The sequence below is a fragment of the Homalodisca vitripennis genome, unplaced genomic scaffold (assembly GCF_021130785.1).
Source record: "Homalodisca vitripennis isolate AUS2020 unplaced genomic scaffold, UT_GWSS_2.1 ScUCBcl_4493;HRSCAF=10690, whole genome shotgun sequence".
Classification (NCBI taxonomy): Eukaryota; Metazoa; Arthropoda; class Insecta; order Hemiptera; family Cicadellidae; genus Homalodisca; species Homalodisca vitripennis.
The window spans coordinates 1-52,069 of NW_025780642.1; the positions used below are offsets into that span (position 1 = coordinate 1).

General features: G+C 34.1%; 1 protein-coding gene across 1 annotated transcript; it reads left to right on the forward strand.

Moving 5' to 3' along the window:
- Window positions 1-12,475: 12,475 nt before the first annotated feature.
- Window positions 12,476-35,555, forward strand: LOC124372979 (superoxide dismutase [Cu-Zn]-like). The gene is made up of 3 exons (XM_046831385.1): window positions 12,476-12,739; window positions 30,500-30,596; window positions 35,341-35,555. The coding sequence occupies exons 1-3, from the start codon at window positions 12,671-12,673 to the stop codon at window positions 35,538-35,540; spliced, it is 366 nt and encodes a 121-aa protein (XP_046687341.1). The 5' UTR covers window positions 12,476-12,670; the 3' UTR covers window positions 35,541-35,555.
- The last annotated feature ends 16,514 nt before the right edge of the window (window positions 35,556-52,069 follow it).

A 52,069-nucleotide genomic window follows, 5' to 3' on the forward strand; every position in this document is an offset into this window, starting at 1 on the left:
TTTGAAGGGTGTGTCATCAGCAAAAAGACATAAGTTACCCATATTTACAGCTGTAGGGATATCATTCACAAATAAGAGAAAAAGTATAGGTCCGAGAACGGAACCCTGTGGCACACCTGTCAAAGTAGACAACTCCTTCGACTCATATGTGCCCAGGCAATCCGAACTGTCAATATATGGAACAGCCACCACTTGTTTTCGGTTGAGCACAAAAATGATGAAACCCAATCATAAGCCTTGCCCTCTAATACCGACCTGTCGGATCTTTTTCAAGGTAACAAATTGTGATGGGTACTACATCGAACGCCTTACTTTGGTCCAAAAACAGAGCAAAGGTGTACCTGTGATCATCAAGCGAAGAAACAATCTCTGATACAAAATTAAAATATTGCATCTGTAGTAGAAACACCCTTTCTAAACCCAAAATTGTTGGTGACAGACCACCTTGTTCAATTCAAGGAAAGATTCAAGACGGATAAGAAAGAGCCTTTCCAAGACCTTAGAAATGTGGAGAGTATAGATATTGGGCCTGTAGTTTTCTGGGTTCCTGATGATTTCCATTTTTAAACAAAGGCTTCCACAAATACTATTGGATTCGTAACCTCAAAACACAAAACCCAGCACTTGTTTTACAGTTTTCACAACAATGTGGTTGACCCGTACTACGTTCACGTCAGCTGTCCATAGAGAACAATGGCCTTACGGTAAACAAAAGAAGACAATAATCAAAGTAAGAACAGTAAATCGGTACTATAGTTAATGGCTCTTCCAGAATATATCAAATAAAAATCATATATAATGACCTTAATTGCCTAAAATTTCAATAACTGTACATGTCTACTTTGGCGACGAAAATTCGTTTCATACCTGCTGAAGGGTTAAAACAGGTACATAACAAATAATAAATAACAACAACAAGTAAAACCACAGCCTCAAAAATTACAATAACAGAATTATATAACATTGATAAATGTTCTAATATAATCTGTATAAATAAAAAACATATGACATTAACATTTAAAATAATCTAATCATTAAAACTAATTAGGTTATATCTAGAAACTACTAACAGTTTCCACAAGTCAAAAAAATTATTTCAATTGAATAAAAATGGATTGACTAAAAGCCAGAAATAAAATTTTAGTTTTAAATTCATTATAATTAAATTTTGAGATAAGTGGTCTTAAAAAGTAGACTTTCAAAGTGATTACTGTGTGACTAGTAATAGTTTTGTTTAATCCTATAAAATCTATGGATACATTTTCCTTTATTTCTGGTCATGTCTGTCACTATATATTTGATATTGTGCTCTATATTCTCAAAGATTTCAGAGGTTCAGGAATCTTTGAGTATGTAGAGCACAATATCAAATAATATACAAGTTAAATATAGTTTGAATTTGGGCAATAAAAATTGGTTTACAGTGAGCTAATGGTTCACAACTTGTTAATAATTCTAATGGCTTTCTTTTGTATAATAAACATTTCTAATATTCTACTGCAATCTCCCCATAGAATTAGGCCATATCTGAGCACTGGTTGAAAGAAAAGCAAAATATGCCGTTCTGAGATAATCAGTGTGCACACAACACATGAGACGACTTAGGAGAACAATCCTGGAGAGCTTAGCTGATAGCTGATCAATGTGGGGTCCCCATATCAAATGATCATCACACAAACACCCAATAACTTCACATTATCCAAAAATTCAATATCAGAATAAATATTGTAATTTCCTTGTCTCAGGCTAATAAAGTATGTGCTTCGTCTTTTTTTCATTTAACAAAAAATCCATTGGAATTAAACCACAATGATGCTTGTTGAATCGATTCCATTGCAATTTGTTCAAATTAATTCAGGTCATTACAAAAGTGGTCCGAGAACAGAGCCTTGAGGAATTTCATACTCAACCAAGAGCTCTCCTGACCATTTTCCTCGACAAATACTTTGTCTACGATTACTTAAGTATGATTCAAAAAACCTAAACAACATTCTCACACTTAAGCCATGATATTTTTATTTAATGAGGATGTCATTGTGATTTTACACAATCAAACTCTGCTCAAGTCACAGAGAGTGGCCTGAGCACAGTCTTTGTTTTCAAAATCATTTAGCACAAATTTAAAAAGGCTGTCTATTGCATCAAAGGTGCTTTTTCCTGACCTAAGCCAAATTTTGGCATACTCAAGAAGCCATTAGTTTCCAAAAAAATGCTAATTTGATTGTATACAAAAATTTCAAATAATTGGTATAACAGATACTGGGCGTTAACTGTTTGGCTTAGTTCTAGGGCCTCTTTAAAAATAGGACAAATACAAGCTATTTTAAGTTTATTTGGGAAATCTCAAATAGGCAGAGGTTCAAACAGTATGAAAAAGGTTCGGCTAAAGTTGCTATCGGCCACCCTGTTTTATAAGAAAATTTGACGTATTAAATATCACAGCTATTGGAGTTACTCAGACGCATGGCAGCATTTATTATGTCATTGGGAGATATATGTTTCCAAGTAAATGAGATAGATGGAATGAAATGTTTCCGAACAAAATCTTCAGTGCTCGGAGTTTGATTAGACATATTTATTTTTTGTTTAATATTTTTCACAGAATTTATAAAGATATCATTAAAGTCATCAGGAGGTATACTACTTGTTACTTTACTACCATTTTCTATGTTATTATGTATTATTTCCCATGCTGCCTTAACTTACACTTATTATTACTGTACTCTATAAGTTTAGAATTGTACAACAGTTTAGCAACTATTATTGCCTGTCTATATTCTCTTTGTAAGGTCTTAATATATGTTGCTAAAGCTCATTGCTGGTAGTATCTCTAGTTGGTGACTTTAAAAAGAAAAGTCTATCCCTCTTGGAAGACAATTCATTGTTGAACCCCTTATTTTTTTATTTGTGCATAATTTTTTCTAAACTTTACTATTTTAATTTTTTAGATTTTGATATTATTAACTAAAATAGAACAAAATCACTTCAAATACTAACTCTGCACTGGATTTACCTGAAATACAATGAAAGATTAGGTTTAGTCACCCATATGAAGCTAATCTAATGGCTAATTCATTGATTGCAGTTTTTGGAAAAAGAGACGTTTTATAGTTGGAGTCAAATTTAACAGCTACAGTGTCCTGACATTTGTCATAAATTGTATGGTCTAAGAACTACATTACATGACAAAACATATTTTTTATGACAGTTAATAAAAACATTATCTAAGCAGTTATAACCTTGTGTAGAGTTGTGTTGTTCAAATGATAAAAATTATGTTGTCAAAGGATGTTGAGCATACTTTTGACAGATTTTTTTGTTTTTATTTACATCAATAAAAACAAAAAATGTTAGTTATGAATTATATCAAAATTAATATTTATGTCCCCACCAACTATGCCAGTATAAATTTTCCACTTAGATGTACAAGAAAGCAAATTCTCCAGGGTTTCGAGAAAAATATTGTAATCGCCTGCTGTGGAGTGGTACAAAGATATTATTAAAACTTTCAATTCATCTATAAAAACTGCACAACATTTAAAAAAAATTCTATGCAGAAACCACTCACATCACATGGTCCTGTCTGAACTTGATCATTTACAATAATCAGGCAACCACCTCTACTATGAAAATTCCGGCAATAGGCTGAGATACAACTAAACCCACTTGGGAATGATGATGGAAATTCAGCAGAGTTAAGCCAATGCTCTGATAAACAAATAAAAATTAAATTTGAAACATTAGTTAAAGAGGTCTCTAACAGTAATGTTTTGTTTCTAAGCCCTTGAAACGTTCAAAAACATACCACAATAATTGGTTAATATGGTTCTTATTTGTTTCATATGATAAACTATTGCTATTAACTAAGATATTTACATGGTGTTTGTTTTTTCCTTAAAAATAACCATTTTCAGCCTGAGGCTCTCTTGTAAACATGATTGCAACTCATTCACTAATTTTTGCATCAAAATTATTTTGTCCATGTTTGGTGTATTAAAACCCTATACCAGTGAAGAAACACTATTATTTACAAGAGTTGAGGATAGCAGAGAAGTCCCATGACGTTCCTCTGGAGGGAGACAGGCAGAGTATTCTTGCAGGGGTGTCTGTTGATTTGTCTTGTAATTCTTCTAAACTATTTTCTGTAGAAGGGGGCCTGGTAGTCTGCCTTGGGGAGAGTGTAGGCTTGCAACTGCCACAACTGTCCACGGGTTTGAAGGAGAACTGGTGGTATGCTCTTGTAGAGTTATCTTCAAAATCCTTTAACTGATCAAAATCCAGTCACAGATGAGCTTTTAATATGATCTGGTGGGGGGGGGGTGTCTGCTGGCCACTCTCACTACTATCCAAAGCTGGGGGATCTGCAGATGTTCCTGAAGACACATTTGATATTAGGGAACCAATAGCCTGGACTGTTGTTTTGGCAAGTAATCCTTTCCCCATCTTGTTTAGGTGCATTCCATGGCGAATAAAATGCTATTTTATAACCCGAGTATTGTCAGTAACACCAAAACTGTTAATTTCTTTCAGTTTCTTGTTTGAAATTGCAATCTCTTTAAGCTCAACGATCTATGTAAGCAACTCGTTTCATATCATTCACCCCTCCGATTATAACAGCCACATCCTTGTCAGTCAGATCTGCACAGATGTCAGCAGCATTCTTCATGATGTAGGTAATTTGAGCTCCAGGACAGACATTAACAAACACATCAGATTCTGGAACAAGTGGTTGTACAATTTCATAGAGATCTCTTCCATGACTAATAGAAAAGATATGTATTAGTATAGATGTATATGTATAGATTGTAATGTTAATAGATTTACAATCTGTCAAAACTTGGCTGCGCGATAGCTCAAAGCCGGGGTGTTCCAAAGTCTTAAATAAAATAGCTTTGACTATTAAACGTTAAAATGTCAATTTTAAACTATTTATAAGTGAGGACTCAAATTTTATAGGTCAAACAGAAATGATTAAAAGATCTTAAGTTTATCATAGCCTATTAGCTACGTTGCTAATATTGAGGACTAATTGTGTACCTTACCAGCCCAATCTATCCCTGTTCGTGTACGCTATCTGAGTAACGTCTTAGTCTAAATTAAACAACCGAAAACCGTAAAACCACTGTTAGGGGCCCACCGCCCCTAAACGCAGTGTATATTACCGTTTCTAAGAAACCTAATACAGTAGAACCCTTCGTTAACCGAGCCTCGCTTAACCGAGAGACTCCGGGTTAACCGAGGCCGTCCTCGGACGATTTTTTTTATTTAAAAAGCAAAAGAAACACGCACAAAACTACGTACAGTAATGAGCGTTTGGGTGCTCCTTTTATCGCAATACGCACGCTAGCCTGCAATGCGTTTAAAACTACTGTACAGTAAATTGTTGGCAACTGTTTGTGTTTCCTCGGCCAAATATTTGCGTAGCTTAGCGCTTATCTTTGCCGAATGCATACGGCACTGTCACCCGACACAAAACCGCTCGCCAGAGCAGCTGCAGGTGTTGTAACCCGACACCGCTCGCCGGCCGGACCAATTGCGAACTGTTTCAATGCCGAGACGCGACTGAGCCACTCGCTCTCCCCCCACCACCCCGATTCGACTCCGTAGCTTATTGCGCATCTAGTGGGCTGTCCTGGTGTACAGCTTCAGCTCGGATGTGTTCGTGCATCATCGGTCTGCCCGAAGACGCCATTTCGTCTCAGTGGCAGTCCTTTGTTTACTTTTACAAGTCAAGTGTCTATCACTGTTTTTTTTATTGTGTGTTTAAGTGCAGTTACAGTAGGTGTAAATGAGTGCTAAACGCAAACGTGTCGTTGTGTCCTTAGAGACTATAAACTAAATGCGATTCGTCGTCTGGACAATGGTGAGTCAATAAGAACAGTCGCTAAAGAGGACTTGGGTGTTGGTGAGGTTACCGTCGGAGATTGGAGGAGGAAGAGGGCTGAGTTAGAAAAATGGGGTGCTCAGAGCTTAAATTCCAATTGCAATTCAGAGAGAAAAACGTTTAAAAAGTGTGAGTATGAAAAAACTTCCGAGGCTTTATTCTTATGGTTTTCGGAAATGAGAGCAAGGGGGAAGTCCAATAAGTGGGCCTATTTTGCAGGCAAAAGCGCTAGATTTCCATAAATCTTTTGGCGATGGCGATGAACCTTTTACCGCTAGTTCCGTGTGGTTAATGCGATGGAAGAACCGTTATGGAGTGCGGCAACTTAATATAATCTGGGGAAAAACTTTCAGGTAATGAAACTGATGGTGACAGTTTTTGAAGAAAAAATAAGAAAATTGATTTTGAGTGAGGGTCTTACATCCGATCAAATATTCAACTGTGATGAGACAGGCCTTAACTTCAGAATGTTGCCCTCAAAAACTTTAGCCAGTCAGCAGGAAACATCAGCTCCTGGGTATAAGAAATCTAAAGATCGAGTTACAGTTTTAGGATGTGCCAATGCTGCAGGAAGTTTTGAAACTCAAACCAGTTGTAATAGGCAAGTATAAAAAGCCACGTGCTTTTAAAAATACTAATGTGGACACATTTCCCAGCACATACACAAACCAGAAAAACGCATGGATGGACTCGCGGATTTTTCAAACAATGGTTTTTTTGAGGAATTCGTTCCAGTCGTTGAAGCTTTCTTGGAGAACAAAAAAACTCCCTCGCAAGGCCCTTCTTATTCTTGACAACGCTTCGTCCCATCCAGATGCTGATGAGCTAGTCAGCGATGGCATTAGAGCCTTATTTTTGCCTCCAAACGTTACTGGCCCTCATCCAGCCTCTAGACCAGGGAGTTCTAGAAACTTTTAAGCGAAACTACAAAAAGAGGCTGCTTAGAAATCTACTGGAGAAGCTAGAGGACGGGCTGGGTGTCACTGATGCTCTCAAGTTAATCACAATGAAAGATGTTGTCTACTGGGTGTCAGAAGCTTGGGATAACGTTAGGGAGGACAATATAAGAAGGTCATGGCGCAAAACTTTTCGGAATTGAAAAGGCAAGCCGCCAAGAGACAGCTGCTCCTGAAAACCAGCCAAGAGCATGTCCTCCTGAAAATGAAGAGCTTGTGAATCTTTGTAACCACCTTCCAGTGGCTGAGCCCATCAGTGCAGAGGAACATCAGTGAATGGATCAATGGAGATGAGGATCAGGCCCTAACTGATGACGTGATTATCCAGATGCTCAACCAACCAGAAGATTGATGACAAGTAAGTTTTTGATTTTTTATTTATGCCAAAATTTTAACATAAAAACATAATCCAACATCAATTTTTTAACACAACTACAGTATATTTTGTTACACTTTAGTTAAATGTTGCCCATTCAATCAATCCAAAAACTAATTTCATACCAATTCCAACTGCTGCCTTTTTGATTGCGTTACGGTTACGTAAAACAAAAGTTTTTTTATACAGCGATGACCTGATGGGTGCGACTGAGAAAATATCACATACAGAAGGTCTAAGAACGATCGAGGGAGCACTGGCATACATATGAAACAACAAGAAACCGCAACAACAAACGATTTAGTTTGGCTGCGACGCTGGCGCAAACAGGGCGGCTAGCCTAAGATCCTCTAATCTAAGTCAAAAAACAATAACTGATTTCTTTGGGAAAAAAGATTAGCTTACTTTGTTTATTTTTTGTACAATGTACAGTAAATTAATTTTCATTTCTTTGATTTAATTTTGTAAACAGGAATACTGTACTGTAACTAAACTTCTGTACATTGTGTAGCCTATATCATACGTATTCAGTTGTGCAATAAATTGAGTGTTATATTAAAACAGTGTTTAGTATTGTGAGTGTTTAACCGTTTCCTCTCACGTTTTATTGCGTACTAATAACATTTTCTTGTACTAATAAACTAAACAACAGTTCAGTTAATAACTTTTGTTCATGTTTTAGTATATCTTGAGCTATTTTTAGCCCCGGTAACGATTTTTAGGTTACGTTCCCGTGTTATCCGAGGTTCGCCGTATCCGAGGTACCCTCGGTCCCAATTACCTCGGTTAACCGAGGTTCTACTGTACTTGCGGCCTTGCATTTACTTCCAGCGAACGCCTGCTGCTAAATTGGAAACCTATAACCAAGTAAGGAGTTTGTAAGTTGCACAGTAATGTTCTGTTTAACAAACCTCAGTGGACTACACAGTATTTAGTACTAAAACTATCAGGCATTTGTCTGTTTGCAACTGGGTGGATTATACTGTTCCTCATACTAAAACTATCAGAGAATTACTCTGCAACTATCGGTGCATTACACAGTTATCAAATACCTTAATACTTTCGGTTACTCCGAGACTCCTGGTCGCTTCAGAAAAAGAAAGAATTAACAAGAAATCATCAAACCTCAGATTATTCATCTGTTTTGTAAATGTCGGTGAATTACACAGTTTTATACGAGTATTACTGAAACTGTGAGAGTATTTCTCTGTTTGCAACTCTCGGCGGATAACACCATTCCTCGTACTAAAACTATCAAAGTATTTCTCTGTTTCATGAATCTCTGTGTAGGCCTATTGCACCGTTTTCCAAGTAACTTAATACTTATGGCCACAGCCACACAACCTGCTGATCCTCGACAACTTGTCGAAACTGATCAGGACAAGTCCAGAAGAAAGATATTTTTATCTCCTTATCGTAAAAATTTGCGTATTCGCCTATTTAATAATTTAATTTACTTCGAAACTATAATCACTGTTATATCAATGACGCTGTTACATTACGTTCCAAATGGTTGCAAGTTCAGGTTACAAGTTTACGGCTACCATACAAGCGAACTCCACCTACACTCAGCGTAACGGACCGGAACAGAATGTTCGGGTGAACCTCCTTTCAAGCACTCCCGTACCAATCCACCGCGAAGGAAAGCATCCATGCGCTGGCCGTCACCAGCGACCGACATGTAGCTGGCCGTACACGTCTCATCGCGTGTATTTTATTGTCCGCGCTAGTCATTCTGCCGGTTCGTCATTCGTGCTGGTCATTCTGCCGGCTTGTCAATAACCTCACCCGGTAACTTCAGCTCTACATAAACTATTTTATAAAGGAAATCAAATTATATCTGTTCCTTTCATCTACTAATAATTAATTATAAAAAACTAGTGTTCATATTTAACGGAGAATTTACAAATATGTAAAATATTTATATGCAATTTTAAAGAGTCACTAAGTATTCTGTTTCACCGTTGTTCGAATGACACTCGGTACTGTCACTTTCTCTCTGCATCTGTCTCTAATTGTACTGATGCATGCGTATCAGGTTTGTAGGCCACAGCAGTGACCTTGAAACAACACATACACACTTGAGGTCACAGTGTTGGACCTGCGAGGTTTTTCAATACTCGAGTCACACGGCCGAGACATCGCTCAGTCCGTAATCCACACCGAAACCCGGGAGACTCATCATGAACGAGGCGGGTCATTAGGTTATGTAGCGGAGATATCAGGTCATTCACCGGTGAAAGTGTGGGATGAGCCCGGCTGAGAAGATGATTGCTAATTGAATGTTGTAGAATAAACTTAAATTAAATCAATCATGTATTTTTCTTATTCCTACAGCTCTTGCTTTTTACAATAACTGTAGGATAAGGTAACATAGTCACTTTTATACTTTCTTTTAGCACCAGGTATTTAAATATTTTCTTTGCATATGTCGTTTACTACATCCCTGTTCCTGGTCTGACGGATTCTATTTTCCGATATCTCTTAGGACTGTTTCGACCCTGACGGAATCATTTCTTTGCGTTTGTCAAATTTGACGATCTGGCTGACTTAAGATTCAGTGTTAATCCTTTTACTGTACAGACCGTCAAGAGGCAGTTTTCTTTGATGGACCATACAATATAGGCATACGTCTTGGGATCATCCGAAACAAACTCTACTAATATATTATAGGAACCGTGACCGTAATCTACCAATTCATCGGTTATTCCACCGAGGTAGTTCCTCGTGACTTCCTTGTACGAACTTTGTACACTTATAGGATGGAGTCTGTGTCGTAATACTGTACTTGTGATCCAACAGCTTCAATGTATTCGCACTGCTTTAGCCTTACCTGTGCTGTGGCGAAAGCGACGAAAACCACGTTGACAGTACGCAAAAACTCGCCTACCTCGTCTATGCCAGTTGACAGGAATTGCATCTTCGTTTATCTCAATAATTGTGTGTACCTGAACGAATTCGTCAAGAGGTTAAAGAACTCTTTCGTTTGTCTAACCAAAGGCAATTTGCTGGTGATATTCTCTTTGACCGAATTCACCTGAGAGGATTTTAGCATGAGCTATGCTAGAGAACTTAGACCACCGTTTACTTTACTTTTAGTCGGATTAACACCTTGATTGTAGTAGTCCCCTATCGATTTCCTGTCTTCCTGAGTATGCCATGAGGGATAACCGGAGGTCACCTGTTTCAGTTTCAGGAATTAATTAATAGACTCTGTAAAGCGACTACCTGACTCTTACTCGACGACCTCATATTCCCACAACTCAATCATGTCCAGAATGACGAAAACCTTTATAAACAGCCTTACGTATCACGTACATTGTCCAGGTACCGATATTCACTACTGTTAATACAATTATTCTCGTTCAACTGCATCAAAGCACAATACGAGTACATAATCCTCTCTCCATAAAGCCATAATTTTGAGCCCACCAATCTAAATCATTCTCTCACTACCGCAGTGTGATTTGCGTACATCACGTTATTCCTCTTCCTAGGTCAACCATTGTAACGCGGGAGGCCGACTGCATGTCAACCATGAGATAGCCAGTTTTCGGAATGAGACTTATTGTGCATGGCTTCAGGAAGTTCCATCTGAACGCCTTGTTACAGGCCGATCCTATCGTAACGGTCTCAAGAAATGGCTTAATGTTACACTCAGTAACGAACATACCTTTAAACGTTATACATACTTGCACTAGGATGGCTGCATCTGATATACAGTACTCTACCTGGCCTTTTTATATCAAACACGTATTCTGATTACATCTGCTCATTGTATCTGTTTTCAAAATAATTATAGATTGTTTCAAATATACTGTTCGGAAATATGTATGAGACTCATATAATTTGGATTTGACAACGCATTAAAAGATAGGGGAAATAACCTGTATTTTCTACTGTGGTAGGTCAAACGATTTGGGGAGTGCAGATAGGGGCACGAAGAAGTAACTAAGTAAATCGTCAAAAAAGTCAGTTATCCAGCTCCATGAGAATGGTTTTTGTCCCCCTCGTAATTAATTAGGTACTGATAACGGTGTGTTAAGGTTCTATGTACACCCACCTCTACGGAGTAGTACTATTGGGTGTCTGTACAAACAACCAGTTTACGAGAGTGTTCAGATTGCAAAAAAGTCATTAGAATAATCGCACGTTTGAATTTCAGAGAGTCACGCAGAGAGGAAAACTGCCGGAATGGGCAACATAGAACGGTAGTTAAGGAGGCGCAACACATAGTTCTACACCGTCGTAGGTGTAAGATGAAGCGTGTGTTCGTTTCATCAAAAAGCTGACACACTGGATTAAAAAATTAGACAACGCGGAATGCGCTCATAACGCGTATCAAAAGCTTTTTAGCATAACAAGTATTTTATAATGCCAACGAGTTTTTGGCACAACCCTGAGAGATTAGTTAATCGAGACATCCCTGGAGGTGGGGAAATTGTCGAATGAAAGGAAAAAGTTTGAATGATTTCAAATTGGTATGATTTCACACCAAGACCTCTCCTGACAATCCCAGAAAACAACTGTTTATGATGATCATGTATTTGAAAAGTACTTGTGTTGAGCCCACTTGAAGGACTGAAAGTTCTGGTTCTAAATGAGACCAGCTTGGTGCCATTCTGCTTATTTAAACTATTGTCAAATTGTAGCTAACTGGATTTGTCCAATTTATATGGCACAATCATAATATACCCGTTTGAAGTATCCACATGACCCAAGGATACTTGGGTGCTTGATAAAAGCAACTCCTTAAGTGCCTCATGTTTAGATTTTAGTTCTACCAACTCATTTCTTACTTTTTCATACTATAGAAAAAGTGAGTCCATTCTTTCGTATAAATTGACATTATTCTTACTTTGAACTTCCAGTTGATCCAAAACTATGTTAAAACCACACTGCTAATCACTAGAGTTCTTGACTCTATTAGACTTGCAATTAACTAAGTCTAGTCTTTTTGACAAATACCACAGTACTATTTCACATGATCGGAAATGTCCATTCACTGCTGCACACAAGTCATCGTCCACATTTACACAAGATGGATACAACTGAGCATTACAGTATCCATGACAGTACATAGAAAATTCATCTATATTTAGGTTACATTTACCACAAGTCACTTTATTGTTAGTCATGTTAGCATTCACTTTACTCTTACTGGGTATTTCAACTCCGTTGCCACTTCGTTTTCAAAATATTTGTATGTAATATACTGCTTGTTTAGATCCATGCAATAAGTTGGTGCTTGCCTATTCTACAAACTTGTTAATAATTGCTGCTGTGATTGTGAGGGTAAAATTTATCATTGCTGAAGTTGGTTGTCATTTCCTGATAAAATCATGCATTGTCATTGAAACTAAACTGTTCTCTAGATTTATCGTCAGTTTCATTCCTGAAGCATTTAAGACTAGTAAGCCACGTTCATATCTTATCTACCCATAAACATATAAAATGGTGATTAAAGCGGTTTGTGTTCTAGCAGGAGAAAAAGTCAAGGGCACTATTCATTTTGAACAAAGTGTAAGTAAATCCTGCCTCGAACTTCACAAGTATTACTATAGGCTGATAACTTGGCTGTCTTAGGTTTCCATTACACAACCATTTCATCTTTTCTCCTGGCGGTCCTGCTTCTTTCATGGGTTTATTTCTTAAAAATTAACGGTGACTTTCCCAACATCTAGTAATTCATGTGTACAAATAGCCAAATTTTTAGTTTGTAAAGACATAAGTAAAAACTAGAATAACTAGACAGCAGAATTTTTCAGAGTAGAGCCTAACACTATGATTGTTGAGAGGAGATTGATTTTGCAAGTTGAAGGTGTGGAAAACATGACAAAATGTAAACATTTCATCACTAAATTAGCGTTTTATTATGAAGTAAAATTAACAGCATAAAGGTTTCACATTTAAAAATAAAATTAAACAATTGGAATACAAACAATATAAGTGCTACAAACACCCTATACTTTTTACTAAAGTAAACTTTCTCGAACTACCTATGTCCTTTTTCACTCTGAAGAACTAGACCTCGGGAGTTGTCACTGCTTGTTGATTAGTTTTTCTACTTTTCTGATATAACATTTGAAAGAAACTGTTTATTATGATTTAGGAAAATGTTTACTTTAGCTAAAGTATCAAAAACCACTTTTTAACAATTTCTAAAATAATATGCTTGATTCTTTCTTTTCCGAAAATCTAGGTGGTTTCAAACCATGATGAAGTAGGCCTAAATGCATAATGGAAACGAAAGTGTTGTAATTTTAGGTTAAATGTTTCAATTAGCTTCCCATTTTGAAAATCATTTACCAAAAAGGTACTTTGGGATTATACCGACCACACGAGTATGAAAAACACAAAAATATAAATTTATAGAAACAAACATGATAGAACGAAAAACCAGCTCTTTAATTACAAAATTACAAGCATTTCCAGGAATTGTGATCGGTATTGTTGTCGCTGTTATCTTATCTTTCTCGAGAATCCCGATTACGGCAGGCCGCCCGGCATCACATGATTATTTAAGTTTTTTGCATGGTACATAATTGCCTTTCCATTACAATTCAATTTATATTTCTGATCAGCCCCTCTAGAATTTGATATTTTACTGATAGGTACTATCTCGAGGGAAGTTTTTCTTTCGTTGACATCAGCGCGGGCTTCGGCAACACCTTCGGCCGAGGCACTCACATTTTGGGTGGTGGAGTGTGATCAAGAATAATAAAAGGTTTTGTGTGTTTTTTTTTTTCAGTAAAGAGTTTAGTTTTTGTTTGGTAATGTTTGTTTTTGTTGATTTTTTGTGTTTGGAGAAATGTAGGGGTAAAACACGGAAGTACAACAAAGCGACGCACTGTACATACTGTAATTGCCTTTCCATTACAATTCAATTTATATTTCTGATCAGCCCCTCTAGAATTTGATATTTTACTAATAGGTACTATCTCGAGGGATGTTTTTCTTTTGTTGACATCAGCGCGGGCTTCGGCAGCACCTTTGGCTGGAGGCACTCGCATTTTGGGTGGCGGAGTGTGATCAAGAATAAAAACAAGTTTTTATTTAGTGTTTTTTTTTTTTCAATAAAGAGTTTAGTTTTTGTTTGGTAATGTTTGTTTTTGTTGAATTTTTGTGTTTGGAGAAACGGTAAAACACGGAAGTACAACAAAGCGACGCACTAGCTGAACAGGCGGCGAGACTCTGCAATCACGTTATCTACTAGACCGCTCGACTTTGACCTCTGTCTGAGAATGGAGAGGGATTTACGATAAGACAATTCCTGTTTTATATTGACGAAATATTGTTCTACGTTAATCTAGTAATCAGTAGAAGCAAAATGTCAAATAACGATTCATGTCTGGGTGTGGTCGGTATAATCCCAAAGTACCACCAAAAATATAAAATACTTAAATTAATTTATTTTTTTTTTAATGCACTAGGTATATTTGAGAAATTTAAAAGGGTAGGGTACGATAAGCGGACCCGGTTTTGGGTAGGTTACGATAAGCGGACCAGGTTTTTTATATCAAAGAATGTAGTCTTCGATACCTAATATTCGCATCTCAAATCCTAGACTATCAATCGATATAAAAGTATCTATAGTCCTCAATAACGATCATATGCTTTAAATTTAAATATGAATTTAATATGTATAATGATCAAACAAATTGTTATACCAAAAATTAGCAAAACTGAAGACGACAATATTTGCTCCTCTCACAGTTACAGTTGTTTTCTTTCCCACAAATTTCACATAATGGGGATTTCGGTACGAGTCCAACATTGTTGAAGCCACAAAAACAATATTTTATTTATGTCTTATCATCTTTCAAATCAATGTCTTTTAGTTTTCTAAAATTGACTGCCACTTTTTGCAATTAAAATTACTTAGGCCTATGTAAAATTGAAATATTACCCTACGAGTATTATTTTAAAGTGTTTACAGCTGTTGATACAGACTATTTAACCCTTTGGATGCCAAGCAAATTTCAAGATTCGTTTTGAGCAATGCCATGCATGTGAGCTGTGGGTGTTTCCTGAGTGCCAGTGGTAAATGGCCTATAACAGCCAAGTGTGCCAAGCACAAAACAGCTATTTTGTTATGTTAGACTAAAAATTGTATAACTCCTATCCTAATACTGATAAATGGACAATTTTTGTTTTGTTTTGTAGGTTATGAAATATACTGTTATGTAATAACAAAGTTTTATGATAATATCCAAAAATATAAATAAGTAAACTAAAAAAAAATAAAAATAAAAAAAATTTATTTTTTATTTTTTTAATAAGAAAACTTATATTATTTTACTATTTATGTAAACATGTGTTACATTTTACATTAGTATGTATAATTATGAACCAATATAAAAAGTTTCAGAAAGAAATATTGAGAAATAAAAGTTTTATAAGATTTTTAATAAAACTTTACATTTGGACTAAATTGCTAAAATATTGACAATGTAATGTAAGGGCATGTTATTGTAAGGACTTTTCTAAACAAAACTATATTTATTAAACTAGCATTGAGATGGTTGAAAAACATTGGTTAGGACCCTAATGCATGTTCACAAAAAATAAAATCATGACAAATAGTCTATTTTTTTATATTATTTGCTTTTACTCACCCTCAGTTATTGAAAGGCAGAAAAAGTTCAATCTTCAATCACTCACTATTTTTTAGTGCCTATAGTCTATAGCATAGGCCTATTGAAAAATGTTACTAAGTCTATAAAAAACTATGCAAAGAAATGTCTCTATATAAAATATATACATTGTTACATAAACGTTCAGTCTATTTACACTCGTGGCGGGGGAGACAGTCAAGGTGGCAACCCCGGGTGCACTTAACACATACTGTCCTGGACCTTATACTATAACAAATTATATATCAATTTGTTAAGTAACTCTTCCCCTTTCGTTTGATGTATCTGTTATGAAGATTCGCTTACTATATGATTTAAAAAAATAATATAATCGCAAAGCCGAAAATATCGGCCCGCGGCACACTTCGGTTAAACGTAATGGGCCGAAAACATCGGCTCTCGGCACACTTCGGTTAAACGTAAAGGGCCGAAAATATCGGCTCTCGGCACGCTTTGGTTAAATATAGTGAGCCGATAATATCGGCCCTTGGCACCCAAAGGGTTAAGTTAATATTTCAAAATAATTAATGAGTATTTATTGATTATATCGATGGTTATGATTAAGTAATATAGATCTCCAATTTCGATATAAAAAACCGGGTCCGCTTATCATACCCTACCAAATTTAAATTTGGTAATAATCCCAAAAGTAAACAATAAGATATTTTATAACAAGCTAAGTTACGTTGTGTTGTAGGCCTACTTTAACCCTCTCCCGCTCGCAAGGCATGAATCGGCACGGCCACCACATAGCCACTGCAGCTTAAACGGCACAGATAGGCACGCACTGCTTTAACCCACTAGAGCCGATAAGTGCTGCTCTCGAGTAGCAATATTTTGTACTACTACGGGTTGTTTGCTATCAGGAGACTATTTACTTAACTTTTTACAGTAAATTTATTCCATTATTTTGCTATTTATATTAGTTGTGCGGAAACAATGGCGGGTTGTAGTCGTACACTTCGTGACAGTGAAATCTATCTCGTTATTAGTAGTGATTGCGACGATTCAAGTGAGTGTAGTGATGTATCAGAGCCTTGTGAAGTGGTTGGTGGCATTGAGGATGTAGTTCGTAGTGATCACAGTGGCAGTGGCAGTGACGGCGAGCCAGACAATGACCTTCACAAGTAACTGCGCATCAAACATCCCCGCGCCACCGGCGCCCAGCTGTCCGTGTGCCCCCTCCCTGGTCTCGTACAATCAACTTCATTGAACCAATATATAGTAAAATAATTAATATATATAATTATTTACCATGACAGAAGTGTGTAAGTTGAGGCACCGCATATTTTGTCCGAGTGTGACCGGCAGAGCGAATTAATTGAGGTTAGAAGCACCGTGAGCACCTGGAAACATTGCGAGCGGGAGAGGGTTAAAAAAGAGGAGTAGACTAATACGCGGCCTACACTCATTATTCGATTGCTATTATCAAATGGTCCAGTTGTTTTTATCAGAAGGAATAATTTGATTTTACAATTTAATTAACTTAGCATATGATTTCAACTATTATTTATAGCAATTTTAATCAAGAAGAAATCAAGAAGCTTTATTTTCATTAAATACACAAAGGTACAATAGACATTGTCAGACAATATAAATATAATCGGTACTTTGGGATTATACCGACCACACCAGTATGAAGAACACAAAAATAGAAATTTATAGAAACAAACATGATAGAACGAAAAAACAACTCTTCAATTACAAAATTACAAACTTACAAGCATTTCCAGGTATTGTGATCGGTATTGTTGTCGCTGTTATCTTATCTTTCTCGAGAATCCTGATTACGGCAGGCCGCGCGGCATCACGTGATTTGCACGGTACATCATTGCCTTTCCATTACAATTCAATTTATATTTCTGATTAGCCCCTCTAGAATTTGATATTTTACTGATAGGTACTATCTCGAGGGATGTTTTTCTTTCGTCGACATCAGCGCGGGGCAGCACCGAAGGTGCTGTCGAAGCCCGCGCTGATGGCCGGAGGCACTCGCATTTTGGGTGGCGGAATGTGATCAAGAATAAAAACAAGTTTTGAGTGTTTTTTTAATAAAAAGTTTAGTTTGGTAAATGTTTGTTTTTGTTGAATTTTTGTGTTTGGAGAAATGTAGAGGTAAAACACGGAAGTACAACAAAGCGATGCACCAGCTGAACGGGCGGCGAGACTCTGCAATCACGTTATCTACTAGACGCTCGACTTTGACCTCTGTCTGAGGATGGGGAGGTGTTTGCGATAAGACAATTCCTGTTTTATATTGACGAAATATTGTTCTAACGCTAATCTAGTAATCAGTAGAAACGAAATGTGAAATAACGATTCATGTCTGGGTGTGGTCGGTATAATCCCAAAGTACCATATAATCTATTAAAGTTTTATGGTGGTTATAACACAGTAATAAATAATTTTTTTCTGTAGTAAGTTTATACATAAGTGGTTTACTTGCTCAAGCTATAAAAAAAAATTGCATAATAAATATTCACCAGTGCTAAAATTTAAATACTTACACATAGGAAACACAAATGAATAATTTATCACAAAATTTACATTGACAAATGAATATAACAAATTAAAAATAGTTTGACTAGAATGCTGAGCTTAAATTAAAAGATTTCAAACTGGTACAATTAAAACTAACATATAAACAGTACAAATTAAAACAACATTTATAGTTAAAAAGCTGTATCAGACCATTTAAAACCGACTATCAGAAAATTATGGTACTTGTATCACAGACTAAGAATTCATCCACAGAGTAAAAAGGTGCAACCTTAAACCAATTCTTAAGAACTGTTTTAAATTTATTTTGACTCGTCCATGCACTATCAGGTAAGTTATTAAACAACTGCACCTCCATAAAGCAGTGACTTTTTTAAAATTTTTCAAATCTTACTGAATTTAACATATATTTAGCTCTTGTATTATAGTTATGGATGTCTTGACGCACCTCATATTTGTCTAGATTTTCTTTAACTCTCATTAAGCAACAATATATATACATAGATGGTACTGTCATTATGGAGAACTCTTTGAAAATCGGACGACAAGATTCCCTACCCTTCACATTCTTAATCAATCTTAGAGCTTTCTTTTGCCACAAAAAAACTCTTTGGGCTCCACTACTATTACCCCAAAGAAGTATTCCATATACAGTAGACTCCCGTAAGTTCGGCCACCTCGGGGACCGGACCCTAGGCCGAACTTAAAAGCGGCCCGAACTAACCGATGCCTATTTAAAAAAATGCCCATTATTGTTTGCAAGGGTAATTTTTCAATAAAAGTTATGAAAATAACCGTAAAATTAACCTTTCCAAACATTACCAACACAGAAATTAACTACTAAACTAATTTTAAATTTGTACTTACCAATAAAACACGGTAAATACTGCATATGTTGGGAATCAATGCGTGTAGGAATCAAACACTTGCAACATAGAATACAACACAGAGTAACGCTTTATTTACAAAACCACAGACCTAATGAAATAAAAATAAAATAATACAGTACTGCACTGTACATTGGTGGTTTAGCTTCTTAACACTTAAAATAATCTGTCACTTTTTTCTGAATTTTTGTTTCTAATGATTTTTTATGTGCAAAAACTCACGCCACTTCTTAATAAAAATTACATCGACTGCAGTTGCTTCTTTTTTGCTGTTCGATGTAAGTAGCTGCCAGTTGCAAAGCTGCTTTTCCTTCAGCGTGGCTCATTTTATTTTCTTCGTCTTCCTCTTCAATCTCAGCACCATCTGCGTCGTTATTCATCTCGTTGTCCTGGCGAATGACACACTCGACGATTTCGTCATCATTCAGAACCTCGTTGTCTAGCTCCTTTTCCATGTTGATCCACTCCAAAACATCTTCTTCAACAATGGGACCACAGTTCGGTAGTTGCTGAAGGTCGTGCAATAGAGCTGCATTGTCATCAGGTTCGCCATCAAGAATGTTGTTTGGCTCATCTGCTGTTGTGTTGTTTTGATCTACGCTATCTTCTATATTTGGCCAAAGTTTTTTTCCAAGACTTTACAAACGTGGATGGTGGGTATTTCGTCGTATGCCTTGGCCGACATGTACACAACATCCTTCATGTTAACTGACTTCAACACTTTGGTAAGGTCTAAGCTGTCATCAGTCTCCAGTTTGGAAAGAACTTCCGAAAGTAGCTTACGACGATACTTCCTCTTGAAGCACTCAATGACCCCCTGGTCCATCGGCTGTTGAAGACTGGTTACATTGGGTGGTAGGAACAGCAGTTTAATTTCTTTTTTCATCGTCACACTGAAGATGTTCATCATGAGTAGGCGCGTTGTCAAGAAGTAGAAGTGCTTTGGCGGGGAGTTTCGATTTTGCCAAATGTTTTTTCACTTTGGGAACAAATTTCGCATACAAACCATTCTCTGAACAAGTACGTGTCCATCCACGCTGATTTCTGTGACCGATAATACACTGGGAGAGCGTCCATGTTTATGTTCTTAAACGCTCTCTCGGTTTGCTGCTTTGCCAATGACAAATAGGGGTAACTTGTGAGTCCCCGAAGCATTTGAACACAAGGCGACTGTTATCCTGTCTTTGCTGGTTTTAAACCCTGGAGCAGACGTTTCTTGCGGGGTGGCAAATGTTTTTCTAGGCAGAAGTTTAAAATTTAACCCAGTTTTCGTCAATGTTGTATATTTGCTCTGGGCAAAAGTTTTCATCATCGATAAATTTTTAAAAATCTTGCAGAAAAGGTCGGTGGCCGCTGTTGGGTTTGCTGATAACTTCTCACCACAAACTCCAATAAAATGTACGCCGTGTCTCTTTTTCCAACGAGAGAGCCATCCATCACTAGCCACGAACGCCTCTTCTGGTTGAAGCTTTGAGTGTAAGATCATGGCCTTTTCTTTTAATATTGGTCCACTTAATGGCGTTCCTCGTCTTCGTTCTTGAACGAACCACAACCATAGAGCATCTTCCACCAATTCGTGTTTGGCCTTCCTTAGTGTGCAACGCTTTTCTAGAACTTTTTCGGTATCAATTTGTGTACAAAAGCCTTCAATACTTTTTCTGTTGCGTCGCCAGTCGTTGACTGTACTTTTGCCCACGTTTAAATCCTTGCAAATACTTTGCACGGATTCTCCTTTGTCTAATCTCTCCAGAGCTTGTAGTCTCTGTTCCATTGACTTGTACTTACGTTTACGCATTTCACTCATTTTAAAAAACAGATTAAAACACGATGCAAAACAGTTTTTGTTCAAACACACACGCACACACACAAAAACTATGAAAACAACAGTACTGTACATACACAAAAGAAATCACAGAAACCCACGAGTAAATAAACAACAGTACAAAACGCAAACTAAAAGAAAATAACTGACTTTGTAGGTCTACTGTAAAAATGACGAGCACCACCCAGTATGAATGTTCGAGACGAACTGATGAGCTGTTTGACAGAGCAGTAAAACTAACCAAAGAATACAACGGCACTGTTAGTAGAGACGTGCTGCCCGCTTTCTGGCTGGCGCCAAGTGCGTGTGACTCATGCTCAGCGACCGGCCGGACTAAGCGGCGGCCGAACTAACCGAGGCCGAACTTACGGGAGTCTACTGTAACAAGATTGAGCGAAAAAAGGCAAAATATGATGTTATTAACATTTCTCTACTTACACATAAACTTAATTTACGTAATAAGTATGTTACCCTAGATAGCTTTGTACATAGACTACTTGTATGAGTATCCCAACTAAGCCTGTCATCCAAATGTACCCCTAACAGTTTAACTGATTTACTTCCACTTGTTACAGCAGTTCTTAAACTGAAATAAATAATATTCTCTGTTTTACTATTGTTTACATTTAAGAAATTTGCTCTAAACCAATCACAAGCTACCCTCATGGCATTACCTTGCACCAAGTCTAAGCTAATCAGGTCTTTACCAGAATTGAGTAAAGTTGTATCATCCGCATATAAAACGGACATACAGGGTGCACTAAAAGCAAAATCATTCATAGCTACAATGAACACAAAAGGCCCCAGGACCGAGCCCTGAGGGACACCCATTTGAACTGATTTGAGCTTTGATACGTCAGAACCTTGAGCTACCATTTGCTTCCTATTACTTAGATAGGAGGTCATTAAATTCAACTCTTTACCCTGTATACCGTAACAATGAAGTTTTTTTAAAAGCAGATCATGAGATATACTATCAAAAGCTTTCGACAAGTCAATTAAAGTGGCTGATAATGTATCTTTACATTCAAAACTTCTTAAGATTTTTTCAACAACTGATTCAACTGCTTTGATAGTGTTTTTACCAGGTAAAAAACCAAACTGCTCCTTACATAGTAGTTCTCCCTCAGCAAAGTAATTGTACAGTTGGTCTTTTATACAGCACTCAAAGACCTTACTAAATATAGGAAACTAATGATATCGGGCGATAGTTAGAGGGGCACAATTTATCTCCTTTCTTAAAAATAGGTACAACTTTGACAACTTTAAGAATATCTGGAAAAACACTCTGCTCAAGCATCATGGGCTCTAGAATAATACCTATTATTCATTTCCTTGACTATTTTGTTGGAGAAACCATAAACATCTTCACTTTGTGATGAACTCAATTTAGAAACATACTTGAGCACATCTTTTGAAGGAATCTGCTTCCAGTGGAAAACGTTATTCTCAATACTCATGTTAGATATATACCTATTTAAAAACTGGATGGCAGCTATATTACAGTTACTCGCTACATTATTTACATTTGATATTGTTACAGAGTTAATAAAATAGTCATTAAAAATTTCTGAATCAATTTTTGTTTCCTGATTTGCTGGTCTTAAATTAGCTTCTAATCTAATAACATTCCAAGCAGCTTTACACTTATTTTTAGAACTAAGAATATAATTTTCATGAGATTCTAACTTGGCTTGTTTTATTTTTACTTTATAACATCTTTTAGCATTTAAATATGCATCTTTATGTAAATTTTCTTCAGCAAGACCTTTATTATTCTTATAGCAATCATCCAAATACATAACATAATCTCTATATGACCTCAGCTCAGGTGTAAACCACTTATTCTTACATATATTTTTATTTAAATCTACTTTTATTTTCTTTATCATACAGCATTCTTCAAAAGAAGTTGTCAAAAAGTTAATAAAATCATTAAAAGCTAAATCAACTCTATAGTATGTTTTTAAGAAAGTCCAGTCAACCTCACTTAGCACCATTCTAAAGTTTTGTTATTGCTTTGGGAGTTAAGTCCCTCATTTGCTTGATATATGTTTGTTTGTTTGGATCATTACCCATAAAGTAGTGGAAAACTGCTAAAATACCAGAGTGATCAGAGATATGAGGCTCAATGATCTGACATTCTATATCATTTTTAAACATATTGGTAACAATGTTATCAAGACAAGCTACATTTCTTGTAGGTTCATGATTTAAACACTATAAATTTAAAGAGCGTAATGTATTGAGAAAGTTTGTAGTATTTAAATCATCTTTTAAAATATCAATGTTAAAATCTCCTGAAATAATAATATGTCTGGAAGGGTACTTTTTGTACAGGAAACCAACACAACTATCTAAAGAGGACAGAAAGCAATCGAGGTCTAAACCTGGTGTGCGATATATTGTTGCTACAATAATTAATGTAAACAATAAACAGGAAGAAGTAACAAATATTTCTAAACTTTGAAAATAGCGATGAATATGAGGGAAATATGTGAGATATTTCTTACAAGTGACTGTTTAAGTGGCTTCAACATGTTTCCTAGATTTTGCTCCTGGTAACCCATTTGGAGAATTCCTATATTTCACAAAAACGGTTACTTGTTTATGTCAACCGGGGCAAATTGTAATATTGTAAGATTTCTTTGATATATAAGTCTAGGCCATAGTTGTTTGTAATGTTATTGTTAAATTTATGTTTTTAAAATTGTTAATGTACAATTTCTTCTTGTTATGGTTATTTATAACTCTTATTGTATATGATTTTTACATATCGATGTTGGATAGTATATTGAATTGTTCGATAATAGCAATCGAATAACGAGTGTAGCCTGCTTATTAAACTCTTCCCAAAAAGAACATTTTAAACTGATTAACCCTTCAAGGCGGGAGTATTTAAATGCAAGCCGGACCCTGCTGCGGGACTATTTTTCCAGATTGCGCCATATTTTCGTAAGCTTTTACAAAAACCTTTTTTTCTCGGGCTGTATACACTTTATCAATACAATTGTTTTATTGAGTTACAAAAAGAAAAATTAAATGCAATAACACTCCCGAAAATAACCTCACTCTAACCAAACAAAGATATATATACCCAACAAGTTGCTGCACATTTCACAATAACCTACATTATAAATGTAAGTTATACACACTCCTACGTGATTCTAAAGTTACAAGACTGATTGGGATAACTATAAAATGTAGCTTGCCATTATATTATTCAACAAAATAATATTAAAAACACAAGACAACAATCACAGAACGCATTGCATAGCAACAAGTTGCACCGGCGCGAACGAACTGAGTACGCACAATGTCAAGGTCAGATGCTCAGTTTTGTAAACAATATAGCTGTCTCTGTCGCACTCATTTTCGACTGCAAACAGCTGCAAAAGATCGACCAACTCATAGACAACATATTCCATATAGCCCGAGTCCGATATAGTTCACCAAAATAACGACAGGTTTCACCACATGACGGAATGTCGTCATGATGTTAAATACACGTCAAACCGCAGCTGACTAGACTTATGGGATGACGTTTTATACATGTCAAACCAGCTTGAAGGGTTAAAATAACATCACTCCAATATCTTTAGCTCAATTAGGTATATACCTAAGCTATATAATTTCAAAATATGCCGGTTGTGATTTTTTTTTAATTTTGAGAAAATGTACAGATGGATTATTTAGACGTGAAATGGTTCGCACAAGTAGAGGTGAGGGAGTTGGGGGAAAGCGTGGGTTGGGTGGGTAAGAGGAGCAGGTGCAGCTGTTAGGCTATTATTGCAGACATTGGGCTGATGCGTGCCTAGACATCTATTGTACTCCATTAACATTACATGACTCCAAGATATTGCCTCTTAACCCTTTCCGGGCCAGGCGGCAATATATTGCCGCCACAGATCGCGTCTGAAAAGTGCCAGGCGGCAATATGTTGCTGTCGGTGACACGCGAAAAGCGCCAGGCGGCAATATATTGCCGCCTTCATATTCGTCGTTTTTTAATATATATAATAAATACGACGTCAAATGGTTAAAGTTTTATGTTTTTTTTTTTTTATTCCCTGGTATATTTGTAGACAATTAATATGAATATCATTTTTATTTTGGAGGTCTATGCATTTTTATTTCGTTATTGTCACGTGACATTATCAGCTGACTCGATCTATTGTTGTTAATTCTTTATGCTTTAGTGTAATCGTACTATTGTATGCTGGATTCTCCTTTATTATTTTATTTTGTGGTTGTAAATATTAGTAGTGTTAGTAGTTACGTGCTTAGCTATTGTGTTTAGTAGTTACAATAACTGACAATTTGCGATCTCACGGGAGTAAAATTGTAAGTAGCATATTTGTAAATAGAAAAAGTGTAAATAAATTTCAAAGAAAATTGTGTAAATATTTCTTGGTAAATAGTGTTTTTAACTGTATTGAAACTGTTTATGGATCCTACAATCATCCGTTTACCGTACATCCATAATGTGAATATTTATTTTAAGTTTCTTGCAGTGTAAGAGTCAGTTGCTTTATCACTTGTTGCGAAGTACAATTATGCGCATTTACACAAAATGTGTCATAAAAAATTTATTTATGAGAGAAATAACACAAAATTTAGTATGGTTGTTCCTTTCTAAATGTACAATATAATAAAATAGCTTCCCACAGTAAAATTATTTTTCCTTTTTTAGTTATTTAAAAAAAAAAAAAATAAAAAAATAAAAAATTCTTTATGTAATCCATAAAAACACTATTTTTTTAAAAATTTTAAATTACTTAAAAACTACATCTATATATTTCTTGTTGATAGTATATATCTATACGAGTAATTTGGTGCAACTTTTAGGTCATTCTCTAATTGTTATGAAAAAGTTATAAATTTTAATCTTAGAGACTGCAAAATCGTCAATTTTAGCCTGGCACTTTTGACTAGTCACAGGGGATATGATATGTGAAAAAATTTTGCAACATCTCATATTTGGTCCTGGCCCTGAAAGGGTTAAGAAAATTAAATATTTATAAGAATAAATTATTTCTAAATCTATATATTCTCAACCTACCTTAATTATACACTAAAGGAGTAATCCCAGTCATACAGTCGTTGGGCAATCGGCATCACTTTCCTTTGCTGTCACTGACACTGAGCTCATTTTCATTGTCTTCTCCCAAGGTAATAATAAATCTCTCTGTGACATTGATGATCCTTTCACACCGTAAATATCCTTCCTCCACTTTTTTTTTATATGTTTTATATAGGGTTTTCCATTCATCTTGAGTAGTGGAATCAAACTTCCTTGGCTATTTCCATAACACTTTTTGCTGAAAATTTAATATATTTTATTTATGTACTCTTACTTTGGCTTATATCATTTCTATTGGGTTGAGATTGGGATGGTATGGGGGTAACCTTACAACATGATGGCCTGCTTCTTGTGATATATGATATATTTTGTAACTTTTAAACGATGGCTTGTTAATTTTTATTAGGTTATACAGTTTAGGTTTTAACTGAATTGAGACTAATACTTTTCTCAGCTAACTAATTTGATCATATCATTGTTTAAACTTCACAATGTTGGTGCCGGATTCAACTGTACATTATGGTAGGGTGCTTTGTTATTAACTAAGACGCTATTCTTCTTTAGATTTGGGACGAGGTTTTCTTCAACCCATTTCTTATAGTTTTTAAAACTCATATCTTGGTGATAATCACCTGTCTTCTTTCCAAATTCAAACATGGCCAAGGCATTATGGACGAACCCATCTTTACCACCAGCGTGGAGAACAATCACTTGTTTCCCTTTACTTACTGTGTTTATTTCGCTTTCTGTTCAAGTTATAGAGACTGCAGAAGAGCTGCGAAAGTATGTTTTATCCATATACGAGGTATGGCTATTAAATAACGGGACTGACGCAACAGTGGAACGAGTGCGCTTGCGCCAACCAACAATGACCAACAGCTGTGTAGTTTGAGACTTCCTCTTCAGAATGCAGTTAGTCTTGTTTTAAACAACATCGTTGTGTCATAACCTTCATTTATGTAAGTGTTGTTATTTTGTTTCGACGGAAAAATGGTTAGCGTAATAATAGAGCAACGAATTGTTATTAAATTTCGCGTTTAAACTTGGAAAAACCGCTACCGAAACCTATAATTTACTAAAAGAAGTGTATGTCAGTGAATGTTTATTGCGGACTTGTGTTTTTAAATGGTTTAAGCGTTTTCAAGATGGTTGACAAGACGTGGAAGATGATTCGCGGCCAGGTCGTCCTTCAACATCAAAAACGGAAGACAATGTCGAAAAAGTTGCTAATTTGATTCGGTCTGACCGACGATTAAGCATTCGTGCAGTTGCTGAATCTGTAGGCATTGATAAAGAATGTGTACGGCAAATTTTACATGACAATTTAAACATGCGAAAAGTGTGTGCAAAAATGGTACCAAAAATTCTTACGATTGATCAACAAGCAGCTCGTAAAAATGTTTGTACTGACACTTTGAATGCCATTGAAAATGACCCAAATTTATTGGATAGAATAATAACATGTGATGAATTGTGGTTTTTTACTTATGATCCAGAAACAAAGCGCCAATCCATGCATTGGAAGACCTCAACTTCACCGAGAGCCAAAAAAGCAAGAATGAGCAAGTCAAAATTTAAAGCAATAATGATTGTTTTTTTTCGACATTCGTGGGATTGCGTACTTTCACTGGGTTCCTGAAGGTCAAACAATTAATCAACATTACTATCTTGAGGTAATTAATAAACTATGTGAAAGAGTAAGAAAAAAACAACCCGAAATGTGGAAGGACAAATCATGGATTTTGCACCAAGACAATGCGCCAGCTCATTCCGCGTTATCTGTCAAGCGGTTCTTGACCAAGTACAGCATCCCAGTGTTAGAACATCCACCTTACTCGCCAGACCTAGCACCATGCGACTTTTATCTTTTCCCTAAGGTGAAAATCTGCATTGAAAGGTACGAGATTTGAATCCGTAGAAGCTGTTCAAGAAAAAGCGGCAAGACTCCTGAAAGAGTTGACAGAAGATGACTTTCAGCATTGTTTTCCAACAATGGAAAATTCGCATGGAGCGTTGCAGGGATAGAGAAGGGGTGTATATTGAAGGTGATAATAAGTAATTATGTTTAAAATGAAAATACATTTTTTTTACAATATCAGTCCCGTTATTTAATAGCCATACCTCGTATTTAATGTTATGACCTGCTTCATGATACTCTTGAATTTTCCTTAAATAATTCAATGTCATATTCCAAATATCTCATTTTTCTATTAGAAGTTTCCTATTATTTTTTGCCCTCTTTCACTTAAAACGAGTCGTAAAATAATTTTTGTTAACTAGATACACACCCTTTATATTGTATTCTTTCTTTTATTACCTTTTGTCTTCTGTTGAAGTGAAAGTCGTTTATTACTCTTATTTTCAGTAAACATTTATTAAAATCATCAAAATTACTCTTTGCCTTTTTCCTTGGTCTTTTTTTATGAGTAGTAAAATGTTTTGTTACTCCCAGCAAATTTTTACTTTATTTTAAAACTGTACATGTTGCTTCTTGATTCCTCATAAGCATCTGCCATTTTATATCTCAGCTGCTGTCCTGTCATTCCAGGGTTTCTGTTTCTCCATATAGGCTAACTATAGACATTGTATGTTATTTCACTTGCTTGGCTATGAATAACTGATTTCTTTATCATTTCTGAAACCGAAGCTCTTGCGGTGTCCATGGTTTAAACACTGAGATTGATGATTTTAGTAACGCTAATACGCACCACCCTCATGGAGCAGACAGAACTGACTAACTGCGCTGTCGGATGAGCGGACTGGGCCACAACAACATTTTTCTTCTGCAAAACCTGGGTCTGTTTCACATCGAAGTAATCCATCAGCGCTAAACTAACTTTGAAGCCGTTTGAGACAATTGTTGAAAAAATGGTGATTTTCCTAATTTATATACGGATATAACCTACGTACCAAATGTCATAACTTTTAGAGATGTCAAGTGTATTTTTTATCAAACGACCCTTTATTAATTACTTATAACAGTTCCTAAATATGGAAATTGAAAGTTTTCTTCTTTCCATCGACCATATATTCATTCCGTGGATGGTGGAAACATGTTTTGCAGGTTCAGATGATCCTTGGAGGCAGATTGTAAACTCCACAGTTTTTTTGAAAGTATTCTGAGTTAAACATTGCTTTTCCTTAGTATACTATATACTATGGAAAGTGTATAATAAGTAAAGTATATAATCCTACTTTACTGTAGTTGTACGTTTTTTTTATATGTGGAAGAGTGTTCACCTCAAACATAAAATTTACCCAGTACTTTTGCACTGATGTTCTTGCATTGAAAAGTTCATCTATCTCCACACTCTTAGGAACTACATTATTTAAGCATGTTCCACTTGCTTTGAATTTGTGCCAGGTTTCAAATTTATCCAAGAAAATGTATTTGCCTTGTCAAAGGAAGTCAACAACAGTTTTCAAATAATTGAGACACTTATCATAAAACTTAACAATGCTTTTTTTGAACATTGTTCCATCACATGTTTATCTCCATTAAATTTTTGAAGAGTTTTATTGCTGCAAATGACATAAACATGTGATTTTTTTCCTCTAGCCTTGAAATTAATTCTGAATAGTTGTTTTCTGAAAATTTGCAGGGTTCCATGAACAAAAGTATAACACTACCAACAATTTCAGGCAGTTTGCATTCGTTTCAAATTAGCCTACAATTTTAAAGGAAAAACCCGTCATAATTAACCTTAGAGCTGGCATTAAGATTAAATCTTTAAACTCCCATGACATAATAGTCTTTTAAATTCTATGCCTGCTAATTTACTAAATTATTTCAAGTCTGTTACTTTAACAGTTTACTGGTTAAAAAATTTGGTACTTTGGTATTATTGACTTACTGTGAGAATGACATGTTATTATGACTATCGGTTCTTGTTTTCTGCCTCCCGAAAGGAAGCGATGCCGGCGAGAAAGGAGCGCATGCTGTCTTTATCTACTACTTGATATTACACGATATTAGTAGGTATAGATTAGGTTATCATAAATATGTAACCAATAGTACCAATGTTACAGGTAACCTTTATGAGCACTCACATGATATGAGCTTGAATTTGGATACTATTTCAAGGAAAGTCTTGTCTATTTTTTTTTGTTGGTCGATCTGGCACTTGATCATATGACTCTATATATGAAATAAGACCTATACTGACATTGACAGTGTATTTTCTTTTCAAGAAATTATTGCTAAAAATGTATTAATAAAAAAATACATTTTTCTATTTTTTTTTCTCCTAAATGTATTTTTAACACTATAATACAAAAAGTACCATTCTTATTCTTGATATACCAGATTATTCTTGATCTTACATTATTTTGATGTTATTGATTTTCTTGATTGCAGGGTAATGGTGAACCAGTGAAAGTATTTGGAGAAGTTTCAGGGCTTGATAAAGGACTACATGGATTTCATGTTCATGAATTTGGAGATAATACAAATGGTACGGTACAGTGGAATTTTATTACTAAGAGAGTCAAGGGTATTAGTGAGTTAGAAATTTGAGTCAGTGGGATTAGTGTTATTAAGGTTAAGACAGCAGTAAAGAATGCAAGTTCTTTTTATTAATGTGTATATAAGTATTAAATAGAAAACGTAATTATTTCTCTTGCATGATAATATTAGCTAGGATTTTTTAACTAGTTTAAAAAATTGGCAATAGAGTTGAGAATAGCATAAATATTTATTTGTATAACTAAATAACATGTCTACTGTTCTACATTGTTTTATTGAATACAATAACATTTTGGTATTGGCTGATGTATTGTACTTTAGACAAAAAATACTGAAACTGCATTCAAGTTCCTTAATTTAGGCTATTTAACCCTTTGAACCCCAGGCGACGAAATATCGTCGCCGAGAAAATATGTGAAGATCCCAGCGGCGACGATGTATTATCGCCAATGAAGATGCGAGAATCCCCGGGCGATGTAATATCGTCGCCATGGTATATGCGTTTAATACATATTTATTTGAAACCGTAAAATACTTATTTTAAGAGTATTAATACATATCTATGAGTATTTTAGTAAAATACAAATTTTTTGTTAGTAATATAGTGTATTTAAAATAACATCTATGCTCAAAAAAAAATATTACTCTTTGTTACTACAGCTGTATTTGTTTACAAAGCGGTCTAATGTTACGTATAATATTGTCTTTGTGTGTGTGAATTGAGTTAAATGTTGTAATTGAGGACTGTTTTTAGTCACTTTTTCTTTAGTTTTAATCTTATAGTAATAATCAGTTCTGTGAAAAATGAGTGACAACATTGTAAATCACCCGAGTGAATTGGACAGACAACTGGATGTTGACCTATCAGATGACAATTGGTCTGACGTCTCATCAATTTTCAGTGATGACACTGATGTTGATCCTACCTATAGGCCAACTATCTCGGACTCAGATGACGAATAAATGCCATTTAGTCAGCTATCTACTTCTCGCAGTAACGCCGCCGCTAGGCCTACTCGGGACAATGACCAACCGGCCTCAGTGAGATCGCGGTTGCAAAATCTTTATCTTTAGAGATATCTTTAGATATATCTTAAGATTTATATATCTTTATATATCTTTAGATTTGATTTGATTTGATATACTGTATATATATATAAAATTGTTTTTGTACTAACATACATAAAACTAAATTTAGAAAAATAAAATGTGGGTTCCCATAGTAAAAAGTTTTCTTATTTTTTAATTAAAAAATCTTAAAATCTATTTTTTACCTAAAAATGTATAAACATATATTTTAATGTTGTTAAACAACTTTTATACTTCAGACTAAACTTTTTCTGTGTACACAATTTCATTCTGGACATTTTGGTGTGTAATACAAGACAATAGCATAAAAAATAGCAAAAATATTAATTTTTTTACAAACAGTATGCAATACAGCTGTTTCTGCTCCGGGGATTTTCTGTAGTTCTTAGGTCAAATGGTTTTGGTACGTTTTTCCCACCATCAATATTTTGGTCTGGGGTTCAAAGGGTTAAACTTGCCCTCCAATTATTACTATAATTTACATTCAGTGTAAATACTTTAAAAAAATACAATTTTAATTTGCCTCTATTGCAATCAATCTTAGCAAGTTTTAGTAGATTATCAAAGTTTTTGTAAGTTGTATAAAATATTATTTATAAGTTATAATTTATAAGTTATATTTATAATTGTAACTTTTTCTGATTTCAAACTTTTTACTTTCATCTTCTTCTACTAGGCCAACAGGAGCAGTTCTTATCAAGTCATGTTTTGTCTTTTCAGAAAACATATGCTTGTCTTTTGTTTAATAACAATGAATGTACAAAGCTCTTATTAAACATATTGTTTTATATTTTTAATCAAGCTTAAATATTAAATTTGATTAGTTTAATCTTTAACCCTTATCCAATCATTTACAACATTCAGGGAATGGGATAGGAGACAGATGACACTTACTGAAAAATTTAGAAGATTGAAAATTGAAATTTAAATATCTTGTGAGCGCCACACAGTATTTAGTATTAAGGTGAATGAATGAATGAATGAATTGATTTATTTCCCAAATATATGTACAATATTACAATCCAAACTTTACAATTAACTTCTAAAAAATTTTTATTACATTACCGAACGTAGTTTGAAATGAGAACAAAGAATAAATATCATAAGAAATAACCATCAAAAAATAAACATCATAAAAATAGCATCATGTATAAACATTGTCCTCGGGAAATGAGCCTGCATGGGCTATGATGCCTGTGCGCAGACTCGAGTTGCTCACGCCTGAAGAAATAACGGACTGGATATACATTAAAAAAAATGAATATAAAATATAATACAAAATAATACACTATTATATACCACATACACACGTGAATCTGGAATGAATATATTAAAAGGAAAAGACCGTGTAATTTTAATATGTACCTGTTTTAAAGAATTGAATATTATTAATTTTAAAAACATTTACATATTAGCAACAAGGGTAAATAAGCAGGGTCACCGCAGATTATAATGGGGTAGTAGTGATAATGAATAATGAATAATGATTGGATAGGAGTGGTGGCTGTTCACATGTCAAACTGTCCGCCCGTAGTTCGTAGACAACACTGCCTCGGCCTCCTCAATAGACAATGATAATATCCACTGGTTAACTTTCCTTTTAAAGATAATTGTAGAAATTTCATTGAAAAAACTAAAATTAGGAAACTGTTTACTTATATTAATAAAAAGCACGTGGGCTAGATAGTATGAGTTGGTGTTTGAATAAGATTTAGTTACTTGCAGTGGTAGAATTCCTGTTGATCTAGAATAACGTGTGTTATGGGTGTGTTGAGTTCTTTCAAATAAATCATCTAAATTTTTATACATGTGTATTAAAAGAAATTTTATAAAAAGTTGTCTTATTGTAAAAATTTTAGTTTCTTGAAATAAAATGGATGTTGAAAATCTATGACATTTTTTAAAAGCTACTTTCAAAATTGATTTCTGAACCGTAAACAGAGGATCAAGATTTGATTTATAAGCTGCCCCCCAAGAAATGATCCCAAATGCAAAAAGAGATTGCACTTATGCATAATATACCATTTTCATTTCTTGAACAGCAAGAATAACCCTAAGATTCTTAAAGGCAAAGATATACTTTCGGGTCTTTTGTTTGAGATATTCAATATGATCTGACCATTTCAAACGGAAATCTATAATAACGCCAAGATATTTATACGAGTTTATTTTTTCGATTGCTTCGCAATTACAGGTACTGTTACTATGATTTCCACAATTATGTATGATCAGATTTTCTAAGACATAATCCGACTGAGGATTCAAAGAGATTGGCATAAATTTTGTTTTAGTTATATTTAAGGAAAGGACATTCTGATCAAACCACTTTTTCAGTAACATTAAATCACTTAATGCTTCTCGTCTCACATCCGCCCATATATTTCCTTTTAGAAAAATAAGTGTGTCGTCAGCAAATAATGTTATTTTCCCGTTTAAATTTAGCTTGGCAATATTGTTTATATATAATAAGAACAGAATTGGCCCAAGTGTACTCCCTTGAACTACACCGTAGTCTACATTAATTGCATCGCTACTAACATTACAAATTGAGACATATTGTTTTCTATTGGTAAAATAACTCTGGAACCAAGTAAGGGCGATGCCCCTAACGCCTAATTGTTCTAATTTATTTATTAACTTATTTCTATCAACAGAGTCAAAGGCTTTTTTGAGGTCTAAAAAGATTAGCATTGATTTTTTTTTTGTTTTTCTGAGATTGCATTATTTAATTCTTTATTTAAATCAAACAATAAAGAATTCTAGTAAAGGTCTATTCTAGTTCAAATATAATTAAATCTGAAATACTTATTATGTGGGAGGTATTGAACGTCTGGCTGAATAGCATAATTAGATTGATATAATAATATATAATTTCACAACTAAATATTGTACTAGAAAAAATTGATGATTTACTTTATTATGATTTCTTGTTTAGTAGAACAATTAAAGTTCTCTTTGATTCAGTTATTTGAATCAAACACAATTCAATTACTATAGAAATTTAGAATGTTTTGTATTCCGTGTATATATTACTGTTTTAGTAATTAACTATTGATTTTAGAAATAATCAATTTTACTTTCTAAAATAGTAATGTTAGGCTTAGGCTTACAAAATTATTTTTTGTAGTTTTTCAAAGATCTGATGGTTGTAATGTAATAGTGGCTGGCAAGTTGAAATCACTTCCTAGCTTTTCTTAATGGGAGCGGAATGTTACGTGGGTTTTGACGGTGTGGTGAGGGGAAGGGAGTTGGAGAGCTACACCAACTCTGTTCCATTGTGAGAAATAGCTTATTTGATGAGAAATTTGACTTTGATTGAACCGTAAAAATGAAAAAAATATGTGTTATATTATGTACTACCTGTTACTATTTCTAAATGTTCCTTTATAAATATAAATTTAGAATTCAAAACATTTTTAATATACTTCTTAAAAATGTTTTTCTATAGATACAATATTATGTAATTTTTAAAATATAAATCATTTTGTAATTTAAAATCAGTTGAAATTTTTAAGAATAGACAGATGAATATATTTTGCTATAGTTTGAAACTACTCCTTAATCAGTGACTAACAATTTCACAGCAAATATAGTTAGTTGTTCCTGTGTTGAAGTAATTTGACTGAACAAAATTTGGTGTATAGGTTGCACAAGTGCTGGGCCTCATTTTAACCCAGACAATAAGGACCATGGGGCCCCAGAGGATGCAGTGCGTCATGTAGGAGATCTTGGCAATATTACTGCTGATGATAAGGGTAATGCCAAAGTCAACATCACTGATGGTATAATTTCACTATCTGGACCCTTGAGTGTACTTGGAAGAACTGTTGTGGTAAGAATCTGATATTACAAAACAAACATAAGAGGTATGTTCAAAAAGTTACAGGAAGTTTCAAAAAATATATACTCGTCTACAATAATGTTGTTGCCTTCAAAATAGTCCCTATTAGATATTATGCACTTGTGCCAGCGCTTCTTCTTATCTTTGAAACACTTCTAAAACTCGCTCTTTCGCACAGCCTTTAGTTCTTTCATCTTTTTAGCTCTTTAATGTCATCTATGCTTGCAAAACGGTTGCCCTTTAAGGTTTTCTTTATTTTTGAAAATAATATAAAGTTACACGGAGCTATGACTGGAGAATGTGGAATATAGGTCATCGTTACAGTACTGTTTTTGGCCAAAATTTTATGAACAAGGAATGTATTGTGAGCAGGTGCATTGTCATGGATAAAAAAAACCATGAATTTTCTTACCAAAAATCCTGGTTTTTTTTTATTTTTTCATGCAAACGGTGTTGAACTTGCAGGTAGTATTCCTTATTGACCTTTGACCTTGTGGCAAGAATTCATGATGCATTATGGCATTAAAATCAAAGAACACTGAGAATAACCTTCTCGTTCAACTGCACTCGTTGAGACTTTTTCATTCTTGGCGATCCAGAATGCCTCCACTGAGATGATTGAGCCATAGTTTCTATGCCATATCCATAAACCTATGTTTCATCACGTCATAACACGTTTCAGTAATTCTGCATCGTCGTTATCATCATTTAGTGACTCCTGAGCAACTTCCATTCATGTTTTGTTCAAAATTCAACAATTTTGGATTAAATTTTGCTGCCACACATTTCATACCCAAAATATTTAAAAAAATTCAGGACATGAGCTAATTGATATGCCATCATTAGCTATTTCTCTGATTGTAATATAACAATGGTTGATAACCATTTCTTCCTTCATGGCCATTTTTGAAACATTTATATCACTTGTAAACCCTTGTCTTACTTGTAGCAGACTCACCATAGGCCTTTGTTAACATTCCTCACTCTTTGTTACACTTAATTTTATTTTTCACACCAAATTTTATACAAATTCTTTGATTCATTTTTTTTTGGTTGCTAAAGGTAAACAATAAATACAGTTAGCTGGACATTTTAATATATTTCAGGACATTATAAAAAATCTTGACAAATCGCATTCCCTAAACCAGTGAAACTTAAAAATTCCCATTGTGTTTTAAACACACCTCTTGCATTAAAAATTTTTATATGTATGTTTGTTATTATATAACTCTAAGAAGAAGGTGAGGCAGATTTGGTAACATAGCAAACTACATGTTCAATCTGTTAGTCGTATGTGTAAGCAATATTCAATCAATAATGAAACAACTTTACTATTTCCCAATATTATTACAAAATAAATCTTCAAATGAGAACAAGTTTTGGATGAATAAGTAAGTTGTAGTAGTTAAATATGTGAATGATATTATTTAATGTTCACAACTTATTTATTTAAAAAAAAAACTTAAACTAGTATCTTATTTTACTCATTAAATGCGCTAATTGTTTTATAAATCCTCAACAAGAAATGCATATTTGTGGCTAATGTTAGATTATTATAAACTCATAATTGTTTGTCTATAATTTGTACTTAACATTGTTCTATTTGCAACACCTAACTGTCTTTTGGACTCTGTAAAATATTTTATATAGATGTTTTGCTTACTAAATTGGTGTATTTGTAATGTAAATCATGAAAAAAAGTTTTTAAATGTTTTCTTTTTCATTTTTATGTTAGAAATTCAAGGTAAAAAAATGGTGAATTAAGTACATTTTCAATGGACTTTCTTCCTGTTTCAATTTTTTATAGTAGCCTATCTCAGTTCTCTCTATTCTAAATTTCTTATATGACCTTTACATTTTAAATATATTGCAAGAGTTCAAAAAATCATTTCAATAAAATTTAATTTTAATATTGTAATTTCAATATTCAGAAAAAAGTGATGGATTTTGTTGTATTTTTATTGAACATCTCAGTATTGGAGAAATAGTAAAATTGAATAGAATTGTGTTTTTTTAACTCTTCCTCACATATTCTAAAATTTTAAGTAAACTACTTAAATGGAATAATAAATCAAAAAAGATTTCAGACAGTCCAAAGGTTTGCTAGGGAAGTTACTAAAGTGTTATCAACTATTTAAAATATCATCATCCCTTTTTTATGCATACTTTTTATCTTCCAGTATATTTAGATTTACCTGCCTTGAATAGGGCGGGAATTATGCTTGTATTTTGTTGAAAATCGGGAGTTTTAATTTTTTTAGACAACGTATTTTTTATAAATATCTTGAGCTAAAACAGTTTACTCCATTTGACCTTTGTTTCGTTTTCGTGCGATTCACGACAACAGGCACAGATGTGGACATGACTCAGTGACGAGAGAAAATTAAGTCGTCATGGGCTATAGGGGAGGATTGTTTGTCATGGGCTGTACGATTGAAATTATTGCGTTCGGAACGGTTGGATTGTTTAAATCGTTCTAACTCGAGGTTTGATATATCGAGTTGAATTGCCATAGTCTGCCGCTGCCGTTACTAATTGGCACTAATGCCCACTGCGACCAGCCCAGCCTTTTTGTAAAGTCGAAATACACGCAATCAAATGGACACCCGCCCATTGCGGCTGGCCCGGCACAGCCCAGCCCAGCCCGGCCTAGACCACACCCCGGCCTTTTTGTGAAGTCGAAATATACGCAATAACATGGATACGCCACCTAATGCGGCGGCCCGGCACAGCCCCACCCGCCCAGCCCAGCCCGGCCTTTTTGTGAAGTCGAAATACACGCAATAACATGGATACCCACCCAATGCGGCCGGCCATGCCCAGCCCAGCCCAGACCACCCTGGCCTTTTTGTGAAGTCGAAATACACACAATAACATGGATACCCACCCAATGCGGCGGCCATGCCCAGCCCAGCCCAGACCACCCTGGCCTTTTTGTGAAGTCGAAATACACACAATAACATTGATACCCACCCAATGCGGCCGGCATGCCGCAGCCCAGCCCAGACCACCCTGGCCTTTTTGTGAAGTCGAAATACACACAATAACATGGACACCCACCCAATGCGGCCGGGCCCAGCCCAGCCCAGACCACCCTGGCCTATTTGTGAAGTCGAAATACACACAATAACATGGATACCCGCCCAATGCAGGCGGCCATGACCAGCCCAGCCCAGCCACCCCGGTCTTTTTGTGAAGTCGAAATACACGCAATCAATTGGATACCTGCCCACTGTGGCCGGCCATGCCCGGCACAGCCCAGACCACCCCGGCCTTTTTGTGAAGTCGAAATACACGCAATCAAATGGACACCCACCCACTGCAGCCGGCCCGGTCTAGCCCATCCCGGTCCGGTCGCAGTGGGCCCTGTGCTTAACGCGAATAAAGATATTGAAGCAACAAGTTCAATTATGTTCACATCGATATGAAATTGACAGAATACAAAGGAAATTTGGAAGTAACTGAATCTCGTTGCAGTCGCCAAAAATGGCGTCAGTGTAGTAGGTTTGATGAGAGATGGTATTTATATATGCTTGATGTTAAAGTAATTTTGTTTTCAGTGCCGGTCAGTTGTGGGTTAGTAGCTAGTTATTGTGGACATTTGTCATCAAGTTTTGAACAAGTTTAAAGTAAGTTATATGCAATTTTACGTATTATAAAACATTTTATTTTTGCCTTTGGAAATAAATTTTTATTTAAATTTTCTTCTGTTCTCAACCCAAGAGTGGCTAAATAACCTACGCCACTATATATTGTATTTATAATATTCGCCTGTTGAAGAGGTTGCCCAATTCTTTGAAACATAGTGATGAATATTAAATGTTTCAATTTAAGGTAATTGTTTACATTAACATGTCCATCGAAAAACGTGATCATGTGATCAATTATGATGTACAATTGGATGCCTATAGGATTTATTTTAAATTTATTTGAGATATATAATTAATACAAAACTTTTTTTAGTAATCTAGGTGTTTATTTACCCTTTCTATACCATTAATGGTTGCTATCATTTAACTTATTATCAATAGCCTTCTTATTTGTTTAAATTAACTTGTGCAATGAGTAAAGGTGCAATACATCGTTAGTAAATCAAATGTTAGAGTTTTATGACTTTCACATATTTTCTAAAAAGAGTAGAACGTTATCTGTGACAAATTTATTTTTTAACACAAAATAAAGTGTAAAAAGGGTTCAAAATTTGAATAACCCATGTTTTTCGACTTTTTGAGTTTAATCCTTTGTTCCAAAATGAATATTAATATATATTTATTTATTTTAACAGTTATTTTGTTTTTATGAAACTTAATTCTTCTAAAACTAACCTAACCCTCAACTGGTTTAGAATAGTATTGGGTTTGATGTTGAAAGTGTAAGTAAAACTTCTTTAACTTGAAAGTAAAACTGTTTCTTTACTATCTTATGTTTTTGAGGGTTTTTTTCAGACTTCAAATAAAAAATCTAAATCATTTACCTGTTTGGATATTAAAATGTATTTGTAACAAACTGTTACAATATAAACATTAAATTAGGCTTTGGTACTTTATCACAATTTTTTATAGACCTACAAGGTTATTTTACTATTTTTTTAAACTTATATGGTACGTTATACTGAAATTCATTTTAAACTAAATTAAATGCCACATTAAGCATAGTATTGTTTAAATAATTAAATTAACATATTTTATAGGTACGATTAACAGTTCAAAGTTTTTGAACACAAGGAAGTTAAATTATAAGTTATGAAAAACTTATATATATAAATATAGGTTATGAAAAAACCCTCATAAAAAATGTTGTTGATAATGTATAAGGACATTAATAATTTTAACAGAGGGCCTACTATCTTTTAGCATCGTCTAAAATAAACGATGTATTGTTTTAAGCAGTTATTTTAAAATATCACAATGCTGTTATTAGGCCTTAAATATTTTTGAGTATCTTTATTTTTACGTGGAAAGTAAACATTATTTCGTGACTTGATTTTGGCTTGTAAAATTGATAGTTACTGATAAAGAGCCAATAGTAAACCACGACTATAGCCTTGAATTTTATAATTTTGAGCCTTGAAAACCTTGAAATGTACTTGAATTTCAGATTTGGTCATCACTGGACACCCTGATTAAGATGGTAATTTTAATAACGTATTTCCCATTGACCACAATAAACTATTTGTACTTGGTGATTAGTGTAGTTGTACAGTACACCTCTAAAGAAATATGTGTTGCAACTTAAGGAAGTTTGTGTAATGGGCCTCTTAAAATAGTCTGTGCATTTCCATGGTATTTGGTGATTAATTCAATTATAGTATAATTGGAAGTGTTTGTCTGTGACAAAGCAGTTATTGAGCTGGCTATCTTTCATCATTCACAGATAATGTTATCTGTGTAAGGTGAAGGTGAAGGTGGAGGTGATGTGTCATGTGCCAAACCACTAGTTGACCTTGGTTATACCCACATAATTGGAATGTAGAAAGATCCATGAATCTAGTAATTACTACATAGTTTTACCTTTCAATATGTATTGTTTCTTTTAAAATAATTTGGATGAAAGCAAACAATAGATCTTGAAAACTTTCTAATGAACAAATGTTATGAGGAGCAATTTATACAATTACTGAAAAACAACAAATGTATTTGCTCCTTTGTGAAAATAAGTCAGGGTTTCCAAAATATAACGTATACAATTTTATTTACACCTGTTTATTAACACCTGTTATTATTTATTATAATATATATGACTGGAAAATAGTATATATTAGTATATCCATTGAATCAAGCTAAACAATTATTATTTTGATGAAGCCTATTGTAATCTTTGGAGTACTTAATAGCTAATAAAGCTGATTTCTGTATCATGTCCTACAAGAATTTATAATTATATAATACAATCTATATACATAAAAACACTGTAATTTAAATTCGTAACATGCCAGACATGCAAAAGAGCTTAAAAATTAAGTTGTTTTCAAAATTATAAAAATATGTACACTTTTAATTTTAGTGGATTACTTTTTTTAAATTACAATGTTCTTGCTTATTATACAGGATGCAACAAAAAGGTTAAGCTGGCTGTGCATTTTCAGATTATTTGTGTGATCCCAAGCCAAAAAATGAAGAATCATTTTTTCTCATTTCCACTTTGTGTAACAGTTATGTACAATGTTTGTTTTTTTTTTTTTTACTCAAATAATTTTATATTTCTTATTATCTTCATGATTTTTTCAAAACTTGGTAAACGGGTCCGTGTTGGAAGGTATTAAATTAGAAAAAAAATATTTTAAAATTAGTTTTAATTTTTTATATACATCGGTTAAGAAATAAACTATTTTATGGAAGGTTTTTTATTACACTTGCAAAATAAATGGCCCATAATTTGACAATATTTGAACAGTGGTTATGTAATGAGCTGTTACCGTAAGTAAAATACAACACAAACTCATTATTGAATCTTTTAACACCTGTAAAATGTAAAAATAACATGTATTCTTTTCAAGAGATGACGGACATACATCTGATTTATGGCCTTGCAAAATACAATCGTGCTCATGCTTGTTGTTAAAGGTTTCCAAATAGAAAATTTACTAAACGAGGAAACATTGGTAAGACTTCATTAATCGTTTCGTGTGGTTTTCGTATTACACTTGCAAAACTAAGTAGCGCATAATCTGATAGTATGTGAACAGCTGTTACTTTAAATAAAATGCAACACTAAAAGTGTCTTTTAAACCTTTAAACATCTAAGAAATTGTAATTTTCCATAACACTATCAATTTGCAAACTGATCTTATAAACATGTTAATTTGGTTATTGTCTGTTTATTTAAATTTTTTAGATTTTAACTTTTTGAGCGCCACGGGTATTTGCCGAAGGCATATGCATAAAGTGCCACACTGTTTTTCGCATATTTGTAAGTTTTTGGGGAAAAAAGCTGTTGTAAAATAACTACCAAACAGATTTTTTAACTACCATCATTTTGTTGCTGTTTTTTTTTCTTATTAAATGCAGAATATGATCCATATCGTTTACAAATAAAATGTGATTGATAAAAATATAAAAATTTCAATATTTATTCAAAATGTTTTTTACTTTTGTATAAAAAGTTAAGTTTCGACCTAATTTGAGTGTATACAGTATTTATAAGATTTTTTTTCTTTACACCATGATAAAGGCCATATAATTCTAAATAAAACCCATGTGTAATATCTTATTCTAGAATTTTAAAAACATGGCATTATATGTAATGTATTAACAAAATGCTGCCCGGTACCGACATTTTATAAACTGTACTTCATTTGTCAGAGTTTTGAATCACTTATGTAGTTTTCCCTATAAATGTAATAAAACATCAATATAACACAAATAAATATGATTAGTAAATGTAGAAACAAATACTTGCTAAAATATTTACATAAATGTTTACATTTATGTAAATGTTGAATGTAAATATGTAAATATTATTAGGGATATTCTATAACCCTAATAATATTTACACTGAAAATTCACCTTTTTGCGCTTGGACACAACTCAAATCACTACATTACTTTTGTAAAGAAATACAGTAAAATACTGTATAAGTTACTATTTTATTTTGTATTTACTCAAATTCTTGGTTATCGGCACATAAACAACAAGAAAGGCCGTTACGCAACATGGTACTCCACTAAGCGCATGACTGGAAGACAGAATCATCATACAGGTACTTATCACAGCCCACTATTTTTGGACGAGTTTTCCTTATCAGAGATCAAAATAAACTTCATTATGTTCCTTCTTCCATAATGAATCGAAAAAATGCTCGATGAGTCATACTTCCTATCTCCAAATCGTCTCCAAATAGACACAGGAATGACCTGACATTTTCAAATAATGAAACGTTGTTCTTATAGTTTTTGATTTCATTGATTATCGTACTAACTTGTAAATTCCGAAATAGGTTACATAAAGTCAGTTGTTTTTTAATACTGTAATTTATTTTGTCCCTGATAAGGAAAACTCGTCCAAAAATAGTGGCTTCTTGATAAGTACCCAAACAACAAAAGTTTCACAGATAAAATAGTAGAGAAACAACATAAAACTCGTATTTATTGATAGTTTGGAACCTATTGAATACAGCTGTCTGGTTAGTTGGCCAAAATAATCTTGTACTATATATAAAATATTATCGAAATACGAAACGTCAAAATTGGTGACACTGGCACTTTATGCACTTTTCGCACCGTCAGAATTAGCGACGCTGTGGCACTCAAAGGGTTAAAGGTTCAATAGTCAGTTTCAGTGTTACATTTTAATTACAGTAATAGCTGATTTATAACACCGCTGTTCAAATACTGTCTAATTATTCGCCATTTATTTTGCATGTGAAAATATGAAAACTTCCATAAATAGTTTTTTCTTTACCAATTTTTACAACTGAGATATCCCTAGAAAGAGAAGGTTATATCAAAACTTTATGTGCCATAATATTTAGATAAAAACAGTGGTTTATTAGATATTTCATAAAAAAAAAGAAATGGCCGCCATATTGAAAATATTAAAACTAATTTAAAAATATTTTTTCTAATATAATACCTTTTGACATGGCCAATTTACCAAGTTTTGTGACATGTGACAATCGTAAAGATAACAACAAAGATTAAATTGTTTTAATAAAAAAGAACAAAATTGTGTATAGCTGCTAAACGAAGTAGAAGTTGCAAAAATATATTGTTCATTTTTAGCTTAGTTGAAAACAACATTAGTTTGAAAAGTATCGTTCAATAGGCTTCTCAAAAGTTCTATTGGAGGGTTTGATAACATTTTTCATGGAGGTAAAATCTCCCCCAGCAATAGGTCACTTTCAAGATTAATGAAATGTAGTAGTTTAATTTAATGTACAAAAACTTATTTCCACTCACCCTATTTTTTTTTTTCATTCAGTTTACTATTAACTTTTTCTATCAGAGTTTATACAAACAAAGAGTATTTAAGGTCACATCATGCCATACTGTGCTGTTTGATAGTCAAAGTTGTAGTGTCTTCATGTGATCTAAACTTCTGTTTAGTATTTCATTATTTTTATTTTCCTACTAGTGTTTGAAAGCATGCATTAGCACAAAAGTTCTTTTGGTTCCTGACTATATGGGTTCTAAATAAGATATCCAATATTTTATACATAGTAAAGACACTTGTGTCTGGCCTGGTTCATGAAGTCTATTTATATCTTCAGTTTAGTAAAAGTAGAGGTTGAATTTAGTGTTTACCTGGGTGGTAGTCCTCATTACTGCATATTTTCTATATTAGGATAAATCACAAACTTCTTGATAATACAAATCTTTATCAAGCTTTATGTGTTTTGTATTTTTGAATACTTTTAATATATTAGAATAGACTACTGTCTAAAATAAGTTTTATTAACTTTACTCTATTTCCATGCCAATTATAGCTTATTTATTTTACAATCTGAAGAAAGAACACACCTTTAGTCAAGGAGCAGAAATTAACTGGTAATCCTCAGTTTGTCATTGTACAAATCTCATTAACTGCTGGAGCATTGTAATAATATCAAGTTTAAAATTAATATACCTAGTATTATAAAATGTATACTTCTCAACTCTTAAAGAAAATCACTATTCATTAACTTGAATTTCACTTAGTAGATTCAAAATACAAGCAAAAAATAAATAATCAGTAAAATAGTGGCTGATTTACAAAGAAGATATAAAAATAACTGTCATTTTAAAAGAGCAAGAGTATTAAAAATCTGATTAAAACCTTGCAACACCTTAGATTATTGCTTATCAATTTTCTCCGAAATAAATTGATAAGCAAAATATTATTATTTATATTTAGGAAATTAAAGCATTAGCATGTTTTAGTCTCTGTTAGATGCCTTTGTTTTTGCCACAAATGTCTGACCATATCACGAAAAAGAAGAGGGTTATCAGTGTTTGCACTGGGCTGATTTACAACGTTACCATCTCCAGTAAAAAAGGTATAAAACAATATCTCTATTACGAAAAGAATTGCTAAAGTTATTGAAACATGATTTAATATACATACATATATAGTTTTCAATTAGGTTTATAGCAGTATAGAAAGCTTTTGACAATTTTGTTCCTCAGAGATATTTGTTTGAAACACTTCTAAAGCCCAATGCGTGTTGCCTTAAAATAAGAATTTTACGTTCTGCCACTGCTCTGTACTCAAATTTTTCAATTGGCGTGTTCCAACATCGTTTTTTTTAAAGTACTTTTGCGTTAAAAAAAATACAAAAAAAACTATATTATGATTGTCTCCTTTTTGAATAATACATGGTGAATCATGTTTTAGTAACATGATCAAAACTCAAGAATCAGATTTTATAATAAAGGATGATTAAAAAAGAGTGCCGGTTTTTATATATAAAAATTAAAAGATTTATTTAAATAAATACTAAAAAATAAGTACATAAATCAATATGTTCATATAACTTTTGGATTTCACGTATGACAAATGGTGTCATGCACGTGGCCCTCCTCTATTACGTTGACATGATACAACTCAACTTGTTATCATGCTAATATTTTATCAGCTGTTTCAAACTCTGCACTCTTTTTTAAACACCCTATACATTTACATAATACTTAATCATTCTTTAATTAACTTTTTAGAGACAGTTTCTATGTGTTGTGTATATCATACAGACATATAAATAGAAAATTTTTATTCATGTACATCAAGTACAGAGTAGGCGTTATTAGTAAAAAATACAAGTTTAAAATAAGAAATTGCAAGCTGAACTTTTCCACAAATAGTTTTGGATAGGACTCACCAAGACACGTAATTGCAAGTCAGTTATGGGAGGATAACTGTTGCTGGCTGGTGTTTTTAGACAAACACTGCCTGTAGCACTCCGAGCAACTTGTGCTGATCAAGTTAAAAAACACATGCTGTCTGTGGTTTAGTGTTTTAATTTTATCTCTGTATGAAAAAGTGGAAAATACACTTTAACAGTGTTCTAATAGCTGATGAATTCTTACACTTACTTTTAGATATAAGAGATAGGAGTTTGCAGAAGTTGGAGGATGGTTCTAAAAGTATTTTGGAAATCTTTGCAAAGTTTTTCAAAACCTAAAAACATTAACAGAAAAGATTTATCCAGATGTACACAATCTTAAGTTTTAAAGAAACATTTTGGCTCAGAAAACCATTGATCCTAATTCCTAAAAACAACTATGCAATGTACATTAATGATCTTTTTATTGGAGCAGCTTTCCCACTGAGGTCGATTAGTAGACCCAGAAGATGGTATTCTCTGTCCTGTTAAATTTGTACAAACTTTTAACCTGCCACGAATTTTAGCTTACAGTCTTTGTTTAAAAGCTGGATGCATAATAATGTAACTACAAACAGTCATCCCTCTTAAACTATTTTATGACACAAGACCGTAAGTTAAAACTTAGCACAAAAGTATGATAGAGGTTACCACATTCCTTGACTGTGGGAAACACGAAACAGTCTTCATACCCTGTATATCCATGATTCCTTCAGATTATCAATCTCAATTTAAAAGACTACAGTTCCCAGTCAAACTCTGTTTTTTCTATGATATTGAATAATGCTCAAGAGCAGTCATTAAAATTGGCTGTAGTAGATTTAAGGAGTCCATGTCCCTCCCCACAGCCAGCTGTATTTTGCCTGTTCTGCAGTGATCTCTCTGACAGTCTGGTGATTCTGCAACTCTAGGGTCCTACAAAAATACTGTTGTAGAGGGAAATTTTAAGACAATAAACTTAGACTGGCTCATTTATACCCGTAATAGTTGGTACATAACAATACTAATTAATAGTATTAAACTAAGTGAAAAAAGCTGTGTTTATCCTGTAGCAAAAAGCAAAGGTATTCAGCAAGAATGTTATTTCATTACAGAAACATAATGTTAAGAGAACTGGTATAAATTATATTTTTCAGGATTCAAATCCTAAAACATAAATTTTGTACTAAAAAAGGTGAACAGTTTAAAAACATTGCAGTTAATACACCAAATTCAAAGTTGACAGCAAAAATAAAATACATAAAAATGTAAAATGAAAAGTAACCTTCCGAACAATAAATAATTATACATTTAATGTGGCTCAACATAAAGTTTTAGTGTTTATTAATTTGCATTGGAATATAGTTTACAGCAGTATAATTCTATAAATAAAAATTATATAAATCAAGAAATCAACAATGGAAAAACAATATTAGCACAACATAAATCATTTAGTCTATTGAACTGATATAAATATAAATAACAATCAATATGAAAACCCATGAATAAGAATTTTATTCTGCCAGAAAATATTCCACGCAAATACATTGGCACGTCAATACAATGTTACAACTTTTGTAAACAATGCTGGTTTATGGGTGTAATGTATTTGACTAAAGGTGAGTCATAGTCTTGAAAGCACTTATCTCACTATACTATAGGGATCTTTGATCTAATTAGGAGGTAGATCTATAGTTTTTGTTATCTTTTCCCTCTTACTTATAAAAACAGTGAAAAACTCCCTAAAGCATTTGATTTAATTTAGTCAAGTTAGTGGGATGCACAGGATTAAATGCAGAATTTCAGTTCCTTGGAGGAAATATTATTTACTCGATGATGTTTTATCCTCTCATTCAACAAACGTCATGTCATCGTCAAATGATTCATTTGTTTATATAACATTTATAATTAAGTAGTGATGATTTTTATGTACCATTAACATGACAAAGAGTTGTTTTATCAACAAAAATTAGTTTTATTCTTCTCTCTTAAACTGTTGATTCATGACCGTTTGTCATTGTTTATCAAGAACCAATTCTCTCTCATCTACTAACCTAGGCTACAATGTGTTTTTATTGTTTGGTGAAATATTAATTTCAGTGGTCAAATTTTATTTGTTTATTATCTGAAGAATAAATATACGAGGGGTATCCAAAAAGTAAGTTTCCATTAATTATGAAAAAGTTTAAAAAGACTCAAAAATAACTGAAACACATTTATTCAACTTTTTACATCATACCTTATTTTTTCTATATAGTTACCATCCCTTTCTAAGCACTCTTGGTATCTAGGAAGTAGTTTTTTTATTCCAGCATCACAAAATTCACCCGCCAAATTTTTAAGCCAATTATCCACCTCATTTTGAAGGTCATCGCTGTTGGCAAATCGCCGACCGCCAAGGTGTCTTTTCAGCTCCGGAAACAGATGAAAATCGCTAGGCGCAAGATCTGGTGAGTATGGAGGATGACCAAAAACATCCCACTTAAATTTCCTCAAAAGTTCCATTGTTGCACGAGCAGCGTGTGGTTGGGCGTTATCTTGAATAAGCAGAACCGTGCGCGACAAAAGTCCGCGCCGTTTATTCTGTATTGCCCGCCGAAATCTGGTGAGAACTTCACAATACCTTTCTGCATTTATGGTTTCGCCACGAGGAAAGATAGTCAATCAATAACACTCCACGGCAGTCCCAAAAAACTGTAGCCATTACCTTTCCTGCCGACTCAAAAACTTTGGCTTTTTGAGGAGTTTGCCTCTCCTTTTTTCTCCTTTTTTTTGCCACACCATACTCTGGTCTGGCGTTTGGTCTCTGGAATTGAGTGGTGAATCCATGTTTCATCACCAGTGACTATTCTACTGAAAAGGTTTTCATCTTCATCGTCAAACAATCGCAAGAAAGACTGGGCAGCAGCCATTCGTTGTTGTTTAGTGGGCATTGCTCAATAAGCGAGGCACCCATCTTGCTCACACTTTTGCAAGCTGAAGATTTTCTGTCATGATATTGTTGCACAGATGACCGGCTAACTTCAACACTTGACGGCAGTTTATCCATAATTTCATCGAGAGTCACTCGCTTATCATTGTCAATAACTGCTCGTACAGCATTAATGACGTCAGGTTGCCGAGAATTGGCCGGTTGGCCACTACGCTCATCGTCATGAACATTTTCTCTTCCTACCCAAAAACATTGCACGCCAACGACGGGACCATCTGAACGACAAAACATGTTCACCATACACTTGACACAACTGACAATGAATTTCAACGGCAGTTTCGTTTTGGCGGTCAAGAAACGAATAACACTACGGGACTTCGCATAACTGGCGGCAGAACGCAGTTGTGGAGTCTCCATGGTGTTTGGGCAGCAACTGACTGAGAAGCGTGACAATGGGCCAGTGACCGGCCGCACCTGTTGCCAACCGAACCTGCGCTACATATCCCCGCCCACAGCTGCAACGCTGTGTTACGTACGCGTCTTTTTACAGAACAGGGAAACTTACTTTTTGGATACCCCTCGTAGTTCTGTTTGATTGTGTGAGTTCAACAAAATATAATTATGTAATTTAAACTTTCTTAAAGTTTTGGAGAGTTTTGCCGGTAAGCGCATAAAAGTCTATCTCACAAACCTTTCCATGTTTTCAAATCTTTTAATATAAATAATTTCTCTTCAGTCTTTTATCTTGTGGGTTTTTTTTTTTTTTGTACTAGTTATTTACTGCATGTTGGACATGTTTGAGTCAAAAGTGTTAGTATTTTGCCAGTAAGCATATCAATGACTTGATTTGAACCTAACCCATATTTTGAAATAGGCCTAGGTTGGTGTAGTAGCTTACCAAATACTTTTTTTGTTGTGAAAACTCCATATAACTATATATTTTCTGAAACTCAATAATTTTTTCTATATTTATAGTTATTTTTGAATTATTAATTTCCAACTTTTTATTAGTTTGTTATGTATGATCCACCCTACAATTAAGTAAATTTAATTTTTTTCAATTTCAAGTTTTACTTAATGTAAAAAATATACAGGGTGTATATTATGTCTGGAGAACACACCCAAAATATATCCTTTAATAATTTAAATATAAATTTGAAACCTCTTACAATCGTGATAGAGATTGGGCATCTACTTTTTGGAACAATGTTTGTGTTTATGTCACACCAACGGGGGACGTCCTGCCGAGGGTATCGTGAATATTCTTAATGGAAGCCTATACCTTGTGATACATAATTTTAAAAGGTAATAGCTTACTGAATTGGAATGCCACAAACCGCATCTCAAAGGAATTATTCTATCAGAAAATAGAGCATTGTTTTTAGTATTGAAAATTTTACTGATGTTCAAACACATATGTAATTTTAAACATGGTTCTTGCCAACAAAATGTGTTACACTAATTTTTTAGCATTTTTTAAAATGTTCAATTAAAATAAAATAAACAATTTATTTTTAAGCTGGTTTTAATTAAGTACAAATTTACCAGTTTTTATTACAATGAATAAAACTTATGAGTCACTGTTTTCTCTGATTACTTATGAATCTGTACTTGGTGTTTTCCAGTCAGCAGGAAGGTTTAAAGAGACAAAGGTCACTAGCCTATGAGAAACATTATTGTGTTATTAATCATCTGGTCTACAGGTTTCAGTTTGTTGAGCATGGAGCTTTCACTAGACAGGTCTAAGGCTTGGGAATTACAAATGGACAAAGGTCATATCATTCCTGTCGAGTTAATCAGTGTCTCTGAAGCATTGCTGTCAACAAGTTATCTAATTACAGTAGTTTCAGTTTTTATTTGGCATTTTAATGGAATTGTCTGAAAGAGAAACGAATTACTCTGTTGATGATGCGAGGATATGGCGATCGTCAAAGATTTATCGGGGAAGTGAGTTTGTAATTTGGTTTAATGACACTTTCACTCAGAAAGGAATCCCATAAGTGGTTTCAACAATATCAAAAACTATTTGAGCGTTTTGAAATGACAGGGGAGTGTACGTAATCGGCCCAAAGTCGGGTTAGGATACAATCTGCAAAAAGATGAAGAACATGCACTAGATGTTTTGCAAACATTTATTGAAGACCCACATACATCGCTCAGAAAAGCTGCACAGCAACATGATATGCACCCTATGTCTGTGAGTAAGATTTTGAAAATTAATAAATACAAACCATTTAAAGTTCAATTTAGTCCAACAGTTAAGTGAGGATGATTACGACAGAAAGAGTTGAGTTTTGTGAACTTGTGATGCGCAAATGTGATGACAATAGAGATTTTCTGACCAACGATACTATTTTCTGATGAGGCAACTTTTTTCCTAAATGGCAAATGTTAACAGGCCACAATTGCCGTTACTGGGCTAGTTGAAAACCCACATTGGATTACTGAGTTCCCCATTCACAGCAAACCACAAAAACTGAACGTATGGTGTGGAATTTTAGGTAACAAAATTGTTGGACCCTTTTTCATCAATGGAAATTTAAATGCCGAACTTTACTACAATATGCTCCAAAATGAAATAATCCCAGCTATTCAAATTGCATCTAGGAGAATACTTTTGATAATGTATGGTTTCAGCAGGATGGTGCTCCACCCCATTATGGGAGACAGGTAAGAGAGTATTTGGATTTAAGGTTTCCTCATAAATGGATTGGCCGAAGAGGAGAAATCGAATGGCCTCCAAGATCTCCGGATTTGTCACCAATCGATTATTTCCTATGGGGTCCATTTAAAATCCAATGTTTATAGAAGAAAGCCTCATAATTTG

Bases quoted from the DNA above. Each gene is read 5' to 3' on its own strand.
- LOC124372979 (XM_046831385.1), top strand. From the start codon at position 12,671: ATGGTGATTAAAGCGGTTTGTGTTCTAGCAGGAGAAAAAGTCAAGGGC. The intron at 12,740-30,499 runs GTAAGTAAATCC...TCTTGATTGCAG, and splicing joins CTATTCATTTTGAACAAAGT to GGTAATGGTGAACCAGTGAA. The intron at 30,597-35,340 runs GTACGGTACAGT...TTTGGTGTATAG, and splicing joins ATTTGGAGATAATACAAATG to GTTGCACAAGTGCTGGGCCT.